Source organism: Metopolophium dirhodum, chromosome 1 (genome assembly GCF_019925205.1).
Source record: "Metopolophium dirhodum isolate CAU chromosome 1, ASM1992520v1, whole genome shotgun sequence".
In the NCBI taxonomy this organism is placed as follows: Eukaryota; Metazoa; Arthropoda; class Insecta; order Hemiptera; family Aphididae; genus Metopolophium; species Metopolophium dirhodum.
In genome coordinates, this window is record NC_083560.1 from 54,852,741 (window position 1) to 54,924,829 (window position 72,089).

A 72,089-nucleotide genomic window follows, 5' to 3' on the forward strand; every position below is an offset into this window, starting at 1 on the left:
TTAATGATTTTTGATTAATTTATTGATTATTATGCTTAAAAATTATATTTTCGTGTTTGGCTTATAGCCTCAATCGAAATAATATCATACTGTTGTGTTGTTTTGTTTATGCAAACGTCAAGGAAACACGTCATAATAATAATATGATTTCGGTTATCACGTGCAACTAGTTGCTTACGTAATATTATGATGATCAATTAAAATATCCTGGTGCATAAGCATACGCTAGATTACGCTTGTTATGAGATATCGGTCACAATAACTATATAACTAAATTAATAGTACCATTATTTCTGGTCCCTTCGAGGTCATATAAAACGGTTTTTTGAAAATATGTATTGTTTCATTATGTTATCAGATTATAGATTATACAATACATACACATAAATTAAAATATGTGAACTCGAAGACTGCTTCGAAAGCGATCTACGTGCATTCGAATAATCGTTTGCATTCCAATGAATATATAACGTCATTATATTGACTTTAAACAATTTTAATTAAAAAATAACTGAAGAAGTATTCATATAAAATAGGTTTACCGACAAAAAGTACGTATATATATTTATTTTTTTCAATAAAAAGTTGCGAGTGTTCACTACCTAGGTACCCAATAATAATAATTAATACACCAGTCCGTTTTAAAAATAAATTGAATTCACTCATACAATAATTTGTGCCCGACCAGAATAACCATTGTCCATTATTATTGTTGGTAACAAACAAGTAAGATGAATATTTGTAGAAATTCAATGGCATATTTATTTAAAAAAAATACAATACAAAATGTATATATGATAGCTATTATTGTACGTATTTATTTATCACTTATCTGAATTTTATTTTAACACGAATCGTACTGGTTTTTATACATAGTTCAAATGGCAAACAATGGCAACGGAAATTAATAAATAAATTTAATTATTTATTGATTACTTTTTTTTTTTAAATTTCTTTATCATAATTTTTGCCTGAAAATTGATATTAAATTTTTTTCTTACTATGCATAATAATAATACATAATAATATTACGGCTTCGTACGACTTAATAACGTAAGTATAGGCGTGATGCTAAATGTGCAGATTTTTCGCAGTAAATAGAAATCCCATTGGATTTTCCAAAATCGTAACGTTTCATCGTTAACCAGAATTTTCACTCTCGTTGATATGTTAATGTACACACCGTCACTGTGCCTACCTAAATATTATTATACTAAGCACACAAACATTGTGTGTACTACGGAATAGTCGTTTTTACGGCGTCATCACGCACCAGTGCGGATCAACAGACGAAATTTATGGCCGAAACGCATTCGGGCTGGTAAATGTTTGGTTTCATTATTATTATTATTATTTTCAAATGGGCACGGCCGCATGTGGGTGAGTTTTGTCCACATAATTTGCCGGAAATCAACGCATGGCTGAGCGTTCAAGACATATCATAATCCCCAGCTTTGTGAATCATCTTGTACGGTATGATTTTACGATTTCGAAAACTCCTGTTGTTTTTTTTTGGAATCTTTTATTGTTTACGCTGAAAGCAAATATGCGAAAAACATTTTGAAGAACAATTCAAATAAATAGCGCTGTCGCCAACAGAGGAATATTAATCTTATTGAACAGCTATGTTGTTCTACTGTAACCAGTCAATATTATAATATAAGCTTTTAGTTAGGTTTAATAATTCTAAAACATATTGTGATATTCGTTGACTAATAACGCACTCAAGAAAATAGAAATATCATTATATAAGCGTTAAAAATGAGTAACGTAGTTCATTATATTATACTTAAAATAATATTATTTTCTTAACAGCAAAGTTTCGTGCAAATGGGCATTACTTTGTTTTTCAACAAGTAACAAAGCTAAATTAAAAATGCTATTTAGTAAGTTTGAAAAAGAAATAGGTAGGTACCTACATTTATCGGATAAGTGAAATATAAGTATTTATACCTTAGCTTAGATAACTTGACACAAAATTAACGTCTGGCGTATAAAAAGTAACTCATAAAATGTACAGGTAGGTAGTTTATAAGAAACACGAGTTTCTACTTATTTTAATTTGTATTTTGTTAATGCACAGCCTAAATAGTAAATAGTTGGCCTCGAGGAATTAAATTGTTGTTGAAGATAATATTATATAATATAATAAAACAATAAAAATACTGAACTTATTATTTAAATAATTATTTGTTTTTGTTATTTATATTTAAATCGTTACTTTAACACAAGTCACGTAGTTTGCACATGTTTTAAAATTATTATCGAATGTATTTTATTCAAGCTACCTATTTGTTTTGAATCATTATAGACTCTTAATACTGATGATCGGTTTGTCTTTAGGGCAATGTAAAATCCATTTAGGTACTATACTTAAATTATTTATTTACATAATTATTTGTGAGAGAAAGCGATTTATTTGGAATTTAATTAGGTACTGGTAAATGTAGGTATACCTACATCTGTTATAATATGTACTTTTCATATTGCGTATAACATCGTATTTTTACTAATTCAGCCAATTCAGGTAAAGAATATAGATTACTTCTAAAAGTATGTGTTATTATGAGTCATCGTCATACATTAAAATAAAATTCTGTACAGGTAATTAAAAAAAAGTCATATACATTAATGGTTTTTATCATTTCGATAAATATGCGATCTATAATATCTACACACATAATTATAAGTTGTATTAAAATTTATAGGTAACTAATAAGTAGGTTTAAGTGATAAATTAATTAATTAAAAGATTCATAGGCGAGTGGTGAAAAACCATCGTTTGACGGAACTCCCAAAGTTGATTGATACAATAAATTTAAAATGTCCATATAAAATCAATTTTAATAAGTATTAATGGGTTACAGTGTTTTGAATCCATTTTTGTCATTTATTATGCATGACTGGTTTGATTTAGTTATGGAAACTGGAGTCTGCATTAACATGTAAGCTTCACATTTTAAGAAATACAAATCATAATATAATATTATATATTAATATTTAGTTTAAATTCTGTTTAATCGGAACCATTTTCTAAATGTATATTCAAGTCTTGAACAAATGAACGTTAGTTTATAAGTTTATGGCTTTTATAGATATTTGATCGGTACTGAAACCAACTCATCATAATTCATATTTTAATGGCTATTTCAGAATATTAAAATTGTGTGAAAAACATTTAGTCCTTAACACATTTATCTTGAAATGTGTTAAAAATTATGCCAAAAATATTAAATTTCTAATAGATTGATAGTTGTTCATAATAAATGCTTTTAATAACACAAATAATCTTCAGTTTTCAGTGAATTTGATGTCATATAAATTTAGTTGAAAGTTTAAGGTTACAGGTAGTACTGCGTGTGTTTGCTTTTGCCAAGACTATTTAATTAAAAGTCAACAAAAAACTCAAACAATGAAACGAAGAGATATTTATCGTTCTTTTTAGTCGGTAATAATTAAAAAATAACTCAATATTTTATATAGAGTATAGACAATAGTTCGCAGTGAGTAAAAAAATATATAACACTGTATTATAATGAACACCAATAACTGATTCCTCTGTGGTGTGTTACTCAGACTGTTATAACATATAAGATGTTGTACGAATTCATTTTATTTCCTCTGATCATTTTAGAGTTCAATAGTATTGTAGAATGTGTATTATACGCCTTAAATGATTACGTGTAATACTTTAAGCTAACGGTTTCGATCGAGCGGTACTATAATATTTTACTTTTTATTTGATTTTCGAAAAATTTACTAGGTAATAATGTTTTATTTATGCGTTCTCCGTTTGTATCGTTAGGAAAAGAGAAAAGAGATTCCTATAAATTGCACAGAGGAAAAATTGTTCTATAGATAACACCATTATGCCATTAAGAAGTTCTTCCCCGGTATATACCGTGTTACAGTCGAACCGTACGAATGACATTTACTTATTGTGCTACACATACACTGTGTCCGTATGGTTTTTGTTAAATATATTTCAACAATTCGATATTTGTTGAAAAACATTATTTAAATTGTATAGTTTTACATACCTGTCATATAAGTAAATTATTGTAAAATATTAACTTTAGTCCCACCAACCAAGTAAAAACATATTTTTCATATTTAAATTTCACATTTTTTACTTTTATAGTCATTGATTTATAATTAGGTAATACCTAAATGGTTTTTCATTCAGAAATAGGTAATACTTAATACTTACCTTAATTTTTGAATTTTAGATTGTGTAGAACTCGATCAACAACAGTAGGTATAATAATTATAATAATACTATAATATGAATACCTAGCACCTACTAAATCGCTTATATAGGTAGTTAAGTAATTATAGTTAGGTGTACCCATGTTTAAGACAAATTTGAACACGTCCTATCGATTGTTGATAAGTATTTAATAATTTTAGCTAACCAACTAAAAGTTTTTAATTTGGTAATGAACAATTTATTTAATTATAATACACCTAGGTTGTACTATTTTTGTTTTTAAAGGTATGTATTCTATAGGTACTGTTTACAATATTTTCCAGTTTTCCATACTAAGTCTGACTAAATAGATAGCTAAAATGATAGTTTGTTTAGTGTGTATAATATGGTATACGGTAGGGATTAACATGCGTCAAACAGTGTTAAAACTATAAACTAAAAACTTTAGATTGATCAAGCAAAATATAAGTTTACTATGTCAGTATATTATATATAACTTATACAGTTTATTATTATTTTGACGAAATTTGAGAAGGTAATGATTAAAAACAAAAACAAATATACAGCCCTGAAGCGATATTGGGGCGGTTAAATATAAACAGAAATAAAAAACACTGAGAATACATGCGTATTATAAACGTTTTAAGCTTAATCCACCTAGTTTATGGCATAGATGATAAAAAAACCTTTTACGGTAACATGATCTTCTGAGACGTTATTGTTTTGGGCAGAACCCGTATATTATAACAGCTATTCCAAAATATATAAATACCTATATAAAAATATACGGTCCGAGGATTCACTACAAAATAATAATAGGTATAATGTGACTAGCTTAGCTATTTTTTTCCCTACAGTTACGGTAGTATTTGTTATTATAGTCCATGTATATCGAAAATCAGAACTTTTCAGGTAGGTACCTATTTTTACGACGTTGAGACCCAAAAATACTATCCAAAATCCATCTTTGATTCCATACACCTTTGTCTTACATAAATTATGAATATTATATTTCAAGTAGACCAAATGAGCCGTCCAGCCGTATTATATTGAAATTTTTTTTCCAATTGTTTTTCTTTATAGGTATAATAATATATTGATGTTCAACAAGTTGCATGAAAAAATACTTGTTTTTATTTGGAAATAGGTACATTGTTTTAAATATTTAATTCATATTCGTTAAATACGCTAAAATAATAATGAAAAGAAGTAAATAATAATCATGGTATAACTAATATTCTTGACGGTTCTGTCACTGGACAGCCTCCTCCCCATAAATATATTATCGTGTAAATATTCTCCATCGTATTTATTCTATTTGATTATTGTACATAATATTTTGATAGAGATTGAAAATTTTTTTTTTTTTAAAAAAATCCAATATTATAGTACAAAACTTTTAAACTCCGTTCTGAATCGTTTTTTGTATGATTTGCATTTACAATAGTTGACATTTTTTTACCTTGTTAAATCCATTGAAAAATATCTTCATGTTGCTGAACGATTTTAGACCATTTTGTAGCACGATTTTTTAGACAACTCATGGTTATATAAAAAAAAAAAACCAACTCGAATGGATAAATCATGTGCAGAAGAGAAACAGATTCGTATATGCAACGACTTTGGGGACAACGTAAGTTTGAAGAAAAATAAATAGATAGAAAAATAAATAAATAAATAAGCATAATTTAATAATAATATCAGGTTAGTTGTCACTGCAAGTGGTACAGTGATCGATCAAAACGTTTTGTCTAAAACAAGATTATGGCCAGTTTCACCCTTGTATTTTGGATTTCTAGTCAGTTGTTTCATCCAGGAACATGCTAAAAGTATTTTCGGTCCCATTTGGCTATCAAAGTTATAATTCTTGAAAAATAAATATCATAATATAATATTATTCTTTAATTAAACATTAAATTTGTTGTCTGAGAAATTAAAAGTATAAAATGGTAAACACTAAACGAGCCCAATTACAAATTCTAACATTTGGTTCAACAAGTAACAGCCCTACACATTCATAGATTACAGACTACTTGAAAAAAAAATACATAAATCAAAATTTAGTTTACTTAGCCGGAAAGAAATGTATATTATATCATTTGGCGTATATAGGTAGGAGATCTGACATGAACTAGACAAATTAATGTGTTTTAAGTTCCAGCCATGTGAGCTAAATTTTGATTAATGTTCCGTACATACCTACATTTTTTTGTACTTACCCTGTGAATACTGGATGAGTACTTGCTTGAAAATTAAGTTTCAATCAGATTTTATAGTTTAATGCCACATACATAATACACCAGTCATTATTAGATACTGATAATACATAACTGGTACATTATTTACATAAAAAAGCATGCTATTTCTACCTGATATCGATTCATATGTTATATATATGTGTTAGAAAGTGCACTGTTTATATTAAATTAAAAAAAGTTTCGATCTCCATTTATGAGGGATAATGGTAGTTTCTGGTATTGCGAATTGGATCTAGTATTTATTCTTCAATAAAAACTCTTCCTCATAGTTTTCAAAATAAAAAATCCTCGAATAAAAAACAAACAGTAAATATTTTAGTCTCATCAGTTTTTGATAAATGCAATTTTGTTTTTTAGTTATTATTCAAAAATAAATAACCCTGAGATACGGTTTTACTATTTACCGCCTCAATGCGGCAGATAGTGGAACAGCGTGGTATCATCACTCCGCATAGTACAGTTAATTTTAATTTTAACAATCAAGATATAAAAATGTAGTACATGATTCCACATAAATTCTTATTGCTTGAATTAAAAACAGTCCAACATGGGTCTAGGCCAAAATAGCGAAACAATTAACCGCGAATGTAAAAATGGCGAATCGATAATAGCGTAAATAAAAACAGCGAATTTTGAAATAAGCGATAATGCTTAATAACGAAACTTAAAATTATATATCATTTTAAATATCTCGCAGGGAAATAATTTTAGGACAAAACCCTATGCAGGTAGGTCACAATAATATCGTTATACCTACTGATATCGTCAATATGCTATCTTAATTATTATTTAACTTATACATATACTAATGAGAATAAGAACTTCATAAAAGGTATAGCATATAATTTGTCACTGAATGTCTAAATATAATTATATTTAAATTGAATATAATTATTTTATTTAAAATTATTATTATTGCTACTATAAATACTTATTATTAGAACTTAACGATATTATAATTATAATGAATGTATTCAAAAAATATATAAGAGACAAATAAACACTAAATATAATGATTTTTCATTTATATTCCATGATCACTCCATATTTTATTGTATGCTTTACTTTTTTAAATTTATTAATCTCATTTATAAGCTATTTTTATCCATTTTTTATTGTAACAAATATGTTTGATTTTTACACTGTGTCATATAAGCAACCCGACAGACAGATGTTTCTCTTTTCACTATTATGTATTTTCGCTCTTTTTTACAATTCGCTATTTTTATTTACGCTATTATTAATTCGCGATTTTTTCATTCGCGGTAATTGTTTCGCTATTTTGGCCGGATACCGTCCAACATACCTATAACAACATTTATTTTTTACGAGCGTTTGATGACATTGAATATTCCAACGTAAAATAACGATTTTTGTTATTTTGTCATAAGTCAAAAGGTTTCAATCAAAAAAAATGGAAACATTCATTCCCCATTACTTAACTTGAAATTTGAAATTTTATAAATTATTTACATTTTATATTTTTATAAATGTTGATTAAAATGTATTCTCGGTCAAAAAGGTTGATAATATATTATAAGTATAATATAATAGGTTTCACATAAAATGTACTTTTAACAACTATTATTATTCAAACGAAAGAAATGTGTGCTACAACTTTTATCCCCAAAAAATACGAAAAATAAACGTTTCCTACGTTACAAAGAGAGCCGTTTAATTTTGTTTGTTGCAGTTGAGTGTTACATTTGCCATCTAGGTAAATTCTATCAATTAATTAAAATTATTATCGGCATATTCAATTTCTATAATGTTTCATCATTTATTTCTAGGAATCTTCCACCCTTGTCAATTTCAGCTTTAAGGTTCTCGAATAAAATCATTGTTTAGTCGGATATATAGTGTGGCGCTTAAGACATCGAATCTTGGGGTAAAACTGTGAAAGTAATCCAAACGACCGAACTTCAGTTGAAAAATTATGATAGGTAATCTACGATATGTCGATATAATATGGTGCGTGACTATAATATTATGTTAAATATACTTATAAAATATGGAAACATTCGAAGCCGTTACTAAATGTAAACGATTCGTGTTACCAAGAGTTTTAAATATTATATTATAGGTACAGTGCTAACCTAGGTACATAATATTTATTATATTGGTATTTCTATTTACTATTGTAAGTTAATTTTGTCATTTTATACCACACTGTATAGTATTGATTTGAGACTCAAGTGACCCCAAAACACGTAATGTGTATAACAATTCGAATTAGGGTCGGAGAAACGACCCACCCCTTCATCCTTTAACGCTTCAAAAATAAAAATATATTTCATGACATTTTTTTAAAGCCTGCGTGTTTCAACTACAGATAAACTGCAATAATAATAATCGGCGCGTTATACTTTGGCGATTACTATATACAGTTTGACGGACATGTGCAAATCATGCTCGTCGTTGGACTACATGGCTACAGCGGCCGTCATGCAGTTGGCGGCCATTTTTGGTATGGTCGTTGGCATGACGGCCCGGTTCTGGTGGACGCAGCAGACGGCCGAGACCAGACAACTGTACTCGGCCGTGGTCTGGGAGAACCGCCTGTACGTCGGGCTGGCGGTGGCTTGCTGTCTGGGCATATTTGGGGCGTTCCTGTGGCACCACACGGAACTGGAGCCGTGGACAGGCAGTCGGCGGTTGTTCCTGTTCAATGGCCAGATGCTGATGAGACAGGCAGAGCGTGAGGCACAGGAATTGCTGGAGTTGACGCGCTCGAGCCAGCTGGACACCGCGCACCCCGTTTACATGCGCGTGGCCGACGTGACATCCCGGCTGTTGGCCGCCAACTCCGGGGTGGACGCGATCCGTGACCGCCAGTGGACCGTGGTGGTGGTGGACGGCCCGACCGTCAACGCCATCGTCGAGCCCAATGGGTTGGTGCTGGTGTACGTCGGGCTGACGTCCATGGCCAACGACGATCAGCTGGCGATACTCATCGGCCATGAGTTGGCGCACTGCTTGCTCAGGCACGCCAACCAGCTCAGCAGCATCAGGTTCGTGATCGCCGCACTGTGCCTGGTTCCCGTGATCCCGGTAATCTGGGCCCTGCTGCCGTTCGGTTGGAACATATTGGCACACCTGTATTGGTTAGCCTTCTTAATGTTGTGCGTAGTATTGCCGTGCGTCCGGTCATGCGAGATTGAGGCCGATCGGGTCGGAATGGAGCTGGCCGCCAAAGCGTGCGTGGACGTCAAGCAGGGCTACCGGTTCTGGGACGCCATGGCTGTGATAGACAGCCGACCTAAACTGTTATGGCTGCTGTCCATGCACCCGACCAACGAAAGTCGGTCCCGACACTTGTTCAGCTTGATACCCGTGGCCATGGAGATCCAGAGACAGGCTGGCTGTTAGGGCCCAACGGACTTTCCCACCCCCTACGACCAAAATGTTCCGGAGCGCCTACTCAACGGTCAGTAATGATGTGTTTGCGAATTTTGATTTTTAGTTATTTTATTTTTATAAATATACGCCAAACGGCTTTTTACATAGGTATAAACAAAAATAACAATGTATACATAATCGGTTATAACAAAAAGATATGCATGGGTTAGGTAATAATTAAGATTGACAAAAAAAACGTGTTTGATTAAGGCCAAAGATCAATATTATTATTGTTTAACGAGCACATGGCTCTGACTAAGGGGTCGTTCATTGAAAAGTTAGACCTTAATGTGGGGAGGAGAAATAGCTCATGTGATCTGGTCTGAACACTTGGTACATGTAAATTAATGCGCTCTAGGAGTCTGGATGAATCCACCTTACCATGAAGCAAGTTGAACAAAAATAGTTGGTCAGCTCTTTCTCGTCTATTTTCAAGCGAACAGAGTTTTAATTTTCTCATGACTGGCGTGTAATCGTGCTGGGAGTAATCAATTTTTAGTAAAAAACCAGCAAGGCCAAGGAAGCGAGATTGAACTCTTTCGACAAGTTTGATCTCGACCTGAAGGTATGGATTCCAAACTATCGATCCATAATCCAAGATTAATCTAACAAGGGAACATTATAGAGTGACTAAGCAAGGTGCTGAGTTGAATTCAGTGGAATGTCGACGAATAAACCCTAAAATCTTTAAAGCCTTACAGGAAATATAATCTATATGAGATCTAAAGGATAAAGTCGGCGTGTATATAAATCCAAGATCTTTAATCTCTTGAACTCGTTTTAGAGGTATCTCGTTTGTTGTATAATTGTAATCGATAAATGTTTTAGATCTATAGAAGGACATGACTTTACATTCGTCTTTGTTAAGAGTCAGGCCAACTGTTTTACACCAGATTATAAAACCATCTAATGATGCCTGAAGGACATAGCAATCATTTGTTGAATATATCCTAGCAAAGAGCTTAGCATCATCAGCGAAATGTAAAACACGACAAGGGAAAGAATTAAGAAAAACTGTATTAATAAAAATGTTAAATAATAAGGGGGATAAATGCCCATCTTGGGGGACCCCGGATGTTACTCTGAACCTTTTGGATGTAATACAAAATAAATTGACAAATTGCCATCTATCGGTTAAGTACGAGTGGAACCAGGATAATAAAGGTTCTCCAATAGCTAATTTATCAAGACATGTTATAACTAGTATTATCATGTTATGCTCACAATATTATTCGGATAATATATGTTATGATAAGATTATTAGTGGAGCGATGAATGTATTGATTTTACAATGATGTTTATGTTTTTTTTTTATCATAAAATATGTTTTTGGGCTGGACACAAGTTTATTGTTTTTGACCGATTTTCCGTAAAATCTTTGTCGTCATGGTTACTTATTAATAAAAACATATTTATGATTCATAGAGTTTCCTTGAAGAGGAAAAATATCGAGGCTATGGTTTCTTTGTTTTAGAGACACTTTTCCTACTAGTAATACGCTCTAGTAATTAATTTTGATGGAGGTTTCGAGTAGTAAAATTGGATCTAGTCACTACTCTTGGAGGTAAAAATTGAAAACTTTCAGTACCTACTTGTTAAAATAACCATGAAAAACAAAAAAAAAATACGAAAATGTATTAAATTTTTAATATAATTATTAAATAATTGTTAGGTAACCTTGGTTAGGTACAAAATGTTGGATCGTTTTCGATTAATTTTAATTTTATCTATAAATATCGATACAAAATTATTCATTCGGTAAAAAAGATTAAAAATTTAATACGAGGTAAAAGGTTTTATGACTCAAATATTTTAGTCAAAGGCTCACAACACATACGTTTTTAATATAGCTATTTAAAAATATTAAAGATTTAATTATAATATTTTAATAATATTTAAGATTTTTTTTATTCCTTGAGTGTCTTGATAGTGCATTTTTCAACCTTATAGGTTATCTCAATCATACATTTTATTATTATTAATTTATACTTTATAAGGTTGTCATCGGTAATATTTATATTTATATTATGATTAGTAGAAATATTGGTTATTATTTTTTTCTGATTTTCGTTGGTTACAGATTACTATTGGTTACGTCATATAAAACAATATTTATAAATAAAAATAAAATGCTGTTCGTTGGTCATACCTTGTAAATGGCTGTACCGATTTGGCTAAAATATTATTATTATCATGTTTGTTATTTTCCGAATAATGTTTTTACGGAAAGAAAAATTGGAAAACTAGCTTAGAATTTTGTTGTATACTATCTATGTGTCGGTGACTTATTGTCATTATATATTAATTTATTGTCATGCAGGGAATATTTTGAAAAATACTAGCGTGGAACCGTATTATTTTTTTTTTTTTTTTGTTAGGTAGAGGTTGGGAAGTATACGAAAGAATACAGCGAGATGACAAACCCACAGATCGACGACACACGGGTATCCGGTTGTACCAATATATATACGTATATGCATGAGCGAGAATACTGCAGACTTTCGTAACAACGACCCAGCTCTTTCGTAATAATAATATAAATAAAATATTATACAACTCTCCATAATAATATTATGTATAATAATGTAGGTACTGTGCATCATATCGGATTACTCTGATCACGTGATTTATTTTAATTTTTTTTTGTCTTATTCATCCGATGTAGTCGAGCCACGATTAGGCGTTATTTCTTCGGACGGTAGGGAGCTTGGTACAATTTTGATTTTACATGATATTAATAATAATAATATTAACAATTTAATTTTAACACCAATTTATGTTGATAACCTATTTATAGCGATATTTGTTAAAATTATCTTAGACAAATAATTTGATCATTAATCCGAACACTCAGATTCGTATACACAATTAACCCTTGTATAATATATTATTATGTAGGCGATGATTCGTGTTTGAAAGTGATCAGTCAATAGTGTACATTACATTTATAATTCAAGAGTTAGAGAATACTAATTTATTAAGGTATTGGTGAAATTTTGAAATTTCTAGATAGTTTAAATATTAAAAAAGGTGGATAAGTGGATGTCGCTCTGCTGTACAGTAGGTTACAAGTGGGTCACTGTAATGGATGGTGTTAAATTTGAATTCAATGATATAATATCATTGTATAAGAAAAACGATTCTGAGCGAAAACAGTCAGTCAGCCTATGATTTTACCAAGTATATTTGATGATATTATTGGGAATAAAGTAATTTATATATAACCTATTTACGTGGAGCCTTGTTTTAAATTTTCAATCCTTAGCCATAAAAGTTAAAAATTTATAAATTTTAAACCACAAAATAATTAATAAATTATAAATTTGTCAAATGTTGTCAAAATTTGAACTTTAAATGCTTATAAAAAAAAATTGTGCCTATGTATTTTTAATATTTTTCAACTGCTATTAGAACGATATATCAGGAGCTTTATATTAAATTTTCACGCTTTTTTATCCAACAAATAAAAATTTATTGATATTTATAGAAAAAAAAACTAAAAAAATTGAAAACTGACAATGTCCGTAAACAGCTCAAAAAGAGTCAAAATATTTTCAAAATTTTATGGTGTATAGAAAATGCTAATATAAACATTCAGTGAAATTTTCAAGTATCTACAGTCATTCGTTTTTTAATTACAATAAAATAAGAAAATCGTTACATGAGAAATCGAGTGAATATCAAATGTTGTAAAAATATGAATTTCAAACGCTCATAAAAATTTAATTTAAGTTTCTTCTAGACATTTTTTGTTTTGATAGAGGTAGACAAACTTATGAGTAATCTTATATTACATTTTCAAATCTTAGATTTAAAAAGAAAAATTTTTATGAACTCTCAACTCAAAATAATTTGCTATTTTTCTTGATTTTTCCGTATTTTGTCAAAAGAATATGAACTTTAAATGCTTATAAATAAAAACTGTGACTAAGGATTTTTAATTTTTTTTCATCTGCCTTTGAAACAATAACCTAGGAGCCTTCTATTAAATTTTCAAGCTTTTTTACTCAACAGATAAAATTTTATTGATATTTATAGAAAAAAAAACTAAAAAAATTAAAAACTGACAATGGCCGTAAACAGCTCAAAAAGAGTCAAAATATTTTGTAAATTTTATGGTGTGTAGAAAATGCTAATATAAACATTCAGTCAAAATTTCATGTCTCTACGGTCATTTGTTTTAGAGTTACACCAAAAACCAAAATTGATTTTCTCAAAAACAGATTTTGCGTAAAAATTCCCGTTTTTCCTTAATTTTTCTTTTGTTTTTCACGTCGCTTGTGAAAACTACTGGGAAATTTTTACTTTTGACCCCCCAAAGTACCAACTAGATTCACTTTCCTATCAGAAGAGTTACTATTGAAGAAAATCCAAGCACTTTTACTGTCCTAAAAGGTGATGACAGACACAAAAATAAAAAATAAATAAAAAAAAAAACACACATCATTGTAAAATCAATACATTCATTGCTTCGCTCAGAATCTAAAAACAATGTTTTTTTCATAAATTGTTAAGATAATATAGAGGTCAAACATTTCTCTGATAAATTATTCTACTGGATACACTTGACTTTGTTTCATAATAACTGAAATATTATTATTACAAACCGGTACAATAACAATATTATGCTTAATATATAATATATACATATATACATATATAATAATAATTACATACCTCACAATATATAAATCGATATGAACAAAATTTTTATGAATTTATCGAAGTAACTACCTGTTAATTCTATTTAATATACATAATATTGTACAGGGTCATAAGGGTGCTCGTAATGGTCGTAATAACTTTTGAGTGGCCAAATAAACAGTTTTAACGTAATATTTAAATATTTAAATATATACAGGGTACTTCGGTATATTATGTTGTATGACAAAAGTGTTGAGGATCACGTACGCCAACATAATCTCCATAATTTTTGTCACTCAAAATTATTAACAGTTTGTATATTATGTAGGTATATATTTAAATAATTTTGTAAAAATTTCTGAAATTTCTTATTTCTCAAAAAGACATTACTATTGCACCCTATTACGCTTGTTTATACCAGGGAGAATTGAGATCATATTGAACGAAATATTTTAAGTTTTAGTTAAGTATGGTTGGATAATGGCTAACAATAGTTTAGATAGTGCAAACTAGATTATATTAGTCAAGTTGACCAATACACAAAAAAGAATATTCAAAAGATAAATAGGTATAGTTGTGATGCGTAGATAACCTTGAACATATTATTATGGTACTTCAGTGGTTTTAGTCCGCATAGACAGAACCAAGACGAAGGAGAAATAGATTTCTTTTTAAATAACCATACCAATCGTCTCCTAAGTCTGATGAACAATTAGGTGATTAGGTAAGTACTAGAAACGTAAATTTAGAAAATTGATAACTGTTTATTAGTGTCCCAAAAAGTATTTAATAAATATTTACACTTCAACACGTGTCTCCCTTTCTGCAGTGCATATAGCCCTTGTAAATATTTGGTTCGACGCCCGTCGATGTGAGGACTAAAAAAAAAGATATAACTTTTGATAATTTATTTGAAAATTAATTAAATACGGCTAAAACTAAATACAAGTATGGAATCTGATATTAATTTATAATTTTTAATTAAAAATAAAAAAATGTTTTTCTAATTAGTAGGTAGAAATTTGTTATAGTTAATACAAATAATAATATTATTTTAATTTATTCATTCCTAAAAGTATAAAACATTAAAAACAAAAGTGTATACATTTAAACTAAATTTGCTTTATTACTATTACCTATTTGCGAATATGTTAATATTTATTTTGGGTTTTGAATTTTAAAAAGAAATTGTAAAAGTAACTTATGAACGATATGAATTGACGGATTTATTTTTAAAATTAATGGGTATGAATGTCAATGAACTCATATTTTAAAAAATTGAACGTGAACACGATTTGATTCGTTTATATACAGAACTATCCATTAGTGATTTTCTTCTTATGTATCGTATGCAGTGACTTGAACCTTTTGAATTTATCGATATCGGTTTCTGTACTGATTCTCAAAAAACTAAAATAACTGTTCCGGTTCGGTTCTAGTTTATTGATAAAAAAATTAAATGTACCGGTTCCAAATAATTTCGGTACCAGTTCCAGATAATTGAGGTACCGAAAAGTATAATCATTTTAAATACCTATCCGGTATGTGGGTTCATTTAATGGTTTGAGAAATATAAGAAAACTCATATGATCATTCATAGTTTATACACAAAACAGTAATACCACTAACTCATGATAAATAACATAGTTTTATTTTTGAACCTAAAAGAACCTATTTAATTTAAAAATTCCTGTTCTGTTTCGGTTCTTAATATTTTAAAGGTTCGGGTTCCAGAACTGTTTTAGGTTCGGTTCCAGTCCCTGAATTTGTATGCACTATTATTGTATTTCAGCATGTAGTTCCAGGCCGTACTAAAGTTAAGTCTGGGATTAATAACACTTAGAAAACGTTACGGTATTGTAGTACGGACACCTGACTCGAAAAGCGAATATATGACGCACTGTCTATAATATACATAACATGCCGGATGAACCTTTGTATAGGTACAGCTATTGTAATAAGCCTATTATTATAATCGTCGTTGTATTATTTCTCGTTACCGTTTGAAAACCGATCGCTCGAAACGTCTGCCGGGATGGTCATCGGCGTCCGTCACGTATACCGTATGACATGACCATTAACCAAGTCGTAGGTATACATATCACATTGTAATATACGCGCAATATACAGTAGCAGTATTCACGCGTACGCGTATAAATTCTATGGGTAGGTATACCGTGTACGCAGAGCTACCCAAGTCACCCATTTCGTACCGACACCGTCGCCGTTATGTGCCTATGAAAGTATATTATACCTGTGCGTCGAGACGGGGGTTGTTCACTTATATTGTGTAAGGTGGGTGTATACGTTTTTAGGGCGTTTGGGATACACGAAACTGTCGGGACGAGATAAATTGGCAATTTTACCGGGGTGGCGCACGCACATATAGGCGCACATTTACACGCCGAACACAATCAGAACTCAGTCGCATTATCTTCATCAGGAAATTCGCTGCGTAACTTATCGTCACGCATCATGGGACGGACTTTATTAAATCGCTTTCGGACGGTACGACATATATTGTTATAAAGGTACGATGACAAACACGGCATTCTACGCGGCCATCGGAATATCGTTTATATTATATTACAGAAGATGAGACACCGTAGAAAGTTCATTAACCGTAATATATTATATTCAGAATTTGAGGAGGTTACGGGGCATTGAAGCTCCGAGCCTTATTTATACAGATTGTCAAAGTTGTCAGTCTTTTGAATGTTCAAGTTGAATTCATGAGAAAAACCAGGGGAAAAAATTGAGAGAAAGAATCAATTGTAACACAACGTAAAAATAAAAGATTTGGTGATATCGCGCATTATATCTTATACATTTGAAATCATATCATATACTTTACATGTAAATGATCAAAGCTAGTTAATTTCGTTGAAGGTGTTTGATGAATGTTCAAAGTATTAAAAGTAATAATATTATTAAAATTAATTATTATGTAGGTAGGTACTTATATAATGCCTAGTTTATAAAAAAAAAAGTTTTTTTTAATTAAATCTAACGTACAGGTAAAGCATTAATACAATTTTCAATATATTATTTACTGGTCATATATTTTATTACCTAGCTACAAGAATACTATTACACTAATCAAAAACGTTCTCAAGTCTAAGTAGGTGATACGTCATAACTGTCCTGTCATCTACAAATTACAATACTGATAAGCAGATACAAACAGTATAGATATTTTGTCATAACAATCTAATTTTATGGGTAGAATTTTTTAATTATTTGATTAAGTGCCACTGTGCGCTGTTGGTACACCATAGGTTTTTTTTTCTATAATTGTCGATACAATTTATTGTATTTATTTATTTATGAAAGTGTAATACAAGGCTTTTGATATATTGTTACAATATCAGTTGAAAAATATTAAAATACATTGGCACAATTTTATTTACAAGCATTTAAAGTTCGATTTTTGGCAACATTTATCAAATTTCAAATTTCAAAATTTAAAATGTATAAAATGTTCAACTTTTATAGCTAAACATTAAAAACTTACAAGAAGGTTCATGTAAGTAGTTCTGTAACCAAAAAATCTCAAATATATAAAAACACATTTTTTTATAGTTATTTTATGTCCAAAATTGGAGGAAATTACATATTAAATAACCAAGAATAACGATTTTAGTTATTTGATTGTAATTGTATAATATTGATTCAACTTACCGGCTACCGTATTAATAATAAGTAATAACAATATAAATATAATATAAAATGTCCACACTGACAAACCGTCACATGCTCTCAGTATCGTTTTTCGTATACAATGGTATTATATCTTTGAATTCAAATTTAATACCATCCATTATACAGTGACCCACTTGTAACCTACTGTACAGCAAAGCGACATCCACCTTTTTTTTCTGAAATGAAAATAAAATGTACTTATTTGAAACGCAAAGATAAAAATGTTTATTTTAATACGTCTTAACAAGTATGCTCATATTATACGATATAGGTAGAGAGTAGAAGTATGTTTACGGCGTCGACGTCGTTTCCTCTTAACCAAGTTCGCGTCACGCCTGACGATCTCGGGTCTTGGTTGGCGCTTTGATGGAAGGGAGGGGTGGTGTACTCATGGGGAAATTTCTCCGGTTTCTTCACAGAGGGGGGCTGACGTCTCCGGCGGGCCACCCCGAGCGTAGTCGTCGCTGCACTCTGACAGTTATAATCTTATTACTGTAATATATTAATACCGTGTAAGTGCGTAGTGTGATCCCGATGGTGTGCGTTTCCGGTTCCTATTAATACAATCCCCGCGGCCCCCGAGTCTATTCGTGCAGTGTATATACTGTTGGTGAGGGGGTGGGGTGGAAGGAGGATTAGGTGTTTGCGCTTGCAGTGTGATCAACCATGTCAAATCCTTTCCAACCATATACGCATACGCGTAAATGCAATATACGAAATATATAATGTTGTATAAAGTAAAGTAAAGTTTTTTTTTTATTATCGATTTTACACTAAGTCGACTCGACATTACCTGTATATTATATGATGATCGATCTTCGAATTTCAGACGTTACGCCGGAGAAAAAAACGTGTACCGTGTACGAAACGGGTTATCTGAACATTATCCGAGTAGATTATAGTAACCAAATATAGTCTCTATAATAGTTAAGACGGAAGTGAAAAGATCACGCTGAATATTGTTTAAATTGTCAATAAAACCATTTTAAAATTTTGCAGAAATAAAAAATTATTTATAAAGCAAACATTGTATATTATTATTATCACGTTATTAAATGTTTGTTACCTACCTGTTGTAGAACTGTTGGAAAGATCTCGAAAACTTTAATTTCTCTAAGCTAGCCTGAAATAAAACGTAGCCATTACATGTTATACCAACAGAATTTGGAATACACGTCGCAAGCATGGCCATATAATGGGTATAGTATATTTGGGTACCTTGTACCTACATAACAATCACTATCGATTTGATTGCCTTCCATATACGTTTACATATTGGGTGTGCTTAAATTACAAGAGAAGCAAAATAAAATGAAATAGTCTTGTCTTTTGCATCGGCCAGACGGTTTATGTGAGCTCGACCAGCAATTGAACGGAGCACACAAAAACCCTTTTTTATGTAATCTGCACCCGGTTTTTTATTTCGGTTAAAAAAGGTATGTTATGTGATCTGCGCTCACGTGTTTATCGTTGGTATCAAATAATCAATAATATTCTGTAAATGTAGACAACATTTTTAAAATGGTTAAACCACACATTTTTGGAAAATTATAATAATACGTTTGATGTTTTGTAATAGTTTATATCTATCGAAATTGACAAATAGATTATCTACTACGAAATTCTAAAAAAGATGATTTACAATAATAATATTTCATTTAATTTTTTTAACAGTGATGATTGACGACGTTTAGATGGCTGAACAAAGTGATAATTTTGAATCTTGTAAAATTGTAAATACCAATACTTTAATCAAAGGTGAAAAATATGTAACGATGCTCTATGCAATTTCGTAAAGCATTTTTGAAATATTTTGGTGATGCTTATGTTGTATTATTAAAACTTGACAGTTCTACAACAGTCATAAATTATTCATTTTTGTAGTTTTATTAAATTATTGTGTACATTAATAAATATTCATACCTTATAATATTATTATTATTATTATTGTTTAATGATAAGTATTATTTGTCTTATCAACGTCACCCATTCAGCGAATTACGAAATCAGCACGTACATATTTTAATATTTATGCATTGAGCGATGAATATAAATACAGGTGTAGATTACAATATTATATCTTATACCCTCTTCGATCGGTACAACATAAACGAGCGGAGTTTGCTGTTTACACGTGTGATTTTATTTACCTGGATTATTTGAGCGAGCAGCTTATATTGTACTGCAGATAATGACGTCGACCTCACACGCGGCACATTCGTAATACCCTGCGAGTGTACCACTATAATACTATCTATCTATACATAATAATATATGTTACCTATATTTATATATATACCTCCATACATCGTATAATTTGTTACGCCACCGTATACACCTATGTGATAAATCGCACGCTCACGTCTCAGAACTTTTCGCATTATTTGACATTCGTCCGACAGAACACGCTGTGTTCAGAGTGCCGTCAAAGGGGTGGCGCGTGGCATGGGGTTTTGCAGCCCCGCCGGGTGTGATTCGCACGTTCCATAATACAACTACGAAATTCGTTCCCCCCTCCCCCCCCGCGTATCAGACTTACGGGACCGAAAGCTTCATTTCGAATCGATACGGGCACCTATATGATATTTTTGTACACCGAAGTGCGTGTGGATTAAGACGGAAGCCGTCCGGTTTCCAGAAAATCGCTGTACGAGGTCCTAATATTATGACTTTATGCAAACGCAATTAAAATCTGATCGGTTTTGATTCCGCGAACCAATCAAAATCGCTCGCCAAATAATGAATATAGGTAATGAAATGTAATTTTATAACCAGCAATATTCTCGTTTGCGTTACCTACAATATAGTTTCAATATTTTTATGTTTAGGTATAGGTACCTACTGTATTAATTTATTCCACGTCACGGTTCTGGATAAACTTTGGCAAATAAATCAAATACTGTATAGAATATACAAAAAAAACAGAATCAAATATTTGCCCAAGTAATTAAGTAATATTATATTATAGACGATTATTGACTGCTACGAATCGAATGCTACCTATCATCGTGTTGTATAGAAATTTGTCGCGTATTATCCAATTTAACCTTAAACAAATGTTTAAACATAAAATGTTATTAAAAACAATTGAAAAAAGTTTAGAGTAAATAGATTGTTGTACTATATTACATTATTACATGTCTTCGGGGCTGAAGCCCCACAAAAATATTTTATACATTGCATTATATTATATTATAGCATATCGTCACAAATATAGTAGATAGGTTAGGTTAGGTTACCTAACCTACATAAAATAGTTCAATTAGTACATGATAAGGACGTACATATACGTATGTGTAAAAATTGCTTACTTGTGTGTAAGAAAAGCAAGACATTTTTAATCCCCCTTCCCCAAACAAAAATGCTGAGTGCGCGCCTGATATTTCTCAGTTCCTATATTTCCGTTATGTTTTATAAATTATAATGTATGAAATACGTATGTGTCTTAATAAAATAAATATTTCTATCATATCATTTTTATAAATATGAGCAAAAATATATTTTTTTAAAATGTTTTTCAAAAACTGTTATAAATTCATAAAACGTATCCCACTGTCCATTTGTATACGCCCTTTCATTATTAACACACTGGTTTTATATTTTTTTTTTTTTTTGATCATCTTTTTCAATAAATTGTTTTTATTACTGTTTGTCAATAAAACGTAACATGAATTATATTACTAAAAGAAACTAAAGTGATCGAATCAAGGGGTTTCTAAAAACAATTTATTGTATATTGAAACAATTTTCTCGTTTTCAGTGTATATTTTGGGCGGGAGGAAAGTTTTGTGAGACAATCGATATCATAGAATATAATATAATATAGGTACATTTATTTGTTACGTTTACATTTTGTTTGTTTTTGTTTTTCATGTTTCAATGTGTATTGGCGTAATTGTGCAGCCACCAGCACCAATGCTACTACAACTATTATCACCGGTTGGTGATAACTTCAAAGACGCCTCTGCTGCTTCGACAGGCAGAACGAAAACTTTGACGATAGGAATTTAACAAAAGTGTTCCGTCACAATAAGAGTTATTACGGTTGTTGTCGGTCGCAAAACCACGCCAAAGAAGATTCGTTTTCTAAATAAACTACGTTTCACTGTAATCAATATAATATATAACCTATATATTTTGTTTTATATTTTTATTATTATGTATTTCATATTTTTGATTTTGATACCAAACGTTACACGCAGCTGATATTCGTGTGAATTTATATTTTTAATACTGTTATTGTGGAATATAATTACAAAAATGCATAATATTAAAATGTCATATTGCATTTTTTTTTCTGAAAACCCTTACCTTTAAATTACAATATGAGACGGTAAATGGTGAAATTTTCAAGAGATGTATACAAATATTATAATAATATTATTATGAAGTTGTACATGAAACAAAAAGAGAAAAAACATACAAAACCATTACAATCGTAGGGATTTTCTGAAAAATGGTTGTAAAAGATGACATTTTCACTGATGCTAATTTTTAGTTAGACTTTTAGACTTTTAGTTATAATATTAGTTAAATGTATTATAACGGTAACAGTGGTGAAGAATAAGAAAAAAATGAAAGTCACGTGGACGAAAAAAGTAGCTTAAGTCCACTCTATATGATAACTGATAAGTATATATTTACTAAACTTAAGGTAAGGTATTAGGTTAAGGGGCAAGTCTTACAAAAACGGTGCACCTCTATCCTACGCTATGGCTACGCAAAAAAAGTAAAGGTAGCGTCCAGTATATTTTTAAATAAACAATAGTATAAAACGCAAAGCGGTCATTAAATGGCTACCTATACGATGACTACTTCGGATTTGAGGCATGACAAATTTATTCCATTAGCCTACAATAAAAAAAGGACAGTTATTTTGTGTATAAGAAACCATTAAGTCTTAAATTGTATATTCCAATATAATAACGTTATGAATTATGTCAACTTATGGACAGTTGAAAAATCCACAAAGTCATTAAAATACTTATTTAAAAAAACATAATACAATGTGACCGTAATGATTCTAATTACATAATAAATTATCCATTAGTAATTCAAAATGTACTTATCTGACTAATCAGCACCTATACCAACGATACAATATGAAATATTTGTCAAACCCACGGAATTTCCATTACGACGCCACTGCAATCGCTCATCAAGCATACGGGAAAACTTATAATCAAGTACTAAGTCATCGCCGTCAGAATAATTTCGCGTGTAATAGGTATTCTGCATGATATTTTGGTAACACGGCGCTTTAGACAGGCGATTTAGGTACACAAAAATGACTGCTGTGAAGATCAATAAATTTTGCTGTGTTACATATTATTAGTATGACATTGTTTCAGTGCATTTCGATATGGTATGATCGTATTACTATTAGACAGCCAGGGTACCTACAACATTGTCATAGTACGGATTGTTAATATATCTAAGTACGATACAGGTTAGTAAGTATAACAATAACATCAAGTTCAATGTAACTATACTACGATTTAAACAGACAGAATAAAACTTTATGGCCTGATAATGAATAATATAATAATAATAGCCATATTTTTTACACTAATAAAACAATTATTTGTACATCTCTGGAGGGCAGCTGTAGTCAATATGCACCAAAATAAAGATATTATATAATTTTGCACGAAAATACAAATCTGTTATTCTTTCAATAGTTTCCACGTTTTCATAGTTGTGAATCATACGATTATAAAAGCATATAAAGATATGAGAATAACACAAAATAATACATTTTAGATTCTGAGTATGTAGTTATTTCACTAACATATTATATTCACCCAATTCTACGGTAGGCCAATATTGACTTTAAAACTACATAATAACAATAATATAATATAAAAAATATATTTTAGTAAGGAACCATACATGAATAAAGCCACAATATTCGTTGACAGTTTTAAGTATCAACGGTTTTTTGTATTCGTTATTAAAAGAAAACAAAACCAATTATTTCAAAAACTAGTTTTTTGTAAAATTTGATGTTTTTCCATATATTATATAAATTCTAAGATGAGTGAGGAATGTATTGATTTTACAACGATGTTTTCTTGTGTGTGTCAATGCACACGAAATGTGGTGAAAAAATTATCGATTATCTGGTAGCAAATCGAATACAGTTTAGTCAATATTGAATATTCCCAGTGTTCTTCAAAAGCGTCGAGAAAAACAAAACAAAATTAAGTAAAAACTAGAATTTATGCGCAAAACTAGTTTTTGACAAGATCGTTTTTATTTTTATCTAATATTTCAAAAATAAATAAATGAAGTGATGGGTAGTTGATATTTGTACAAAATTATTATAATATAACCATTTTCCACACAAGATAAAATGTTCAACATTTTTTGACTCTTTTTGAACTATTTATAGACATTTACATTTTTAAAATTGTCTATAAAAATTGTTTCCTTTGTCAAAAGATTTGAAAATCTAATAAAATGTTCCTAATAACTTGTTCATAAACCAAATAAATATTATTGAAAATACATAGTCACAATATTTATTTTTTTAACTGTTTAAAATTAGAATTTAGTATTCTTTATACCATGGTAGTCCACGGTAACTGATAAAGTGCAATAAGTTCAAAATTAAGGTTTTGTTTATAAATATATTATTGTCTTGTGTTTTTATAATAAAAATACTCACTGGCCACATATTTCAACTTGTATAAATGTTTAAATGAAATAAGTGCAATAAGCGTAATCATTGATGTGTAATTGGAATTTGTTATTGTTTTTTTATCTTGTAATTATCATTTGTTTGTGAAATGTTGTTCAATGGTTAGTATCATTTGTAAAAGTGTAAATTATTTGAATCAATATTCACAGCCGTTAAATTTTTTTTTGAATTTTTCACAAAATATTATCTGTTTAGTTCATACAAATACTAAAACGGGTACAAATTATCTTTAAAAGACTATAGTGATAGCAAAAAATACTCCATTGACAACACGTCTCAAATGGCTCGAATGATTGTTTTTGAAAAAATAATTCGATGAACATTAACATTAACATAAAATAAATTTTATTATTTTGAAATAACTCAAAACTAAATAAACATAGTTATATGTCGTTAACATTTTTATAAAATGTTTATAATATGACCATTTCCCAAACAAAGATAACACATTCAATATATTATTGAAGTCCATAATAACAAATTTTATATTCAATATTTTAGAAAGAAAAATTAAAATAACTTTGTTTTTTTTAATATTAAAAATCATTTGAAAATAAATATATTAATGTAGTATTAATTTATTCTGGGGGCCGGAGAAGATTGGGGGCCGGAGAAGAAGCAATGTGAGCAACAGTTTCTTCTCCAGCTCTCGATTAAACCGGAAAAAAAAAAGTATTAATTTATTCGAATTTCAAATTAGCAATTTAGTAAAGAAACAACTATGTCCAGTCAGTGTGGCATGTGCGTCCGTTTGTGAACCGTCAAACTGTTACTAGTACTGAACGATTTATAACAAACATCACATTCGTATGGTTTTTCGCCAGTGTGCGTGCGTCGATGGACTGACAAATGGTTACTTTGGCTGAACGACTTGTCACATAAATCGCACATGTAAGGTTTTTCACCAGTGTGCGTGCGACGATGAATCGTCAAAGTACTACTTACATTGAACGCCTTGTCGCACACATCGCATACGTACGGTTTTTCACCAGTGTGCGTGCGTCGGTGTTTCGACAAATCGCCATTTTCACTGAACGACTTGTCACATACATCGCACGCATACGGTTTTTCACCAGTGTGTGTGCGACAATGTTTCGCCAAAGTGCTACTTATATTGAAAGACTTGTCACATATATCACACACGTACGGGTTTTCACCAGTGTGTGTGCGATGATGATTCGTCAAAGTACTACTTACATTAAACGCCTTGTCGCACACATCGCATACGTACGGTTTTTCACCAGTGTGTGTGCGTCAGTGTTTCGACAAATCGCCATTTTCACTGAACGACTTGTCACATACATCGCACGCATACGGTTTTTCACCAGTGTCTTTTTTATATTGTAAGTATCTATTGATTATAATAAATAACTATAGGGCCCGTGAGACTCGCGTAAAAAGCAGAAAGCGGAAAGCGTAAAAACAAACTCAACCGTGGTAGATATTGGTTATTGAAACTGAACAGACAAAATGAAAGATCATAAAATGCGCTTGTAATATTTATCACTGTTTGATAAGCAGTCAGATCGATTTTCTCTGTTATCAACGTTTCCAACGTTTACCACTATAGGATTTCCTCTACGTAAAACACACACGATTTTTTTTTTTTTTTATTGATTATGAAGCCCGGCAACTATGGCTATTAGCTATTTGTTTTTGTTTGTAGGGGAAAAATTGTAGGTTAGTAAACACGTTTGTTTTGTTTTGGCAGATTTTTAAGTGGACCCGTAGGTATATGCCATGTTCAGGTGCGGGATGGCCGCACTTCTCTCCGGACACTGTGACTTGCCTGAAGAAAAATGCCACCCACGTCGGATTCGAACCGACGCCTTAATTCGCTCGGCCACTCCGTCCCCCGATTTTTTCTTTTTTTTATAAGAGTATAAAGTGTAATAACCTCAAAATAAAATAATTATGTAAAAAACTCCTATTAATAATTATAATTGAATTGGATGTTAAATTTAATAACCTGTATGATTCTCTACACTTAGAAAAGTAGAAGGGCGAAAAGAGATTTTAGGAACAAAAGATAAAATTGAATAGCTGAGAGCATCAAGGAAGACAGACATGGAATAATCGGGGGAGTATGATAGAACGGTACGTTTCCAATTGAAATAGTTGAAGAATTTAGTGATCTGTATGTAATCTGATTTGCTAAAGTTATAAAATTATTTTAGGGGAGCAGATTGAGGAGCATGAATGGGGAGATTTATAGAGAGTAAGAGAGGTGAATGATAAGTGTCGGCAGGCACTGCTGTGTCAAGAGCTTGGTTAACAGTTATGGAGCTTAGGTTAGAGAATATGAGATCGAGAAGAGAGTGGTGAGAATTTAATATGTCGTATGTTGGAAGAATCCGTGGATGGCAAGTCTTTCAGGAATGGAAGTATATTCAGAGATTGTTTGAGTTAGGAAACACAGACCATGTGTATCATTTGACCATGAAATAAATGGTAGATTATAATCACCAGTGAGGATAAGACTATGGTTTAGGGTATTTTTGAGCAATGAAATCAATAGTATTTAGATGAGTAGTATAAAGCTCAGAGGGCGACGAAGGTGATATACAAACAGTAAACACTGCAAATAATAATATTTAAGGAGTTATGAGAGAAGCGGACAAATAATCGCTCAACACTATTATTAGGTATAATAAGGGAGAAGAAGCCATGTCCTTACGCACAGCTACTAACACACCACCACCGCGATTACAGGAGCTGGTTTTGTGGAGACCTGTCACATCTAAATATATTGTAATTGTTGGAATTATAAACAAAACACCCTATATAATGTAGTGTATAAGTAATATATTCACACTGTAGTTCATCAGACGCTGACTATACATTTTTATATACTACAGCATATTATATGTCCTGCGTAGTGTAGCCGGGTATACATAGTTAGTCGTTGATTTATATTACGCCTCGTAACACTATTGTACATCGTATCATTATACTTATTATTATATTATATATATCCGATTATATTATTATTTACCTTTTAACTTCTGTATATCTGTGTACTTCAACAGGTTATGGGCCCAGAGTAAGGTCTTTATAATAAAGTCGTGAATAATTAGTAAAATAATAATTGATTAACGAATTGCGTGTTTTTTGTGTACAGACAGTGTACAGCAATAATAATTCGCGAAGTAAGTGCAGTGTAGTGTGCGTGCGTTTCTTAGTGTGCAGATAGTGTACATCTACGTTTTGTTTAAATATGGAGAACGAACAATATAAAATCAACAAACTCAAAGATGCATCAAATTGGGACATGTGGAAATTTCAAATTAAGGTTATCATGAATGCAGCTGAAATATTTGATGTAGTAACAGGAAAATCAAAGAAACCAATTTTAGCAAAAATCGGTAATGAAACTGAAGATGAAGCGAGAAAAAGGCATAGTGTTGATTTTTCAATATGGAAAAGGGCAGATAATAAGGCTCAAAAATGTATCGTCACTTCGCTAGATGAACAACCTCTACAATACATTATGAACTGTGACACAGCAAATGGTATGTGGAACAAATTACTTAGTGTGTACGAACAAATGTCGGACACAAGCATAACAATAGTACAACAAAAATTCTATCGTTATACAATGGATCCTAAGGACAATATAGCCGGTCATATTTCGAAACTAGAAAATCTAAGTAGACAACTAAAACAATTGGGAGAACCTATCTCAGAATCAATGTTGATTACAAAAATTTTGATGACATTACCTGATAGCTATAGGCACTTCTACAGTGCATGGGACTCAATGAATAGTACAAATAGAACGCTAGAACAGTTAACCACTCGATTGATGGTGGAAGAAACACGACAAGTGCAAGGACAGGAGGTCCGTAACGATGGTGCTGAAAGTATTGCTTTGACTGCAAACAAAGGCAAGTATATTAAAAGTCAAAAATACGGGAACAAAAATGATAATACAAAACCAGGAAAATGCAACCACTGTAAAAAACCAGGACACTGGAAAAGGGACTGCAGGATATTCAAAAGGGAACAAGAAGAAAAGAAATCAACTTCCGGTTTGGCGCTTATTGGTGTACAAAGAAAAATTGAAGAAATCGACGACTCAGACAAATGGTATGTGGACTCAGGTGCGAGCGACCACATGACAAATCGGAAAGAGTGGTTCGTCGATTATAAAAATTTTGATGTGCATTCGCCTGTACGTATTGGAGATGGTAAGCACATTATGGCAGTCGGAAAAGGTAACATAAATATTCATACTTATGTTAACAATAAGTGGATAAAAGGCTACTTAAAAAATGTTTTATATGTACCTGATATAAAAGTAAATTTATTTTCTTGTGGGGCATGCCTTGATAAAGGAATTACAATGGTGACAGACAGTAAAGGTTGTACATTTAAAATGGATAATCGTGTAATTGCAGTCGGTGTTCGTGAGAATAAATTGTTTTCAATGCTAATCAAAACAGATATTTCACAGGAAATTGGACACTGTGCTAACGTTGCAGTTAAGAAATTAACATTAGAACACTGGCACAAAATACTATGTCATCAGAATGTCAAACATGTTCGTGAGTATTTAAAACACAATCAAATACAATTTACAGATATACAAGGACAGTTATTCTGTGAACCATGCATCTATGGCAAACAGCATAAGGAGACGTTCACTCAGAGCGAAACAATAACTATTGAACCAGGGCAAATAATACACAGCGACGTATGTGGACCCATGGAAGAGAATTCATTAGGAGGTAAAAGATATTTCATTATTTTTAAAGATGATTATTCTAAATATACTTATGTTTATTTTATGAAACATAAATCTGAGGTTAAAGAAAAACTTAATTGTTTTCTGAGTATGGTTAAAACTCAAACTAAAAATGTTATTAAAACTATTAGAAGTGACTGTGGATTAGAATATAAGAATTCTGAAGTTCAATCAATTCTAAATATTTTTGGAATAAAGCATGAAACAAGTGTACCTTATACTCCTGAACAAAATGGAAGAGCTGAACGTTCAATGAGGACTATTTGTGAGGCAGCCAGAACAATGATATATGCCAAGAATTTTCCAAAATCACTGTGGGCAGAAGCAGTCAATACAGTAGTGTTCTCATTCAATTATACTGGTAATTCAGGGAAAGTATGTAAAACTCCATATGAGTTATGGTTTGATAAACTTCCTAAAATAGAAAAGTTTGTAGAATTTGGAATAAATGCATATAGTTTAGTTCCAAAACAACGACGAAAGAAGTGGGATGCAAAAAGTCGAAAAGGATACTTTGTTGGATATTCAGAAACTTCAAAAGGGTATCGTATTTGGTTTAAAGAAAATAACGAGGTGTCACTTAGTAGAGACGTTATTTTCAAGGATGAAAGTGTTGTAAATGACCAACGTGTAGAATGTTCTAATAATTTAAATGATAGTAATAACATTGATGTTCTTAGCTTACACAAAGACGGCTCTTTAGAACACAGCAATACATCAGAAGAAGATGAAGTCATGGAAAATAAATTTGGGTCAATAAGTGTAGATGACAATGAAAAACAAGAACATGAACAAGAAAATGGATCAAATGTCAACGTGTACAACTTGCGAGACAGAAGTAATATTAAGAAACCATTACGTTATGATAATTCAGCCTTTTTCATAGTCGAATCCGATCCAGTGAATTTCAAGGAAGCTGTGGAGTCACAAAATTCAGAAAAATGGATAGAAGCCATGAACAATGAAATGGAATCTCTTGAACAAAACGGAACATGGTCGCTCGTAAGTTTACCTAAGGACAGAACTATTGTAAATTGTGGTTGGCTGTATAAAACAAAATATAATGTTCATGGACATGTTGATCGATACAAGGCTAGGCTAGTAGCAAAAGGGTATAGTCAAATGTTCGGTATTGATTTTAATGAAACCTTTAGTCCTGTAGTAAAGTTCGATTCAATTCGGTCTATATTAGCTATATCAGCAGCAGAACAATTACAACTTCGACAATTTGACGTTCAAACAGCCTTTCTATATGGAGATTTGGACGAAGAAATTTACATGAGACAACCAGAAGGGTTCAACGATGGTACCGAAATGGTGTGCAGACTTCAACGCAGTTTATATGGCCTAAAGCCACCACGATGTTGGAACATAAAGTTCAAAACATTTCTTCTTAACTTTAATCTATTAGAAACAAAAGCAGATCCCTGTGTTTTTGTTAATAGAGAAAATAACAAAGTATTAATCGTCGCTATATTTGTTGATGATGGTCTAGTTGCAGCTACATCGAGTCAAGATGTACATGCATTAATTGAATATTTGAGACAACATTTCAATATTACCGAAGGAGAATTGAATCAATTTTTAGGTACAGAAATTGAGCGAAAATCTGATGGATCAATTGTAATGCACCAAGGGTTGTATTGTAAAAGAGTATTGGAGAAGTTCAATATGACTGAAGCAAAATCAGTTCAAATACCAGCAGACCCTCAACATTCATTAGATGACAAGCAACAAAATACTAATTTAACTAGTAAAGTCCCATATCGTGAAGCAGTCGGAAGCTTATTATATCTCAGTCAGATTACAAGACCGGACATAACTTTTTCAGTAAATCTAGTTAGTAGATACATCGAGGATCCAAAGGAACAACACTGGACAGCAGTGAAACGAATTTTAAAATATTTAAAGGGAACTATTAATTTTGGATTGGTATTTAGTTCTAGACAAAAACTCATGTTAAAAGGATACAGTGATGCTGACTATGCAGGTGACTTGGATACAAGAAGATCAACATCAGGGTCAGTATTTACATTAGGATCTGGAAGTATAGCATGGAGTTCACGTCGTCAACAGTGTGTTAGCCTTAGCACAACTGAATCAGAATACATAGCTTTAAGTCAAGCAGTACAAGAATTAACTTGGTTAAAATTGTTTTTAGGTGAATTGCTGGACCAGGCAAACACGGTGCCAACAATGTATGGAGACAATCAAAGTGCGATTAAACTCGTAAAAAATCCAGAGTTTCATAGAAGAACGAAGCACATAGATGTTCGCTACCACTATATAAGAGAAAAGTTCAATGAGGGATTGTTTTCATTGGAGTACATATCCAGCAAGGAGCAGATTGCGGACATTATGACAAAACCAACTCCGCGAACGCGGTTCAATGAGCTAAGGGAGATGTTAGGAGTTATAAATATTGATGTATAAGGGTATATTGTTTAAGGGAAAGTGTTGGAATTATAAACAAAACACCCTATATAATGTAGTGTATAAGTAATATATTCACACTGTAGTTCATCAGACGCTGACTATACATTTTTATATACTACAGCATATTATATGTCCTGCGTAGTGTAGCCGGGTATACATAGTTAGTCGTTGATTTATATTACGCCTCGTAACACTATTGTACATCGTATCATTATACTTATTATTATATTATATATATCCGATTATATTATTATTTACCTTTTAACTTCTGTATATCTGTGTACTTCAACAGTAATTATTGAGACCAAGCTCAGAAGAGTGAAAACTATTAGTGAGCCAAGTTTACGTAAGGGCAATAACGACATATATACGTATGGGACAATTGATGGATTTGATGTGTTTGACTCTAGAGCTAGAATCTTAGATTCTAGGAGGTCGACTTTAGTACGGAGCTTAGAAATTTCGAGTGAGAGAGAATCAAATCGCGAAGTATGAGGGTTGATATTCGTTTTGAGATCAGTACCTAAGGATTTGTGGCCAGCCAATAATTTATCTTGAGAGGATTGGATACGCTCAATAGCTTTTAAGATGTCATCATTTTAAGTGCATTTCTTAGAAGCAGTGGAAGTTGTTGAAAGCAAATAGGTAATGACTGGTGAAGGCTTGGACATAGTCTGAAGTAGATAAATAGAAGTAGAAAAAGAATGAAGAGTTTTTGTTGAGTGGCAACTGGCGTGCACTATGACACGCTGGATAATAGATGTTTCGGCGCGCACACAGTATATACGACGAGACCATGCATAATATTATATATTATTATTATTATTATATTATTATCATATTATGACAATTAAGTAACTTTGTATTAAAAAACAACTATAATTACAAACCTAAAATTTTAATAGTGCTACGATAATAATATGTAAACAATATTTATCCTATTTTAATATGGACCTTGGGTCAGAAGTGTGCCATGTGCTTCCACTTGTGTACTGTCAAATAGTTCATCTGAATTCCAACAAAATGTATTTTTCATACTATCTTTTTATCATCAACATTTCCCGATATAATAACTGCAGTTTTCTCTAAAAATTTTAATATTCTACAATTATTTTTTAAATTGTCTGGGGTCCAAGACATATATTGTTTAGTTCCGAAATTGTTAGGCATTCTAGACAGATTCTGGCAGGTACAGAAGTAAATACATTTAACTTTATATTCATTATACGTACGGTTATATTTTTGTTCACATAAGGATGTACGGGAAAATTGTTCCTGTAGAAATTTAAATAATATTTATCCATAGGGGCTAGGTTTTTAAATTGTAATAACTGCACTAAATCTCATTAATTTCAACACATTCCTCCTCCCCCTGAACAAATCTGTCTTATTATAATATTACGTGGCATAGTATAAATCGATAGTATCCTAAAATTACAGCATGCATACATCGCTTATGTTGTTAATAAATTATATTTCCTAATTAAAAAAGTACCACACATAATTAAGTGATGATTTTTCAAAACGTACCAACTAATTCTACTACACATTTTTTTTTAGTTATAACGATTTTCTATTTTAAATAACTTAGAAATAGTAGAAACATTCTAAAAAAATTAAAATAATTGATAAATAAATACACTTATTTAGGATAATTATGAATGTTAAATATCGTAGTTCATAATATAGTTCATATCTAAGTGATAGACATCAAATAGTCAAAATTAATGATAAACTAAGTCAATCTTGGTCAGTCAAGCATGGTGCACCACAGGGAACAGTCTAGGGTCCGATATTTTTTATTCTTTATATTAATAGTTTACTAAATATTAACACAGAAGCTGAGATTATGTGTTTTGCTGATGACACAGTTATTCATATCCATGATAAAAATATAAAAGAACTATATATTAAAGCAAATGTTATTTTTAATACTATTAAATCATGGTTTAATAACAATCTTTTTGAGCTGAATCTAAATAAAACCAAAAAAAATTGTTTTTAGTGTAATTAATATTGATATTCAGAACAATTTAAAAATCTGTGAACATTCATCACTGTGCCTAGCGAATATGATCCAAAACTGTGCATGTGTATGTATAGAAAACGTTAAATGTATAAAATATCTAGAATTGTATATTGATTCGCGTTTAAAATGGAAAAATCACATTGGACATTTAATATCATTAAGTCGTAAATTCTTTTATATTTTTCGTAATCTTAGATCTATACTCGATAAAATACAATTAAGAATAATTTATATCTCACTCGTTCAATTAGTTATTACGTATGGTATTGAGTGTTGGGGTTGTGCTTATGATACTCATTTAAATAAATTAAAAACAACTATGAATAAACTAATAACATTTATATTAAAGTTGCATAGCTACACAAGTACTGATACTATATATAAGGAAATAAATGTATTTAATTTTGATAAGCTGTTTAAAAAAAGCATAATGTGAATACTAGATTTGAGAAAAATATAAATATAAATATTCCTAGATGTTATAAATCTTTTGGCTTCAAAAGCACATTAAATACTACTATTACTCTTTGTAAAGACTTAAAAATTAATATTAATATATTCAATAATTGTAATGATTTTAAATATACCATATTAACACTACTCTAAGTTCTAATGTATAATTATTAAATCCATGCATTGTTTTCATTTATTATAATTAAATAACTATTTTTTCTCTCTTTCTCTCTCAAATTAACCTATTCTTTTCTGTTTTAGTCTATTTATAATTAAGTTTAATATTTAAATTTCTATATTAAGAACTCATCACCTTCAACACAAGCACAGCTTATAGAAGGTGAGCAGACGATACCTATTATAATTATATTTTCAAGGGTATTAATTGTTTTGTTTGAAAATAAATTCTAATTCTAATTCTAATTCTAATAATTTAAATTACTGAATTGTATCATAAGTCATAACATCCCATTTCCAAAAATATAACATCATGGTGAGTTTAATGGATATTATAATTAATTTAGCGTTCTATACTTATATTTTCCTTGTTCTATAAATAAACTATTTGTACTGAATAATGTACATATGTACAACATAAATATACCTAAATATAGCACACGGGTATCAAAAAATATTGTGTAAAGACACTAGAATTAAAATTAAAAAATCTCCGTTTTAAGGCTCTTAAAATTTGTTGAAAATGCATTTAATAATGAATATCTAGCATGTGTAGATGTTTTTAATTATATTTAACACATATTTTTCTGAAATGCCTAAAAGGCAGACCAAATAATATTTTACTCCAGTGAAATATAGACGTGATCTTTCAATGTCACCTACCTCAAGTATAGGCACAAAACATATTAAACTTATTAGAAGTATTTAAGTATATCTCCAAACCTGCAGCTCAGACGCAGTTCTTAGCAACCTACGCATTTGTTATAAAACCATCGTGTGCAATGTGTAAAGGATTCGGACTTGTTTTTCTTTCTACTCACTCAATGTGAGAACTAATTGTGTTGCTGTGCGCGTGCAAGAGATTTACGGTGATAATGTTTGTATGTATGTGTTTGTGTCTATGACCCTGTAACTGATATTACACTGAAGATGTGAGAAATTAAATATAAGGCCAATTTTATATTAAAATGTTTACTGCAAAAAACAAAAAATTCTAATACTTATATATGATTGACAATTATTTATAATGTATTATTATTTACGCAATTTAAATATTATTCAATATGTATTTTAAAAGATTTCAATTTAAAAATGATTATACTTCAATAGTTAATTGAAGGGTTACAAAATTGTATTTAAAGGCGTTATGTACTGCGGAATAAAATTTTTAAATTATTTTGTTAAAAGCGACTGGGTAAACCTACCTATACTGATTAAATGAATGAAGTCAAAATTTCTTACATATTATGAGTAGATTATGCACAATTATTATCCATTATTACTGTTTACCTAAACTTTGAAGTAATTTTGAACACTGTGGGAACAAACACTGTTTATCACTGACTATCCAACTAATCATCGATTTAGACAACGTTAAGACCAATTCTGTAACGCATAAACCGCCAGAGAGAAAATCAGATCTAAAATCAGTTATCCAATCCCAAATTACTAAGAAACCAAAACTAAGATCCATCTGGCAAAGGACTACTCAGCCATCAAAACCCTACTCAACCGCTAGACTCGCTTGTTTAGTGACCTCCTTCATTCAAACCACGAAGAAGAATGGTCCAATTTTCTTGGTTCAATTGAACACGCTCCAGAACAATAGTCCAAACTTTATAAACTGAACAGACGTCTTCTCAGGAAATTGCCTCCAACCAATACACTCAAAGATAACCTAGGCAAACTTTATGACGACTCCAAAGCAAAAGACAAAAGATGAAAATCGCAGACATCATAATGATTCCAAAATCGAAAAAAGATCAAAAAATTACAACAAACCACCAGCCCATTTCTTTCAAAACACAATTGGAAAACTTTTTGAAAAACTTCTACTCTCCAGACTGTAAACACATATTATGGCACAAATAAGGCCCGAAAAGTTTGGGTGTCACTCCTAACACAGCACAACAATCCAACTAGTCAAATTCATTAACAATTTCACGGACAGTTAGGTACAACGTATGACTTTAAGCTGCTGTGACTCTTCTAGAGTCTAGACAAAGAAAATGCTTTTGATAAGGTGTGTTACGAGGGCCACTTATTCCAACTTTTAGAGATGCTAGTATCTCATCAAATGGTCTCCATCATCAATTCATTCCTCAAAGACAGACTATTCTGCATACAAATTGGCGATTATAAATTAACACTTTGGTACGTAAGAGCTGGTGTTCCTCGTGGGTTCTGTCTTTCCCGTACTGTACTCTGTTTACGTTAATGACATGCCCACAGTATCAAGAGCTATAAAATAGCGTTATTCGCGGATGGCACAATTTTTTATGCAGCTAGCAAAAATAGTTCCTGCTCAATCAAAATCTTGCAGTCACAAGTTTACATTACAATTCAGTAGTTTCACCAGTTCGAAATTACTATCAACCCATTTAAGACCACAGCAATTATGATCAGGAGCAAACAAATCCAAGATGGTGAATGTCTTAAATTGAGAGATCTCCCCATCAAATAGGGAAACCAATTCAAATATCTGGGAGTCACTATAAACAAAAATCTAAATTTTTCATCCCACGTCAAGAATGTCTCTCTATTCCCACTTGTACACAAACGTAGCCCTTTATCAATCAGTTCTAAATTATTCATCTTTAAAGTTCCGTCATTCCTATCATCACTTACGCAGAGCCTGCATGAATGCCTACATATCAAAATCCAGTTGATCAAAATTTGAGGCACTACAGTCCACTACTCTTTGCCAAATCACAGGATGGGACTTGTATGTATTAAACGATATCAACAGATATTCATTAAAAATTCTGACACTAAATGGCTCCATAGAACAAAACGAATCCTTTCTTTCTCAAAAAATACAAAATGCAAGCTCCAATAATATCTCTAACATTATTACAACAACTTCTTCCAAATAACAATGTTTTTACGCAACTATCAAAAATAGTGCATGCTTAGTCAAAATCTTGCAGTCACAAGTTTACATTACAATTCAGTGATTCCACCAGTCAGAAATTACTATAAACCCATTTAAGATCATGTTCAGTAACAAACAAATCCAAGATGGTGATCACTAAATAACTCATTAGAACAAAATAAATCCTCTCTCGCTCAAAAAATAAAATTTTCAAGCTCCAATAATATCTCTGACATTAGTAAAACAACTTCTCCAAAACAACACTGTTTTAAAAGCCACATACTTAATACTTATCTAGTCTAATCCAAACTCATCACCCTAATGTTTCACTACCATCTCTCTGCAAGCAGCGTAAAGCTTGGATAAGAGTTCTTAGACAAAGCACAGCAGACAACATAATTCATTCTATTTTCTACCTTCAAACTTTCAACAACATATCAAAAACAATAGACTGAATTGAAGGAACAAGACTCAGATGTCTCGACGATTTATCATGACCAATAGCCGAGCAGAACCAGTCGACGACAGCGAGTTCCAGTTATCCAGCAACGAACGACGAAGAGGCCGGTATAGTCACACGAAGAACGTCTACTGCTGGAGCCATTGACCACCAGTCACGGATCCAACTGGGACTACGCAAGAACTACCGTGAACATTCCCGCTGCAGGCGGCCTATTCTCCACGACCAACGGTGAATGTATTGAAGTGCATCGCTCGCTCAGGATTAATCAAAGCGTAGGGCGTCAAGCCCGTACCACACTCGGCGAAGCAGTAAACATCGACGATTCCAACCTCGTAAACTTTTAAACCCGTCCTGCGTTTCACGAGGAAACCTAAAGTCAACAGTTGAGTCATACCAAGCGTGCCTGTCTAGGCTACGCTCCCTAAACGAGACCCACGGATCGGATGCCACTTTCGGAAGTGGACCTGGCATACATGGTTGCCCCCCCCCCCCCCCCCCCATTAATTATAATATACATGTATGTGTTACAACGATGTTTCCAATTTTGTATGAGAACTTTGTCCCGGAAACTTTCTATATTTTATTTACAGATATAAATTTGGGAAAATTGACTAATTTTCATTTACACGCTAAAAAACACAATAAATCTTAAATATTTAAATATTTTTGAGTAACTTAAGATGATGAAAAAAAATATTATAATATATACATATATTTTTTTTTATATTGAGCTTAAGCCCGGCCACTATGGCCATTATATGCTTCTTTTTGTTTGTAGCGAGGAGGAACAGTTGGAACAGTGGGTTTAAACACGTTTATATGTGTGGCAAGGATTTGTATCTAAAAATCACGGGTGGTCACCCATTCGGGATCTAGCGAAAATAAAAAATTGAATTGATTCAAGTTCAAAATCAAAATTATTTTCGCTTCTTCTGCAAATTACCAATAATTTGAACAATTTTTTACTTACAAAATGCATCATCTTTCTATAGTATTAATTAGTATTACCAGTGATGACTATGCGTATTGTGTACGTTTTTTTAAACAGGTATGATACGAAGAAAAAAAGAACATAATAAACGCCCCCCCCCCCCCCGTAAATGGAAAAAAGGTACCTATCCTTCTTGCAATTGTTCTACTCGCTCTTGTCTTACTACAATAAAATAGGTAGGTACCAACCTACTGAATAATTAAAACTGCATCGATTCGATGACTCATCACGAAATCAATAACAGTATATAAAATTCCTTTTTTTTGCTATATGGTCGCCTATACAAACATGACTTGTGGGTCGTTTTACCTGAGCATCTGGTAAAATGACAATTCATATCTTTTTTTAAAAAGTCAATCAAATTTTATGTAATTTAATAAATGTATTATTTGACTGTAGAAATATGTGCATAGTATTAGTACCTACAAATATGCAGATATTATATTTTCAAGTGTTGACTTATAATACTGTTCTTTATAATACCATTTACAAAACGGTACGTCATATAAAGCCAGTCTCCCTTATTTATCAAAGTTTTGATTTTTATAATATCATACTAGAATGATGAGTTCAAACCAGGAACCGGCCAGTCAGTATGAATGTATGGAAAAAAATACGGTAGTGAAAAAAATGAAAGCAGCTTTTAAAAATAAAATATGATTTTTGTTTGTTTTGCACGTCATGTTTTTAATTGCTCGAAACAAATGTACTTAAAACAAGATTAAAATATTGCTGTTTTTGTGTTTATGTTGTAAATGGTATGCAGCATGAAATGTTTAAAACAATTCACAATTTGTGTAAAAATGCGGTCACGTGCTCGTATATTTACGGTGGGACTCATTCTATTTACGGACACAAACCCAATAATGGACGTGTTTTTTTTTTATATATTCATCTCTGCATATCGATGTGACGATTTCCGATATGCAAAGGTTTTTTTGCAAAAATAAAACAATTTACTTTATTATTTTAATTTTTTAACCGTATCTAGGTTAATCTGACATCATTCTTTACAATAACAATATTGTCATCATTTTCAATTATTGATTTTTTTTGGAGATACGTAACATTGTTTTGGCAATGAAGAAATGCTCGTTTTACTGTGATCAATATTTTATGAATCTATGTGCACAAAAATATTATACTATTATAGTTAGTTATAAGGTATATACTGTACCTAGGTATACGTATTGATAGGTATACGTATGCAATGAAAAATAACTTTATTTAAATTCTTATCGGCGCTCGACAGATACACTCACATCATATTTAGCACAACTGCGACTAAAAACTTTAAAATTATTATTTAATAACAAATAAGTATTAGATAGGTTTCAGTATTTTACCGATTGTATTTTTTTTGGGCAATAACTAGGACGTGGTTTTAAGTTATCTTAAACACAAGAAAAATGATTTACACAAATACAATTTAATGCATACAATATAATATTACAAAGTTTATAAAAAAGGTCCATACATATTTTATTGAACATGGTTTTAAAAGAATTGGTTAATAAATCCATTGCATTTTTATTGATTGTTTATATTGTAACTATAATATTGTTATCCGTGTTTTGGTTGTGATGCAAGTAATATAATATAAAACTATACCAATCCATAATTTATAATATAATATTTTTCTGACTGCACATGACAAAAATTATGTTTGTCAGACCGTGTGAAGATGCCACTGATTTTCTCTGGTATACTATACATACTTACCTAATACAAATAATATAACGAAACAAAATAAATAATAATTTTTTTTTCTTTTTAAAGGGGATTAATTTAAGCTAAATTTTTATCAATTTTATCGATTATTATAAAATGTACGAAAAATCTTCTCAATAAATTATTAATTTCTAAGTCTTATGATATGTTTAATGTATAAAACAAGTTTTGTTTGGTATGTTTTAAAAAAAAAAAAAAAATAGAAGAATTTCGTCCTAAATGAATGAGAGTACCTAATAACTTATACAGTTGTAACTACCTATAATAATTAGTATGACGTGTATTTACAACATGCGTTTTGTTGCTAATTTATTAGTTTTTATTTACAAAAATCATATTTGATAATTTTAATTATGTAAACCTATCTTTAATCATACCTTCTAATGTATGTAGGAAAACTGATATGTCCACCAAACTAGAAGCTATAACGATATTAGTGTATCATTTATCTGTATGAAGATCATCTTATGTAGATCTCTCATCATCATCTTATCTCTTGATTTTTTTTATAATAAACAATAAACATACTTGGTGTTATGTACGACAATGATTTAAAAGCATTTGATATCTAAACGGAAGCGTCAAAAGAAGTGCATATAATATACAGCCCATATACGGTGTGATAAAAGTTTGAATTCGCTAGCCGATATATTACAGGCAAATGCTATAGCCAATTATAGGGCGGTGAAAAAAACGCGGTTTTGGATATACCACGGTAGCTTAGGTATAACTACGACACAATTAATAATAGTGTGTTGTTTATTTAACCGATGCGTAGGCCGGAAAAAAAAACGCGTGTCCGCAAGGAATGCAGACTGTATGCCCGGGTTTTCGACGGTTATTTTTTTTTCCATTCCTCCTCGTTCGACCGGTAATTATAGCAGTATTGTTACAGCCTGGCGGTGAAATACGATAAAGTAAAACATTATACACACACACACACACTAGCACCGCACACGTTTATACGTATCATACGGATTTGGGAACAAACGGAGAATTAGTTCGTTCAACACTGCCACTTAACGAAAAATCGACGGTACGGAATTTTTTAGCCTCTCGTTTTTTAATTATTGTGTTTTTCCTTTTATTTCCTACAATAGGGGAGAGACTACGTTGTCCGTACGAATATACGATATAGTTACGACCTCCATACCCACCTAATAAAAAATATTGTCCCTTAAGGCCTCGCAAGACGTAACGCGTGTTGTAATAATGTATGTAATTACGGGTGGACCGACAGACGCGCTGCTTCTTAACATTCATTTAATAATGTTTATACAACATTCTTCGGAACGCCTACGAGACGTTAAGTGCCAGTGCTCGTGTATGCAGCCCGTATAATTTTGTCTTTCTTTATTGTGTGTGGTTTGGGTAATATTAATGTGTGATTTTCCACGGACGTCAAAATACAGAGTAAAAGGTACGCACATCGTCCGAACGTGTGTTGTAGTAGTTGTAGTCGACTGCCCACATATTATAAACGGAGAAAAATGTCTAAAAAAAATCAAAAAAATACCCCCAGTTGACGTGATCGTACGAATATTATTATTTAAATATTGTGTTATTCGGCGCTGCTGAGGTGTTGAACGCGTCTGTTACTCGTGTACCGACACGCCCATGTACTTCGGTTTAATACGCATTATAGGTAGGTACACATTAAATGAGTACGAATACTAGCTGTGCAGTATAAAATATAATAATAGTGATGATAATTTACTAAACAATTTTAATAATATACCGCGGGTTTAAAGGAGCAGGGGGTGGCGATTGTAAAGAACGAATTAAACCATATATTTTATCCGTACTTTGCCGCTGTTATACGCAGGAAAATATTATTAAATAATATTATAATATAATGTTATAATTTATATACAGTACGGCCGACAACGAATATTAACCTATATTATGCAACGCGCGAAAACGAATCGTCCTTGACTATGGCCGCGGTCTACTCCGGAATACTTAAAGCACCTATATAGCCCAGTTAACACTTTATAATATAATATTTTATCGTGCATAAACCTAATCCACCGAATATCGACTTTGAAGTTTTTCCGATGTACGAGCGAGGTTCCTTTGTAAACCGTTTCACCCTACTTTATGTTATTTACATAATAATATATTATACAATATTATTATGTGGTTAATATTCACGGGACGCGCCCCTACACTACACAAAGTTATAACCGTGTTTTAATAATTATAGTAATTACAATACAATCAACCACTTTGAGTGCGGAAAAATAAATTACGTAGTTAATTTTCGAGTTTTTCCCTTTGAAACCGACTCGATATAATGCCTTCATAATATTATGGGCAGCGCTCATTGCGTCGTATTATGCATAAATCAAAAGACTTCTCCTCCGTTTTATGTTCAATATGCATTTTTAGATTTTTTTTTTTTTAACTTTACTATGTAGATACTTACGTATCTATATTATAATATACCGTTTTGAGTTCATACCACAACAAGCACTTGTAACTCTACCGTGCGTTTTTAAAATATAAACTATGTATACTATTTACCATCGTTATTATTATACGGTGGTGGTAGGTAGGGATTATGATTTGTTAGGTTTTTGGTGTAATAAAAAGTTTACGACGATCGTGGCAATTGTTGCCCCAAAATGTAAGTACTATATGAATACATATTATTATTTATGATCTACAAAGGTGCATTGGATGAGAAATCTAGACATTTACTGTAATGACACACGAATATGTATATTATTGTAGTGCATGACATTTAACTGTAGCGCATACTAAGTAGAAGTCCTAAATATTATAAATATTATTCACATTGACTCTGAACAAATAAAGTTTCTTTTATTATAATATATAATTTATACAGCTGCAGACTAGGAACTACGTAAAATAATATGTATTGGTTGTGCTTGGCCACGTTTTTTTTAAACACAATTTTGAAAACGTTTGCGAGCTTGTCTGTGTTAAAACTTTGCTAAATACATGATGTTTAAAAAGTATATTTACCTCCGGAGCAGTCAAAATGCTTCTCTTTGAATGAGCATAACAACTTTAACTAACACATATTGAAAATTGCAAAATTCTTAATAATAAAATGTGCCAAATTTGGTGACAATAATTGGAGAATTTTATTGAGCCTATATATTGATCATTCAAGTAATAGTAAGTTGAATCAAGTTTGTACGATAAATAATTTTTGAATTAGGTACAATAAAAAAAAAGAATGATTTTAATAGAATTCGATAATTTACATGAAATTATTTAATTATGTCATAATTTAATCTTCAGAGGTTCATAAAAATATTCATGGAATTACGCATAAAATTGTTTTATAAATTCTTGTAAGCAAAACTTGTATGGAACATTGTATAAACCTATCAAAAACTATACCATGTATAGAAAATGCTAATAAAAACATTTTGATGTAATTTAAAAACATTATTTGTTGGGACTTACAATTTTTCTGCGGAGTACTTTATTATACATTTAACATAAACCAATTTTCAAAATATTTATATTTGATTTGATCTATTAAAATACTATACGAATTTATGTTTACACTATTTTACGGTAAATTAGTACCGACTTATAATAGTTAGTAACAGCTATAAGTTATATTAACATAGTTCAGCCAATTACTAATAGACAAATGAATTTGGTACTAGGTAATTTAAAAATATTTTTAACAAAATATTCTTATTTCTTAGAAATGACCTTAAATACCTACCTAGTACAAGGAGTTTATACTTTTGAACCCTCCCCCTCCCAAAGTACCGAGTCAATTTTACTTTCAGAAATCCCCAAAAAAAAATCGCACGTTAATATAAAATCAATACTTATATTGCTCCACTTAGAATCGAAAATTATATTATATTTCCTCCGAAAAAGTAAAAAAATGTGACATTCAAAAATAATATACTTTTTTAAAACAAATTGACACAAAAAACTCTCCCATCAGCAAAAACCCGAATCTTCAGAAAACAAAATAATCGTTTCAAATAAAAACAAATTGTTTCATAAACGATTTATAGTTGGTAACACATTGATTGGAGGATTTTTCTACGTTGGAAATAGCACATAGGAGGTATTTCATAAACGATTTATTGTAATATGTTATTATAGGTAACACATAAGATAATTTATCAATTGTTTTTCATTAGTTCTACGATGCAGATAGCACATAGAAAATTTTATCCATAAACAGCTTCATTTTTTCTGAATCCAGAGATACCAAAACCTCGAAATCATACATTTGGTACATAGGAGGTTTTTTTCGTTGAAACTACTAAATAGTATATGGGTAGTCACCAATTAATTATAATATAGGCATTTCACATACTGAAGTCGTAATGGGTGATATTAATATCTAATATTTGTGAATATGAACCATTGAACTACATAATATCTAGTAAGAACTTATATAAGAAAAATCCTGCTAAGTAGGAAAGTCCTATAAATATTAGAAACATATTTACGTAAATGATATAATATGAGTATTGGAGTATATTATATATATATATACTGTATATAAATATATTGTAAAAGATAAAGGTATGATAAATCAGTAAATACGGTCTAAATTTCTAAAACCAAACATGTCATATAGTAGGTATATGGTTTTTAATTCAAAAATAAGTGAGTTTAAGTAATACATTTCATAATATACATTTCATTCTGTCAATAATACATAATTATAAATAATATAGTACTCTTGTCGTAAATAATAATTTATACACTTAATATAATGTTTAAGTGTTTGTTTAAGTAATAAGTTCCCGATATGGTAGGTATGCGTATATATTATTATATGCAACATAATGATGTATAAATGTATTCGGTTAACTACCCCAAATGATACATTAGATAAACCTAGGCAATTAATAATTTAAAAGCCTGTGAGCACGTGGCCCGTGCCGAATCAGCCCACCCAGGTTAAATGACTTTAGAGTGATGCGGTTCAAACGAGATGTTAAATTTAGTGGCAGTAATGTCTCAGTATAATAATAATGATGAAAAAATAATAACCCGGTTGCATTTAGTGAAACTATTATAAATAAACATTGGGTACCGGTGTACCACATATAATAGCACCATATTTTATGGTCATATAAGTATGTGGTTCAATTAAATTGGTATAATTTATATTGGTCTTATTACCAATATCAACCCTATAAATAAACAAAAGAATACGTGTGTTACCTATCTTATAGCAATCTATAGGAAATGAAAAAATAAGCTATATACGTCCTCCAAGTCTCAAGTCTCAAGTCTATTTATATAACTTTTATTGAAAATAGTCCAGTAGTTTTTGAGTATATACGTATATTAATTCCGCGTAGGCATATTTTCATATAGTTGAATTTTATGTTTGATTCACTGATCAGACTTTAGAATAAATTAAATATAATGTCAAAATTAAGAAGAAAGATGAAGAATTTACTAAATAAATAATTTAACATATTAACACATAATATAAAGTATACACACCTAATTTAGTTTGATGACTTGGAGACAGTTTTTAGTTTTAGTTATATTTGGAAACAATAAAATAATATATTAAACAGTACAGTTATTCATTAATATTTTTTATAAATCTATATAGGTACCTACTTAGTCTCAGGTTAGGTTAGTGTGATAATATTGTAATTGATTCAGTTAGGTATATCTAAAGTTAATCAAGATTTAATAGTCTGATCATTATTCAAAAAAAAAAAAAATGAGTATCCAATTCTTTATTCTTCAGTTTTAAATTCTTCCATTATATCGTTCTCATTCATTTCATCAAGGGGATTGTTGCACTGAAAAAAACAATTTTTGTTATCAAATATACTACATCCGATTTGTTATAATAATAATACAGACAAATAATTTATTCTATTAGGTATCAATCGTCCAAATATATTTTGATCTATACTAATACATTAATCCTATAAGTATGTAAATTCGTATTTCTCACAACTGGATTTTGAAAAAAGATAAAATCACAATAACTCACCATTCTATCAACGACTTCAGCTAGTTCTCTTTCAATTTCTTCGATCGCTAATTCAACTTTTGCGTTGGAATTATCAACTTTATATGGCAATTTGGTCTGCATTTTAGTTCTATGTTCACGGTTCTTAGCTTCTATTAATTTTTCTCGCTTAGTTTCCCGCTCAAACATCTATTGATAAATAATAGTAAACTAAAACTCGTTGTCACCTAGCACATCCAACGATTTTGAGACTCTAAACTAATATACACTACCTAATCATTGTACATTCAAATATTAAATATTGGTGGTTACAATTTTTTTTTATAAAAGAAACGAAAATATAATAATTAGACTACATTATAATCAAATTATACAATAATCAGTAATAAAAAAATATGACAAAAAGTCAAAATATACACATAGAAAAAATAACAATTTTTGACTTAAATACAGTATAATATCCCAATATTATTACCACACAAAACAAATACTAGAAAAAATTGAATCTTATAAATTTCCTGCCAAAAAAAAACCATTATAATTGTAAAACGTAAATTTATAACGTTGATAACTTAATTGTATTAAATGCCATAATATTACATTATATTATAAAATACATGACACTATTTGAATTTTGAGTCATGCAGAAAACTTAAACATCGACTGTAGATAAATCCATTTAAAAATAAATGTAAGAGCGCCCTACACCTAGCCAAGCCCTTTTGATTATCGTAGGTCTAAACTTCAAGCAACTCCCTTGTTTAATGTGGTTGCGTGAACTAAGTGCTCTTTAGTTGTCATTAATGTTTATTGATAATATAATGACTACGCAACTCACAGCTGTCAACCGCGCTCTATCGAATGGTCCGGGAGTCACAAACCAATCGTTCATTTCAATCACGCGTGTATTACCACCTTCGTCTCCGACAGCTAACAGTGCTCCGTCTCCATGGCAGCTAATACAATTTAACCTATTGTCAGACACCTAAGTAGAAGATTACGGAAATAATAAATTGCATTTCCATTCGTTTAATCTGTATCTCTAATTTACTATCTTTGGGTACCTTAATAGAAAGTATCGGTTTTAGTTGTTGCTGTAAGACATCCCAACAGTCCATGAACCCATCGGCTCTGGACGTATAGAATACTGAAGGCTTCGAATTGCTCCATTGGCCATCGGTTAATCTCATATCGTAATTCCTATAATAGTATAATAATATAATATGACGTGTAAAATTAAATCCATAGTGGTTTTTTTATCATACCGTTTTCATATTGCTATTTATAGTATGGATACGTACTTAGTCCACATTGTCTGAGATTCCTTTGCCTCTTCTGACCATATTTTTGCCTGCCAATCGCCAATAGTTAAAAAGGTTTTTAAAAACGCCGGATTTCGACGCACTGAATATAAGGGGCCATAATGACATTTATAAATGGATGGTATTTTTTCTAACACCGTTTTGCCCTTACGGTTTCCATCAAACACGTGTCCAGTGCTTGTGCCAATCTACTTGCAAATAATATAAGACAATGTTTAGTTTTTCACTTTTAGAAAAAATGTATAAACTGTGCAATAAATATATGGTATTTGAATAAAAATTTCAAACGCTAGTTCCATCAACTCAAATGAATAAACAGATGGCTTTCCAATCAATAAGTTTAGAGGAAACTCTCTATATTAAGTTGTTTACGAAATAACAATTATTTATAAAACCACTACAACATTGTCCAGTTAAAATATACTGCTCTATATTTTCCTTAACACACTTAAATAGTTGATTTCGTATCTAAAATTCTTAACCGCACCTTATACAACTGACGACCAATGTGCCCAAAATTCAAATAATTGTTCCATTGTTCTTGCGAAGTTCTAGTCACTGTTACTTTTAATTGAGCTCTAAACTTTCAATCTCTAATTATAATAAACAAATAATAATAATACCATGTGACGTGTATATTAATATTATCGTAGACTACATTTTACGCAATTAAAAATAGTCTGCATTATTATAGTAGTAATTTTTTTGTAGGGTCAGTGGAGAGGATGACTGATACTAACTGATGATAAACAAAGTATTTTAATATTTTCGTAGAATTCATCTATTATACGTGAACACTTTTACGTACCATGAAGCGTATTGGAATTGAAAAATGGTAATCTATGCAAGTGACTCCGTGGGACCGGCCCCACTGAAGCCATTCCGGCTCATCTTCGACATTCAATAAATCTAAGAGCAATACGTCCGTGGGTTCTGAGAGGTCTCTGGTATCCCACCACATGATCTGTGGAAGGTATCACAATATGATGGCTATTCTAATTATAGATATGTCTGCACGATAGTGTGCCACGGCGTTTACTGTATAATATAAATTAACGATTCATAATTTTTTTATACTTCTGTACAATATATTTTTATACTGGTAAATATGAATTCGTATAATAATGTAACATGGACCTACTTGGCCATCACTGGATCCTGTCAAAAATTCTGAGTTGGTCTTTGATTGAATCCATTCGAGACTAAGGATAAGGTCACGATGCCCATTTATTATATTGCTAATTCCGATGTTTGTGGAACCTGTTCGCATGTCCCACAACGCGACCTGTCCGTTCAGCAAGCCTCCCGCGAGCAGTTGCCCGTCCCTGTGGTGGAATTCGACCCTGGTGATCGGGTATTGTGACTCCAGTGTAAAATATGGAAGGGTAAACATCTCTGTAAATTTAGGAAATACGTACATCATTCAAGGTATGCTCAGAAAGTTAACCAAAAATGAAAGTTCGTGAAAATATCTATTGATTGAAATGATTGAATACATTATTGATCAAAAATACATTAGTCAAATAATATATAATTTTGGTAGGGTTCGGAATTCCACGCTTAGCATCTAATTTTTTTTAGGTAGTACCTAACAATAGCTTATAGGCTATAGGCTCTTAAGTAATTTATATATTCAAGAGCCCTTCCCCCCACAATTACTAAATATAATGTTAAACTAAGAGTTATATTTGTCACCGTTAAATATATTTAAAATAATTTATATATAATATACAAATAATTTTTTTTAAATCGTATACATTTCGGAAGCTTTAAAATAAAATAATAATTATTTGTATGCTCAACTGAGAGTCTTTTGAGACTCTACTCAGAACCAAGTGGTTTTACAATGGTGTTTTTTTTTTTTTTTTTTTATCCTGTATAAAAAATTTCTGCCAGAAGGAGTGCTTCGATTTCAACATATAGTACCATATCTTTTAGCAAATTGGATCAAGATGGTACTTTAGAGAGGTAATATTTCAATTTCCTCAATAGTTATTTATTGCCACTTGAAAAACTACCAACAAATTATGAAAAACCGCTAATGTTTTGTCTAACGCTTTGTTTATCACCATAGCAACGAATAAAAAATATAATATTATAATATTAATTCAACTTAAGGGCTATAATAAATAATAACAATATAAAAAATTCAGACTGACAAAACGTCTCCGCTCAGAATCATATTTCATTTACAATGATATTATATCATTGAATTCAAGTTTAATACAATCCATTAAACATTGACCCACTTTTATCCTACTGTACGTCAGAGTGACATCTACTTACCCGCTTTTTTTGTTTCTGTTTGAGTTGCTGAAGTCAGCAACAAGTTCCAACTTCAGTAGTTTAATACAATATTTAATATTATATGTGTATTGTGGATTTAAAAATGAAATATATACTCATATACTCATTACACAGATATTGATTTACTTGTATCTAGTTTAATAATTTTTTACCAGATGGCCAAAATTATATCAATTAAAAACCGTCGCTTTTGATTCCAAAAAATTAAATTGTGTTTCAACTAGTTATTTTCTGTTAAGTGTGTAGAGTGAGTAGGTGTACTTTGCAGTATGACCCTGCTGGTAATATGGTAAAATACATAGTTAAATATTGTCGGTAATCATATATTAACCTAGAAGAAAAATGCCTCTTTTCATATTATTTTACACCCTTCTTTTAACAGGATACAACTGGTTCTAGTATTTCTTATTTTATTATCAGAACAACTTATGTACCAATATTGAAAATGTGGTAGTGGCAAATTTCTTTTTCTTTGTAATAAACTAATAACCGTGTGGTAGTTATATAATTAAACCATGTAAGACAGTGTTAACTGCGCACTTCCTTACCCGTGTCAAATACGTAGGAGTTTGGACTGTTTTTTAGATTGGCCATCTGGAATTTCTTGTCAGCGTAACTGACCGCGATCAGAGAGCTCTGTTCCGTTGACCAAGATATGTTTTGGATCGGTCTCTTTGGAACGCAGGGGTCTACTATTACCGCCACTGTCTGATAAGACGGAACAAGTGTTTGGAAATCTTGACATTTCGGTTCAGTAAAGTACGGTTGAAATATATCTATTGCATTATTTTGTTTTATGAAGTGTTCGGTGAGCTGAAAAAACCATAAGATTTTTGAACAATATTTTACACACGTATTAATAAAAAAGAAAATATTTTCTCGTTTATATATTTGGTTAAAACCATAAATCAAAGGTGATTACAATATTTATAGTTTATACTATATACGCGATGTACTTTGACTGATTTTTCTATTTATATTAACAAAGCATATTTGATTTGTGACAGAGATACGGTGAATAGGACGAGGGGATTATAATATAAAATTCACGTAATCATAACTATTTCATACAATTATTTTTGTAAATATATTTACATACAACTGACATTGTCTTAACCGATTGTAAATACAATTTGTCCTTTTCCGCTTTCCTCCGGAATCTGGACACTTGTTCCGGATCGTCCAGGTGTACGTCGGCCGGCCAGCCGCCTTCCCTATGTAAAATTCCTCGATCAACATACTTCACTCGCATCGTATTGGCCTATACACACCGTGTACTAGTCAATAAATAATATAGTACAATGTATTATTTTACTCGGAAAAAATGTATACCTCGTGTTCCGACCACTTGTTGGTTTCGTTGGTGGACTTGTCAACCGGATTCCTCTGTATCCAATCTTCCTCCAGACTGGGGTTAGGCATCATATTTAGCAACACTGTCGGTCCGTTGTTGTGGAATCGACATTGTTTGCCGTAATCGCTCCTTTTTTTTTCGTATGTATACATTTTTAACGGGTTTTAGTAGCGCATGCAATAATTGCTTTTGATAAAACGAAACGAAAAATGATTTATGATAAATCCGATGGAATACATGTATTTATAACAATAACTTTTTGTATACATATACGTACTAATGGTCTCCATAGTCACTGTTTATTAATTGTAACTATAGTTACGTACCACTAAAAGAATATTGTACAATTTTGTTATTATGTAGATTGCTGAACATTATCATATTATTATTATCTGCATATAGACTCTTTGAATGTGTTTTTCTGTGCTGGGCACACAGGTAATTTCCAGTTTATTTTCCACTTACGTTAGTAATCTTAGATTACATAATATTTTAACCTGCATATAAATATCAAATATGATGTATTTTAATTTTCATACTATAACGATTTCAAAAATAATATTTAGAATTTTATTATTACATTCAACAGAATATATTTCATACAAAAGTCTTTATTTCCAACCACTTTCCGTTAAAATGCAAACTATTATGCAAAAATGTTGGCAAGTGGGTACCAATAGTTGTAGGTGTCGAATAGGTCACTGTAATTGACGTGTGTTAAATTTAAATTCAATGATATCTATATTATTATCTATATTCTAAGCGGAGATAGTCTGTCAATCAATATTACTAGGTAAGTATATTGCACCATATTTGAGTAAGCCTGGGATATTTAATATTATATTTGTGTTGTCATAAATAATTTATATTACTATAAGACATTAGTATTATATGGTGGGAAGGTTAATTTAATTTTTGCTGAAAACATTCCATATATTATAATATTATTATCTAATTATTTTGTTTAAAATATGAACTTTGTATTAAATTGTCAAGTTCTTTGAATCAGAAAAATATTTTTTTATAGAAAAAAAAACTAAATCCAAATTATCAAATATCAATCAACAGATCAAAATAGTACAAATATTTTTGAAAAACATAACAATAATTTAATAAATTATAATATAAACAGTTGGTAAGGATTTCAAGTAACTATGGTTATTCGTTTTGGAATTAGAACAAAATAAGAAAATTGTTTGAGGTAAACACGTAAAAGTTTCAAACTCTAATTAAAAATTAAAAAGACATGAAGGTAAAATATTTTTTTTTATTATACGTAGATAACCTATGATAATTCTAAATTATATTTTAAGACCGTAGATATAAAAAGAAAAATGTTTACGGATTTCAAACTACCTTGTATTAAATGTTCAATCCTTAGTTATAAAAGTTGAACATTTTATACATTTTTTCAAAATTCGAACCTTAAATGCTTATAGAAAAAATTGTTTCTATGCATTTTTAATATTTTTCAAGTTCTAAAGTAACAATATATCAGTAGCCTTGTAATAAATGTTCACGCTTTTTTACCCTAAAAATTTTATTGACATTTATAGAAAAAAAAACTAAAAAAATTGGAAATTGAAAATGTCTGTAAACAGTTCAAAACAAATCAAAATATTTTGAAAATTTATCATGTATAAAAAATACCATTTGTTTTAGAGTTACACCAAAAACCAAAATCGATTTTGCGTAAAAATTCCCGTTTTTCCTTAATTTTTATGTTGTTTTCCCCGGTTCTTTAAAAAATATTGAGAATTTAAAAATTTTACAAGATACTGTTGAAGAAAATCGAAGCCAAACCGTGATGATGGAAACAAAAAAAAAATAATTAAAAAACAAAAAAAAACATACATAATTTATTAATCACTTCGCTCAGAATCGATAATAATAAAAAATAATTTTCTAAATATTAATTGAATTAACAGAGATCTATTAATATTATTTATAATTTATTATTTAGCTTGTACTTTTTTAGATTCTGAGTGAAACGATGAATGTATTGATTTTACAATGATGTGTGTTTTTTTTTTTATTTTTTTTTTTTTATTTTTTTTTTAATTTTTTTATTTTTGTGTCTGTGTACACGATAAGTAGTCGAAATAATGCTTCGATTTTCGACTTCAGTATCTTGTTCGATGGGAAAGTGAATATCGTTGGTGCATTGAGGAGGTCAAAATTTTAATTTCCCAGTAGTTTTCAAAAGCGATGTGAAAAACAAAAGAAAAATTAAGGAAAAACGGGAATTTTTACGCAAAATCGATTTTTAACAAAATCGATTTTGGTTATTGGTGTAACTCTAAAACAAATGACCGTAGATGCATGAAATTTTCACTGGTTGTTTATATTTGCATTTTCTATACACAATACAATTTTGAAAATAATTTGACTTTTTTTGAACTGTTTACGGACATTGTCAGTTTTCAGTTTTTTTAAATTTTTTTTCTATAAATATCAATAAAATTTTATTTGTTGGGTAAAAAAGCTTGAAAATTTAATAGAAGGCTCCTAGGTTATTGTTTCAAAGGCAGATGAAAAAAATTAAAAATCCTTAGTCACAGTTTTTTTTTATACACGTTTAAAGTTCAAATCTTGAAAAAATACGGAAAAATCACGAAAATTTGCAAATTATTTTGAGTTAGAAATTCATAAAAAATTTTCTTTTTAAATCTAAGATTTTAAAATCTAATACAAGATTCCTCATAAGTTTGTCTAACTTTATCAAAAAAAAAATTTCTACAAGAAAGTCAAATTAAATTTTTATGAGCGTTTTAAATTCATATTTTTACAACATTAGATATTCACTCGATTTCTCATGTACCGATTTCCTTATTTTCTTGTAATTCAAAAACGAATAACTGTAGATACATGAAAATTTCACTGAATGTTTATATTAGCATTTCCTATACACCATACAATTTTGAAAATATTTTGACACTTTTTGAGCTGTTTACGGGCATTTTCAGTTTTCAATTTTTTTAGTTTTTTTTTCTATAAATATCAATAAAGTTTTATCTGTTGGGCCAAAAAGTGTAAAAATTTAATACAAGACTCCTGATATATTTTTACAATAGCAGTTGAAAAATATTGAAAATACATAGGCACAGTTTTTTTTTATAAGCATTTAAAGATCAAATTTGGACAGAATTTATCAAATTTATAATTTAATAATTATTTTGTAGTTAAAAATTTATAAAATGTTCAACTTTTATAGCTAAGGATTGAAAATTGAAAACAAGGCTCCACGTAAATAGGTTATTTATAAATTACTTTATTCACAATAATATCATCAAATATACTTGGTAATATCATAGGCTGACTGACCGTTTTCGCTCAGAATCGTTTTTCTTATACAATGATATTATATCATTGAATTCAAATTTAACACCATCCATTACAGTGACCCACTTGTAACCTACTGTACAGCAGAGCGACATCCACTTATCCACCTTTTTAAACATTGAAAACCATACGAAAATAAATATTTTAATGTAGTATTTATTTATTCAAATAGCAAATTAGCAATTTAGTATTAAGAAACAATTATGTACATCACAAAATGAACACTTCCACAGTGCTACCATAATAATATGTTAATATGATTTATCCTATTTTAATATGGCTCTTGGGTCATAGGTCTTTAATCATTCCGATCAGTGTGATGTGTGCGCCCACTCATGTACCGTAAAATGTCTACTTACACAGAATGACTTGTCGCATACATCATATGGTTTTACGCTAGAGTGTGTGCGTCGATGTTTTGTCGAATAGCTACTTTAACAGAACGGTTTGTCACACACATCGCACGTGTATGGTTTTTCACCAGTGTGTGTGTGTGACATCGTCTCGTAAAATGCCCACTTTCAGTGAATGACTTGTCACATTCCATCGCATGCGGTATGGTTTTTCACCAGTCTGTGTGCGTTGATGTTTCGTCAAATCGCCACTTCCACTGAATGATTTATTACATACATCACATGCGTACGGTTTTTCACCAATGTGTGTGCGCGATGTATCGTCAAATGACCACTTTCAATAAACGACTTGTGGTATACATCGCACGCTTACGGTTTTTTGCCAGTGTGCATTCGCTTATGTACCGTCAAATTGTTACTTCCAAAGAACGACTTGTCACATACATTGCACGTGTATGGTTTTCACCAGTGTGCGTGCGCTGACAAATGGATACTTTAGCTGAACGACTTGTCACAGACGTCGTACAGGTAATGTTTCTTCTCCATTTTTCTGCTGGTGCGTCGTCAGTTTGCCTCTAACAAGTAACAGTAAATAATTTATTTAACATGTCATTATTTTTCATACAACTACTTGATTACTATTTGTTTGAGATGGTATTTTGCGCCAGTTTTAGTACTATTAACAAATTAGTGTCACTAATATGTTTCATTAAGTGCGTATGTAATCTAATTGCTATTATTCATACTTCAAATGATTATGTACATGCATTCTAACATCTGGCGCATACAAATTGGGTAGCAATTTAGGTAAAAATGTATTTTGTCAGAAACTGATATTCAATAAATATTCTTGTCTTCCTTTGGTTTTTGTTAGTTTATCGCAATTATTTAAGGTTTTTATACATGTGTTTTATGCACTTTTTAGTTTTCACTTATCCTAATATTACAACTTGATATAATTTGCTTCCTGCAGAGACCAACCTCATAGTTGAAGAATTAAACATTTGTAGTTTTTACTGATCCTAAAGTTGATGTCAGATAAAAATAATAATATGTACACATAATTACAAGAAATGGTAGCGCTAATCCAATTTTAAATACTGCAATATTCGTGTCACAGGCCCCAATTACCTTAATACGTAGATATTTATAAACAAAATAACGCTGTACTGCTTCTACTGTTAGAATTAATGAACGATTTGTTACATACGTAATTTGTTACGTACAGTTTTTCACCAGTGTGTGGACTCAATGTTTCGTATACACTCAATTGTACACCATTGAAATCAATTAATAGCTGCTAATCAATCATATAAAACTAAATAAATACGAATGGGTGTTGTTTTGAATTTTAAATACAAGTTATATTAATAGATTCCTTGAGACTTGGAGGGTGTATATAGCTTATTTTGTCAACCCCTATAGATTTCTAAAGGATGGCTTACACTCGCATTTTTTTTTATTCTTATGAAAAAAGAAAATTGTTAAGTTTATTTATAGAGTTGCCGCATTGGTTAAAGGCCATCCGTTAATCGTTTCAAGTTCCAAAAGTCCATCTTAAGAGAAAGCATAGATATGAGGATTAGAAAAACCAGATGAAGCCGTTCGTATAAAACTACACTGGTATTGCTTGACAGGCGGTCAACCTTGCGCTTAGATATACAGGATTCCAGGCTAAAATATTAAAACATAATATAAATGGGGCCGATATTTATTAAAACTACGATGAGTAAAAATACAAATGTCCTGTAAGGTATCGTCATTGGGTGTCTTCTTTTAATGAAAGACTGAAGCTAGTTAATTGTGTCTATTTTTAGTAAACTAAGTTATAACAACATAATAATTTATAGATATAATATTATTGTTGACATTTAAAAAATGTTATTCTTAATACTATTTTAGGTTATGAGCGGAATGTATTGATTTTTTAATGATGTGTTTTTTTTTATTTTATTTTGTTTTTGGGTCTGTCATCACCTTTTAGGACAGTAAAAATGCTTGGATATTTTTCAACAGTATCTTTTCTGATAGGAAAATGAATCTAGTTGGTACTTTGAGGGGTCAAACGTAAACATTTCTCAGTAGTTTTCAAAAGCGCCATGAAAAACAAAAGAAAAATTAAGGAAAAACGGGAATTTGTACGCAAAATCTGTTTTTGAAAAAAATCGAATTTTGTTTTTGGTGCAACTCTTAAACAAATGACCGTTTATGTTAAGTATATTATTATTGTATCATAAACACACACACACGATGCACATCTATGATATTGTAATACCATGTATATTATATTATTATTGTACATTATCGTTATTATAATAACGTTGTTTTATCCGCGCGGTATGTTTTCATTTCATTTTTACCATTCCATTTTAACTAGAAATTTCTAATTTAATATTATAATAGTAACAACACTTGACGTGTAGAGCGGCATCAACCAGCGTCGCTGCCTCGGGTGAGTTTCTTTAAAGCTTCAGAGTTTGCTGTAACTGTTATGGATAATATAATTAGGAAACACGTAAGACCACCGAAATGCGACTGGTATACATGACGACCGGCACACTGACCACAGTATAATAACACTATATATAGGGTGATTCACCAAGCCTGGTCACCTCCCAACAAACATAATATACAGGGTTATTTTTTAAGCATTCTCACCCTATTTTTATGTTTAAATTACGCGTGCCTATAGTCACTTTATGATTTTATGAATGTTTAACTATAGATAGTTAAATACAATATTTTTAATCCTTAGATTTTTCACAATATTCGAGCATTCTGTGACGATACTAAAATTAGTTTTTCAAATGAAAACCCACATGTTTTAATGATATTTGTTAATTAGTTAATCAGTTGATTTTTCTATAAATGTTGATGTGCCGTAATCGAAATTTTAACCGAATTTCTGAGTTATTCACTTTGAACACTATAAGAATAATAGTCTATATAAAATACTTTGTAAATTTATACGAGTTTGGTAGCTATATTTAAGTATTAAACATAAAATACTTGTTAATAATTAATTCTTAGTAAAGTATACTAAGAACATTTTTTAATATTACAAAATGCATATGGATTAATATTGCACCAAATAATTTTGAAATCAAAAGTCGATAATATCCTTTTAATGAACTATTATTTATCCTTAGTAATATTGGTTGAATAACTCGTTCTAATTTCGATTACAGTACGTCAACAATTTCAGAAAAAAATAACTTATTCACAATTTACATTAAAACATGCAGGTATGTTATTATTTGAAAAACCAATGTCCGTATTTAGTTACAATTAAAAATTCCAAAAATCAGACTTTAAATATATTGCGTACCTACGCATCATTTAAACAAAAAAAATGGGGTGAGCATGATGAAAAATCACCCTGTATATTATATATTTATATATTATACGATGTTACATGCTTATTATAATATTATTTATTATGCAAACGGCGTGTGCGTCCCCTTCGGCGCCGGGTCCGGAAAAGTAGTCCTGTTTAAAAACATATTTTTCACGTGCGTTCAGATCGACTTCAACGTCCAATTACGCCATTTAGAATTTCTTTAATATAGGTTACACACGATGTGGCGTCATTAGTCACCGCAACAATCCGACGAATCGAAAACATCCGATGAGTGTTGTTATTCTTGTATACAACGATTTCAGAAATAAAGAAGAAAAAATGGCAAACGGACATTTTTGAGCTTAAAAACGTATTCATGTTTTCACAGTTATCGATTCAAATAGTTGGTAATAAATTAAATAACAATAATATCCAAATGAACAATATTTTACACATATTGAAACCAAATCATATAATCATTCTTAAAAAAATGCACATCAACTACCTATGTAATTTCGGTTATTTTTGAACTTATGTAAGAATCTATAGGATGAACTTCGTTTTAAATGTTCAAGATTTACGATCAAGATACAAGCACAGTGATAACAATGAGTAAGAATCTAATAAGTAATTCTAATATAACCAATAAACAAGAACTTAATAGATATATAGTTAATTCAATTTTATTCCAAAAACAGCTTGACAACTTGATTCATCCGTGATGAACGTGGTACTTACTTAAATATGAGTCTAAGAGTAGGTATTATGATAAATTAACGATTTTCACGTTTTAGTGTGCTTCTATTACCTACGAATAAAAAAAATATATATTACATGAAAAAATAAAATTAATAATAAGTGTAATACTTAATAACTTATAATAATATATTATTATACATTTTCCAAATCACTTTCCACCATAGGATGAAATCATCTTTAGCGTTTATTTAAGTACCTTCTGCACATTATATAATATTATGTAGGTAAAGCAGTTACAAACACTATATAATAATAAAACCAGACAAATAACATTATAGGATGGGATGAAAGGTTTTGTTAAGTAAGTATTAAAAAAATTTTATTATTATTTTACTCATACCTATATCATAATATTATATTAATTAATCACAAATATGGTATCATTAAAACGTCTTCATAATATGTATGGTAGTACAGTAGGTAGGTTGCTACTTAACACATAATATCATAATGTATAGTTTCTAAAGTTATTTAACAAATTAATTATATAACTCTTCGTTGTAATACTGTTAGATTTTTTTTATATTAACCGGAACAAAAACAATTAATTATAACAACAATAATAATGTGTAGTTATACTAATGCTGTATAAAGCTAAAAGCTTTTACATTATTTATAATTATAGGTAGGTAGCCTATTATGATAAAGTTACATAACATATTAATTAAAGTTATTGTCATGTCTACTAAACTACTTATAACGAATCTGATAAAAATAATACGTTAAAAAAATATATAGTTTATGTCTAGTTCTTCATTGTGGATTTTCAAGTAGTGCAAAATATTATAAATCCAGTTTTTGTTTATGAACGTTACTAAATTCGTAAAAATAACGGAAATTTGCAAATTATTTTGTAGTAGAAAATAATATATTTGATTTTATGTTTTATACCTTGCACCACACTTCCTTATTATACCTTGTCTGTTGTATAGATTGTAAATATAATATTTAAAAAAAAAAATAAAAAATGAAAAAAGTTTTAATACCTATAACTGTTTGAATGAAATTTTCAATATATTTAGATTCATTTTAACTTTTAGGCTATTTCTAGGAATTGCATTTTTCTTCAATACCTTTTTAATCAAAATGTTGGATTGGAAAAAAGATATAAAATATAAAATTAGATTTTTTATAAGTTGTACTTATACTTAACTTGTAATTTAAAAATATCGAAAATATAAAGTAGTGCCTACTTAATCTCTTTTATAGACATTTGTCATTTAAACGTATACAAAATTGTATGTACAAACAAAAAATAACAATTTAAGTCATTCTGTTGTAATTCAAAAAATATTAACTATAGGGACTTGAAACACCTGGCCGCATACATTATTTTCTATAGGTATAGAATTATAGCCATATAGGTTAAATTATTTTATTTACCAAATATTTATATTAAGTTATTTTAAGCTATTATTTATCCAACAAAATTATTCACACCGTTTTACAGTATATTAAAACTGACGTGTAACAAACAAATTATATGATATAGGGTTATATCTATTATAGAAATGTAGAATGAAAATTGTAAACACGTTTTTAATTTTTTATCAACAACACAACCACGGTATTGGAATATTACCACAGGTTTACCCAAAATAGGGTTTTCCCGTTACAATAAGATAAAACATAAATAGCAACTAATATAGATACAAGTCCTCTAGATACCTAGTAATTATAATGTTACCTACATAACTAAATGTATGTATTTATAATACCTATATAATATTATATATATATAAACATAGCCATTAGCCATATAGGATACAAATACATTACACAACTTATGATATTGCGGATACTGACCATAATAAATAATTCATTTAATAAATCAATATATTTAAAAATCTAAGTAAGTATTAACTAATACTTGGTATGATTGTTGATTTTGAGAATCGTTGGTGTCAAAAGGAGGATATATGGTTCCTTGTCTGGTTTCTTGGTGATGATATTCAGATTTTCGGGTTGATCAACCGTTCCTGGTTGTTGATGTAGTTGATTCTCTAGCATTTTACCATTGGCATCGTTTACTAGTTTCATCATATCAATTTTTAAAATTCTTTTTGAACGTGGATTCAACAGTTTTATATCTGGTAAGAGGCTTTTTAAAAAGTCCATATCTGGATCATTGTCATCAGTCTTGACCTGTGCTTTTTTTTTATTACTGAAGTAACCAGTAACTACTTTATTCAACTCATCTATTGATGATGTATTAGTTTTTTTTTTTACATGACCGTTCTTGGGAATACTCTGAATGGGGTTTTTGGAACTTTCAGCATATGATATAGAAGTATTAATTTCATCTTCATGTGCCTCATCACTTTCTGAATCATCATCAAAATTTCCATGTGCTTGTATTGTTTATAAATTTTTCAATTTCCTGTACTAATTGAATACTTACAATAGTGTCTTGCTCAACCATATTATTAACTTATAATATAAGCATAAATTAATCAATAGTAAAGAATATGAATATTCAATAAAAATTTTCACCGCACTGCAAGAAAATACTGCCAATGACTGGTTTTTGCGGCGGGCATGATGTGCGCCGCCAACGCGCCGCCGCCACACTGCATCGGTGTGGGCATTCCCATAAGATAACATGTGTTCTATTTTTAATTCGGCACTGCGCGCAGAGCGCCGCAAACTCGCCGCCGCCGCACTGCATTGGTGTGCGCCGGGCCTAACAGTAAATAATACATTTTTTAAAATAACTTTTGAAGATGTGAAAAAGTGAATATCCAAAATTTAATTTGACTTACCGTAGACGTTTTTTTATGATAAAAGTAGACAAACTTATGAGGAATAATTTATACATTTTCAAACCGTAGATATAAAAGAATATTTTTATTTATTTCTAACTCCAAATAATTTGCAAATTTTCGTTATTTTTACAAATGTTGTCAAAATTTAAACTTCAGACGCTCATAAAAAATATTGTGGACACTCAACTTTATTTTTAATTTCCACTAACTTACGACGTACGAGGAACCTTGTATTACATTTTCAAGTTTTTTTACACTGCCCCCTCCACTGGTTTTAAAAACTACTGGGAATTTTAGAATTTTTAATTTTGACCTCCAATGCATCAACTATATTGAAATAAATTAGCCCCGCATTTCTAACTTGGTACCTATACTTTTTGTTGGATGTCATCACTGATAGTATTTATTTGTATTAGTTTATTTGTAAAATATAAATTGATAAAATTGTTTCATTGTCATATTTGGAAAAATTTGCTGAATATTATAGCAAAATCGGAATAAGTTAGTATAATTATTTTACCAATTATTGATATTATTTGAAGTAGGTGTTGATAGTCTTACATTTACAATAACGCGTATACTAGAGAATATAGTTAAAATTAATGTCACGTCCAACAGATGAACATAATACACCAAATCTCGTAAACTATTAAAATTCTCATATAGAAAGGATATAATCGGTAAACAACAAAAAGAAAATCAGCGCTGCCACAAAAACAGAAATAAAATACCACTTATTTCAATTCCACCCATGTCTACGGAACACACCCTACATTATTATAATATTACATGCAATGTATATAGTATGACTGTAATAGAAACATAAATTGTCGTAATTATAATACATTTTCGTAATATAAATAAACTATAAAATGGCAATAGAAATAGAGTTAAAATCTATGTTCAGAAGCATTTTTGGTAAGCAATGATGCCTTATCGTCGTCAAATTAAAAATGTAACAAATCCATTACTACTCAATGGTGAGGTACACTCGAAAAGACAAAAGTCGAAAACATCTATACAAAAATACTGCAGAGCGACTTCACCTGTTTTTTTTTATATAATTATTTATATCCTTTACAATTATTATTATTATTATGCTCTTTTACATTTTTTGAATGGCCTGTTGTATAATAAATTATAAGGGTCAAAATGATGTCTACAATTTAAATTACTCCTTTTAGTTCCATAAAATATAGTATAGGTACTATACAAGTCATCACAGATTAAAATAGGACGTTGTGGATATCAAAAATGCTTGACAGAGGCCATTAATTTTGTCTCGCAGTGTTATCGAAAATCTGTATTTTTATAACGTGTATTGGTATAGCCGTTATAGTGGTATTAGTTAAAACAATAGGTATAATAATAATATTATTGTAATAATACACATTCACGACGTGGGCTATACCAAATGTTTATTTTTATCATCGGGGGCAGAAGCAAAACAAAATATAATAAAGTAATAATACCCTGGCCGATAACAAACGCTTAAATTATAATATATTTATAATATTATATTGTATTGTATCGTTTGCGTATCACATTTATTTTGTGTTAATTCAGGATTATGCAAAATGTAACGGTTGTTCCTTGAGGGTGACATAATGCTGGTATTAACTATTATAATGTGTTTAATATATTCGTACGAGAATCCCTGATTTTAATTTAGAATTCTAATGTTATTTTTATTTTTTTTAAAAATCTGGTTGAATCGTACAATCAGCTCTTTAAAGGTTATAACTGATCTGTTGATCACTGTTGTAAGACCCAGTTGTTGTATTTGAAAAGCAATATAAATATTAATGTCACAAACATAGGTATAATATTATGCATTCATTAATAAATTCATTCTTATTTTACCAATTCAATATTATATAATATATTAAGGATATACCGTTTTTGTCACATTTCACGAGATTTATACGTTTTTATACGTTGTAATTAGTAATAATTGTAGGTAAGGCAAAGAGCTAGGTGGTGTATGAGAAGGGAATATATTATATGGCTTTATTCAGTTTTTTTAGTTTTAATTTTTCAATGCACCACTTAGTATTGTACCTACCAGTTATATTATTGTCCTTGGATGCTTGAATCATGAGAAATTATACATTTTACTATGATGAACGTATTTTCTTTCATTACAATCTATTATCGAATTGAAAATGTACCTGTTAACAGTGTTGTTAAAATACTTTTAAAAAGTATTTAAGTAATTTACTCAATACTTTTAAAATTAAGTATTTAAAATACCTCCAAAATACTATAAAGAGTTAAGTATTTGACAGTGTTTGGACTTATCTAGATAATTATTTGTTCATCTTTTATCTTATCTAGATAAATAGTTACAAGGTATCTAAACGTCGAATATCTAATCGAAGCTAATAATCGACGTAAACCGATATCGAATTGTCCATAAATGATAAATATATAATATAATATTTTTATTATGTTGAAGGATAAACATAACGGCGCGTTTTTTTTTTATTTAACAAGTTTGATAAATAGAAACAAATTAAAAATTAAAATAACAAAAAAAAACGCTTTAAAACTTTGAGTACCTTATACCTACTTGCGCAACACCAATTTTTGACAAAATTGATTTTGTTATATGTTGTAGTATTCAAAGACAGCAGCTGTTAGATACTTGAGATTTTCTTAAAATATTATGCTATTATTATTTTGTTATTACAATTTCATAGTATAAAATATTTATCTAAGACATAGTACGATAAGTAATTGAACGTTCATGTGTATACACGATTCATTATACATACCTACTTTACGTCATGTAGAGGAAGTTACCGATACTATAGTTTATGTGTATACAAAATCAAATTTCTGTTGTGTATTTTTTATACAGTACAACAATTTGAAAATAGATTTGTTGGTTACGAAAGTTGTACGTATCTATAAACATTCTTTAGTTAAACTTTAATCTTAGATTTACGATCTACGGTTTTTATTTATAATATCAAATATTGACAAAATACGGAAAAATCACGAAAATTAGCAAATTATTTTGAGTTGAGAATTCATAAAAATTTTTCTTTGTAATCTAAGATTTGAAAATTTAATACAAGATTATCCATAAGTTTGTCAAAAAAAAATATCTACAAGAAAGTCAAATTAAATTTTTATGAACGTTTGAAATTCATATTTTTACAACATTTGATATTCACTCGAAATATCATGTAACGATTTTCTTATTTTGTTGTAATTAAAAAACGTATGACTGTAGATACTTGAAAATTTCACTAAATGTTCGTATTAGCATTTTCTATACATGATAAAATTTTGAAAATAATTTGACTCTTTTTGAGCTGTTTACGGACATTTTCAGTTTCCATTTTTTTTAGTTTTTTTTCTATAAATATCATTAAAATTTTTTTTGTTGGGTAAAAAAGCGTGAAAATTTAATTTAAGGCTCCTGATATATCTTTAATACATATAGCAGTTGTTAAAAATATTAAAAATACATAGGCACAGTTTTTTTTTATAAGCATTTAAAGTTCAAATTTTGACAAAATTTATCAATTTTATAATTTAATAATTATTTTGTAGTTAAAAATTTATAAAATGTTCAACTTTTATAGCTAAGGATTGAAAATTGAAAACAAGGCTCTACGTAAATAGGTTATATATAAATTACTTTATTCACAATAATATCATCAAATATACTTGGTAATATCATAGGCTGACTACTTTCGCTCTGAATCGTTTTTCTTATACAATGATATTATATCATTGAATTCAAATTTAATACCATCCATTACAGTGACCCACTTGTAACCTACTGTACAGCAGAGCGACATTCACTTACCCACCTTTTTTTTTTTTTATTGCTTTCTACATTCTCTGTTTCGCCAGATTTTTTAACTTTGAAAATTGGCAATCCAGTAGCATTGAGTTGCTCATCCCTGATCTATACTAATATATAAAGAACAACAATTGTTAGTTTGATCGTGATAATCTGTGGTACTATAATTAGCCATTTAAACTTTTTTTTTTACCCTCAGATAACTACACTATTCCAAGGGTTTATAGGCTTTATCTTATCTCGATAAGTGGCCCCTAATTATTTTTATTGCAAATTTGAGAATTCTTCATAGAATTAATAATAATATTTTAGATTCTGAGTGGAACGAGTAATTTTACAATGTTGTTTATTTTTTTTTTTTGTCCTGTAAACAAAATGTCAGAAGGAGTGGTTTGATTTCAACATATAGTATGTTAATTTTTTTCCAACCCAAAACTAAATTATAGGATATAGTGTTAATGCTTCATACAATATTTTCATATAAGTTAGATTCGAATAATTTAAATTTGTAACTTTAAACAGTTTACGATACAAATTTTTTGACATGAAAACAAAATAGACTGAAATAGTGAAATATTATAAAATTAAAAACAAAATAAATTAACTTAACTTACTTCTTAAAATTAAAAATTAACTCGTTAATTTCACGTTAGTTAAGAAAGAAATTTAGTAAGTTAACAGTTAAGTTAATGAAAAGCCAAAAGTAACTAGTTAAGTTAAAAAGTTAAAATAAAATTAACTTTTTAACTTAACTTTAACTTTTTAACTCGTTAATGCCCAGCCTTGATAAACTCTATAAAACATATCTATACAGTATACACTATGGTGTACCGAACAATAAATTTGTTGAAATTAATCGAATTTTTAACCCCACCTCCTCACCACAATCTACTTTTAAATCATTTCGTGAACTGGTAATAATTATAGTACCTGCATTCGCTAACCGACTAACCAATTATAATTTTGATTTTTTTCTATCTGATATTATTATTAAGAACCTAATTCGTACAATATCGACACGTATATTAAGGCTTTTGAATTAACTTGTTTAGCCACTTAATAATATAGACGGTCACTAATATACACCTTTTCTTCAATAAATTATTATAGGTAATTACTATGTTCATTCGGTCAAGTCTTTAATTATATATATGGCACACAATGATAATAATATGTGAAGCCACATACACATGATACCTACGTAATAAAAAAATGTGTTGTTATTATATTTAGGGAGAATAATGATAGCCAGTATATATATAAGATTACTCATTGCCATTTTTTCTTAATATTATATAATATTTCTTCGTAATAATGAATTAATTTAAATTATGATTTTAAGAATTTATGGAGTGACCCAGTGTCCTGTAGCATGTATAAGTCTAAATATTTTAAAATCTAGTCTTTAAGCGTATACTTAAGATTTAAGAATTCCAAAAATCAGAATTTGAATAAATGCATTATCATTAAAGGATACAATGACCATTATAAACATGTTGTTTTAGTGTTCAATCATTGGTAAAAACATCAATATTATAACGATTTTTAATTGTATAACTTAATTTAAATTATCTGAACGACCAGGATGTAAATAATAATAATAATATTACATTAAGAATCTAATAATAATAATAATTCTGATTTTGGGATTCGTATGACATCCAAGATATAAATAAGTAATAACTTAAACAATATAAATAAAAACATTTCCAAATAAAAACAAGGAGCACCAGTTGGTATTCCACTCTGCTATAAGTACAGTAGTTGTCGAGTATGTCATTGTAATGGATGTGTTCGATTTGAATTCAATGATTTGCACACGAAAAATTATTTGTATAAAACATTTTAATATAAAATATGTTTGGTGATAATGTCAAGTATCTACGGTTACTTAGGTATTAGTTTTTTAATCGCACCAAAAAAATTAAATAATTTTGTTAAAAAATGGTTTTGCGTAAAAATTCCCATTTTTCCTTCATCCTCTTTCCAGCCTCTTTCAAAAACTACAGCGAATCGTTTATTTCTACCTCCCGAAACTAGTTAACCTTTTTTATCAGAAAAGATTCTGAACGGAACATTTTTACCGCACCAAATGTTGATGATGGATAGAAAAAAAAATACCACACATCATTGTAAAATCACTACGCCCAGAATCTAAAAGTATAATATCATGATGACTATAAAATCAGATAATAACTAACATTTAGCTTTCTGAAATGTCGATAAATATAAGTTAAGATAATAATTAAATGCTTTATCAACTTGACGGTTCAGAATGTATTTATGATACAATAATGATAATTTTCTAGAAAATATCGTCTCCATTTAAAATAAGAACTATTAACAGTGTTAACCAACCAGGATACACAAACAGTTTAATCGTAACTCAGATAGGTAATTAGTGGAAAGAATTAATAATATTTTTTCATACCATGGCCCGAGTTTTAAATAAATACACGTAGGTCGTACCTACCATAAACAATATAGACGATTAGGAGGTACTTATAAATTACACTATAAATTAATATTCTCAACAATAATATGTAAAGTAGCTAACAGGTTTTCTTCATGAGGTGTAGGTTAACGCGTAACGATTTTTGAAAATATGTTACGGAAGTGGAACACGGTGAACAAAAACTCATCTTAAACTAGTTAAACTATTATAGGAATTAGAGCACAGATCAATCAAAAGATGATTAACATACTGACCTGTGAGCAGAAGGTTATTTTTAACTTTGTTTAATTTGATACTTGATGGATAAAAGGGTGTGGGGTGGATTTTCGTGGAGACATTACGTAGATGTTAAAAGTATTCAACGAGAACAACAATTTATAGTCTACACTACATTTTACCGGGGTTTTGGAAATGCGGTCATATTGTTCTTCATGGGATCCCAATCGTGTTCGTGTGAGCAACTGTGCAAGTACCTATTTACACACACACACTCTGTCACACATACACACACACACATATATGCGTGAACGAAGGTCCTTAAGCAGTATTTCAATGTTAATTTATTGTTTTCATCGAACTAATGAATTATTTTCCCGGCCGTGTCCTTCGGTTAAACAAAATGTGATACCGAATTCGAAACGAACATCTCTGCGTCGGTCTTTCCGTAGAAAATAAAACCGTATTTTTTCTCTCAGTACGAACCAAAACTGTTTTATAGTATACAATTTAATGTAATATAAATAACTGATTTTTAAGACATATTATACAATAGTTATTGTTATCAATGCATATAAAATATATATATCGATATAATTAAAATTCTATTAAAAAAAAAAATCAAAGTATATTTATGATTTCGATTCGATTTTTGGGTTATGCAGGATAATAGTTTCATTGGGATTTGTGTTTCCAAAACCCAAACAAGTTTTCTAAGCTAAATAATCATGTGCGTAAATACTGAACAGCCCGATAGGTATGATAGTAATATATAAAAATACACCGCACGCCTTGAAATATTAAACTCACTCAAATGGGCGAGCAATGAAGTTTACAGCTAGATAATATTTTTGTACTTATTTTAAAAACAATTTTATTTATAATATACGATAAAAACTTTGTAACTATCAAGTGAATAATAGTGCAACAGAAAAACTTTATAAACGACATCATACTATGTATTATATTATATACTATTTCAATAGTCGAAATCCACGTACGGCCTCGTGTGTAAATAAGGCTGCACAGATGCGGTCTCGGACGCAGACACAAAAAGATCCGCTTCGTATGTAATCAGCTTTGATGTCAATATAAGTAAAATGTTAATATATTATTTAAAAATGTGTATATAATATTTGTTTAAATGTTTAAATTAAATAAAAATATTGTAGTCAATAAAGCCGAAACCGGTATGCGCGGTAACTACCTACAAATAAAATACATCTAATATATATATATATAACTCAATACTATTTCTGGAATGTCTTGTATGAAACATTTTTAATTTGTGTTATTCTTTTAATAATAATTAATTGAAATGTAAATAAATAAGTGTTCCTACCAAAAGGTAATGTTAATTGATGGTTATAGTTGCGACTTGAGAACGATACGCTTTATGGTTGCTTGCGATGCAATTGAAATGCGTAATATTTAATTGTGTGAGCATTTGTTAAAAGCACAAAAAAAAATTACAGTTAACTAATAAAAAAAAAGAAAGCCAAGTTTTTAATTGTTTTTAATGGTCAATAAATTGTTGAACCTTTTGATATTTTAAAGTCCATTAAAGGGTTTCCTTTTTTACGAACCATTAAACAATTGAAAACACTCGATAAATTTCCAGATTATCGTGTAATTTTGTTTGTTTTTTTGTCTCTCATTCCTCTCTTTATATAGCACCGACGTCAGTGCTGTACTTTTAATTACCGGCGAAAAGGGTTGCATGTATTACCGTGAAAAGACACAATAACAGTAGACTGTGCACACAATAAAATCATCCCCATCGTCGGGCGGCGCGCCACTGCAGCGGACCTCGGGGTTGAAGGGGTGGTGGAAAAATTACGCGGCGGCGCTTAACCCCGTCCCTATATAGTTGATGCTGGGACCGGCGAGATTAAGACGTTACACGTGGCCTCTGTGCACAACGCAATAAAACGTAAAATAATAAATATATATATACACGAAAACGGTGTACACATGTATAGGTACAACTATTTTATTGGATCGTTAAAATATCTTCTCGGGCGTAAATCAGATGGACGGGACGGGACCCGTAAAAAGATAAAACGGAAAAAAAAATAAACGATACGCGTACCTACCTACCCGTTCATTCGGAATGAAAAAATAAAAAGAGCCCATCGGAATTAGTATACATGCATACTGATGTAATATAGTAGTTGTGTGTAGCTGATTATCATTGTTACCGGTATAGAATGATATTGTATAGGAATCTCTTTTATTATTACCATTATTATTATTATTTTTATTTTTTTTTATCGGTAGGAATCTGGACCAGTTTTAACTCTCCGACTGAAATCATCGACAACGGTAGTGAATATCTAGATAACAGATCTTTACACGACTCCTCGGCTAGTGGTGTGTGTGTGTGTGTGTGTGTGTGTGTGTGTGTGTGCGCATGTGTTTGGCCGGATAATTTATGTCCTGGTAGTCGGTCCTATCCACACGATACCGCCACAGGCATTTCTCACACACTGCAGAGGGTGTTCGCCGACAACGGTCGAATCCAATAAAAAAATATGTATGTACCTATAAATATATATATATATATTCCAAACAGTGTGTATGGGAAAAATAAAAAATAGTAAAGAAAGATGTAATAATAATAATAATAATAATAATAATGATACCTAATAAAAGTGTGACCCGATAATCACGTGTATATAACCATCTCCTTGGTTGGAGTGCTAAAAATTTGAATTTTACAACACGCCCCCTCCACTCGACCGAACACACACACACACACACTACCCAATACCATTTAATTATATATGTGTAGTAGGTACCTATGTACAATATAATAATATACGCCACGTGAAACGAGATCGTATTATATCATGTAGTATAGGTTTCGATGTGATTTCTTTTTTTTTATCTGGGTATATACATTTGTTTTCCGTCGTTACTCAAGTTATTTTTCAAGGTAAAACCGAACATAAAAGAAAAATAATTATTAAAATGATAATAAAGAATTAGTTTATAATCATTTTTCGAAACAACATTAGTTATTAGTTATTACTGACAATTTCTTACGGCTCATCATAAGTAGGTTATGTATATTTTTTGTCGTAGGAAAAATATTTTTAACTACCTATTGAGAAACTATGGATCATGGAAAATATTTTAATAGTATACCAAAATCACAAAATAATTAGTATTTTAATTAACGTTTATATTAATAAAACATAATTTATCCAATATTATTTCTTTTTATTATTGTAAATACTATTTTTATATGTTCACAATACAATATTTTTATATTAA

At 30.2% G+C, this 72,089-nt stretch overlaps 2 protein-coding genes and 1 pseudogene across 3 annotated transcripts; 1 reads left to right on the forward strand and 2 right to left on the reverse strand.

Moving 5' to 3' along the window:
* Positions 1-4,294: 4,294 nt before the first annotated feature.
* On the forward strand, positions 4,295-22,494 carry LOC132934862 (metalloendopeptidase OMA1, mitochondrial-like). Of its 2 annotated transcripts, XM_061001249.1 has the most exons (3): positions 4,295-9,895; positions 12,246-12,392; positions 22,117-22,494. In XM_061001249.1, the coding sequence occupies exon 1, from the start codon at positions 8,866-8,868 to the stop codon at positions 9,835-9,837; it is 972 nt and encodes a 323-aa protein (XP_060857232.1). In that variant the 5' UTR covers positions 4,295-8,865; the 3' UTR covers positions 9,838-9,895; positions 12,246-12,392; positions 22,117-22,494. The 2 variants fall into 2 exon arrangements, with proteins under 2 accessions (XP_060857232.1, XP_060857231.1); XM_061001248.1 differs by lacking the exon at positions 12,246-12,392.
* Positions 22,495-25,539: 3,045 nt separating this feature from the next.
* LOC132940167 (endothelial zinc finger protein induced by tumor necrosis factor alpha-like) lies at positions 25,540-26,985 on the reverse strand (annotated as a pseudogene).
* A 19,444-nt stretch (positions 26,986-46,429) lies between these two features.
* On the reverse strand, positions 46,430-51,912 carry LOC132937019 (dynein intermediate chain 3, ciliary-like). Its single transcript, XM_061003844.1, has 10 exons — positions 51,739-51,912; positions 51,506-51,667; positions 50,955-51,219; positions 49,241-49,494; positions 48,908-49,063; positions 48,079-48,287; positions 47,842-47,977; positions 47,616-47,762; positions 46,799-46,966; positions 46,430-46,601 (listed from the first exon to the last, which is right to left on the reverse strand). The coding sequence occupies exons 1-10, from the start codon at positions 51,910-51,912 to the stop codon at positions 46,536-46,538; spliced, it is 1,737 nt and encodes a 578-aa protein (XP_060859827.1). The 3' UTR covers positions 46,430-46,535.
* Between the last annotated feature and the right edge of the window lie 20,177 nt (positions 51,913-72,089).

Excerpts from the sequence above, each read along its gene's own strand:
- LOC132934862 (XM_061001249.1), top strand. The coding sequence starts at position 8,866 with ATGTGCAAATCATGCTCGTCGTTGGACTACATGGCTACAGCGGCCGTC.
- LOC132937019 (XM_061003844.1), bottom strand. The coding sequence starts at position 51,912 with ATGTATACATACGAAAAAAAAAGGAGCGATTACGGCAAACAATGTCGA. Across the intron at positions 49,064-49,240 it reads CAGGATCCAGTGATGGCCAA|ATCATGTGGTGGGATACCAG; the intron begins GTAGGTCCATGT and ends TACCTTCCACAG. Across the intron at positions 48,288-48,907 it reads CAATTCCAATACGCTTCATG|ATTGGCACAAGCACTGGACA; the intron begins GTACGTAAAAGT and ends ATTTGCAAGTAG.